The sequence below is a fragment of the Akebia trifoliata genome, chromosome 14, assembly GCF_017979445.1.
Source record: "Akebia trifoliata isolate Shusen 1 chromosome 14, ASM1797944v1, whole genome shotgun sequence".
In the NCBI taxonomy this organism is placed as follows: Eukaryota; Viridiplantae; Streptophyta; class Magnoliopsida; order Ranunculales; family Lardizabalaceae; genus Akebia; species Akebia trifoliata.
This window is the reverse complement of record NC_141388.1, coordinates 29,530,163-29,602,251: the sequence shown is the minus strand read 5'-3', so window position 1 is coordinate 29,602,251 and position 72,089 is coordinate 29,530,163. Positions and strand designations below refer to the sequence as shown.

Genomic DNA, 72,089 nt, shown 5'->3' with positions numbered 1-72,089 from the left:
AAGCCATTTGATCTGGCATCAGATGAGACATACTGTCTATTTCCACTTTATTACAGTAGTCTTACATTCACTAGTTACCTTTTGGCTCAAATGAACCCAGAAAGCTTTGTTTCTTTAATGGATGAAGACCCATATTTGTTGATTGAAAATGATGAGTTTTTTTCTTCCTCTACGACGAAGTCAAACATATGACTCGAGGGAAAAGAGTCTTTAAGCCACAAGAACTCTGGGTCGACTATCCCATAGCCTTGACAAGAAAAGAGAAAAAAATTAATGAAACCATTAAAGAAGATGACTCCGTGATCAAGTTGTTAAAGAAATCAGGGGCCAATATCTCAGTTTGGGGTTTGCTCATGGTTTCCATTGCCCATAGGGAGGTCGTTATCAAAGCACTAAGCACAACCCAAGTCTCCCTCGATACTTCTCCAGATCAGCTGGCCAATATAGTAGGGACAACTTCTGTGAAGAACATTCTGTCTTTCTTGGACTCAGACCTCTCAAAAGAATAAGCAAGTCACATTAAGCCATTACACATTATAGTTGACTGCATCGGGATGAGGGTCCCTCTGATTTGGTTGATAATGGGAGTGCATTAAATGTTTGCCCCTTGAAGATTGCTACTTGCTTTGGTTTTAAAGTTGAATATCTCAAGCCAACCAATCAGGGTGTCAAGGCATATGATAATATAAAAATGGATGTATTAGGGATTCTGCACCTTTGGTTATCCACATGTATAGTTGAATTCCTTGTAGAATTCCAAGTCATTACATCCAGTCCTTTTTCAATTTACTATTAAGAAAATTGTGGCTACACCAAATCAAAACTATATTCTTTACGCTATATCAGAAGGTCAAATTTATTAAAGATAGACTAGTGATTATCCTCCACGGAGATGTCGAGATTATGGGGATTGTAAACAGTGCCGAAGCCAAAATTGAGTCATTACTTGAGATTCAGCCAAAACAACAGGGGGTGGAGCTCAACGAGTTTGAATTCGAGAAGATATACTTAATTTAATGGGACCACACCGTAAAGGAATATTTTTCTATTAAAAATACCTCTAATTGCCATATGGCTAATATGCTAAAAAACATGAGATTTTTTCCTAGTATGGGCCTAGGTCATAGGCAACAATGTATTAAAGGTGCATCGATAATCAAAGAAGTCATTGACACATTTGATTTAGGGTATGATCCTACCAAGGAAGTCTGGGCCCAATATTGGAAGACAAAACGAGACAAGGCAAATGCAAAATGGTAAGAACGCTCTCCGGATCTGATTAAGATGAAACCTTATCATTAGACCCTTAATGGATACTTAATGAAAATAGGGGAAGATTTCTATTACTACGATTTTTCAGAGCTATTCATTGATCATATCACGGGTACTCATCTGTTAGGGTTTGAAATCTTTTTTGGCATTGACTGGCCTGAAAAGGAAACAAACAAGGAAGTTGAAGAAAGAGAAACTGAAGCCTGACAACTTAGTGTAGACTCTCTCAGTATTGATTAATTGTTGATTGAAGATCATAATGTCTTAGTGTTATTAGTTGGGAAAGGGATCCCGAACCCTCAGTCTGTAATCAAACTCGCGGTCGGATTTTTTTTCTAATTATCATGTAGTGAGTCATGTGCTTTATGAAATTTCTGATTACACTGAGTGTAATAATAATGTAACTAATAATTTGGCTTCGAAGGGAAAATCTTTTGATGAAGAACCCCCCTGAACTAATTAAATTACTTAAATAAGAAAATGAACATTGGGATCAACCTCTAATGAAGAAAACAAAGGCTATCAACCTCGAAACAAAAGAAAATCTTCAAGAGAATCAGATTAGTATCTCCTTATCTCTTGAGGAACACAAATGGATTATAGATTTACTCTGAAAGTTCAAAGACATGTTCACGTGGTCTTACGAGGACATGTTGGGAATAAGTATGGACATTATTCAACATCGGATTCCATTAAATCCTGATGCTCGACCAATTAAGTAAAAACTTCGACGTATGAAGTCAGAATGGATTTTGAAAATCGAGGAGGTTACAAAGTAAATTAACATCGAATTTTTGGAAGTAGTAGAGTACCTTGAGTAAATTACTAACGTAGTCCTAGTTCCTAAAAAGGATGGAAATGTCAAATGTCAAAATGTGCGTGGATTTTAGAGACTTGAACAAGGTAAGTCAAAAAGATAGTTTCCATCTACCACATATATATGTTCTAATAGATAGTACGGCAGGTCACGTTTTACTATATTTTATGGATTGATTTTTAGGATACAATCAAATAAAGATTGGCCATCGTGATATGTAAAAGACGTCATTCATCACACAGTAGGGCACCTTTTACTACAAAGTCATGCCTTTCGATTTGAAGAACGTTGGGGTCACTTACCAAATAGCATCTACGACTTTATTGCACGACATGATACACAAAAAATTGAGGTTTTTGTAGATGATATGATAATTAAATTCAATGAACGACTAGGACAGGTTGCTAGACTAGAAAAAAATTTCACAAGGATTCAAAAGTACCAACCGCGTCTCAACCCACAGAAATGCGTATTTGAAGTGATTTCTGAAAAACTGTTGGGGTTCGTATCAGTCAAAGAAGAATCGAAGTAAACCCTAGAAAAATTAAAGCTATGCAAGAAATGACACCTCCTAAGATTGAAAAGTAGATTCGAGGGTTTTTAGGCAGAATTCAATATGTTAGTAGATTTATCATTATTTTAACCGTGAGATTTTCACACATGACTTGATAAGATTTTGCGTCAAATTTCTTGAGTCAGCCTAACCCGACCCTATATATATATGCACAAACAAACTCGCATATGTATAAATAAGGTCAAGTGTTAGATTGCACCCGATCTAATGACTCAAATCTATTTTTTCATTTAAGTGAATAACATATCTGTGGCACCCCGCCGAACGCTAACACAAATCCCTATGTCAGATCTCGAGGTATTATGTAACACCTCGAAATTTCGGCATGGTCTTCTCTGTTTATGTTAGTATTCCAAGGCGTTCAACCTGCACCTGATAACCGACATACAATCCTGCATACATATATAAAATATAATACTAGCGGAAGCTTATATACGTCTAATAACATACGAAAGATCAGAGTACGGAAGAATAACTAGAATACAGGATTATACAAAATTTCTCACTCTAACAGAAATCCTAACACTCAAGACATAATCTATAAAACTATTTGGGGGAATTGACACCACTAGGGGGTATAGCCCTAATACTTACCAGGTGACGAATTCTGGTTGTCTATCTGACCAACCAGATGATCCTCATTCATACTCTATACTTGCCTCGCCAAGCTCTGAATCTGAAACTAAAAAAAATGGAGAAGGAAAGGGTGAGTAACAATGGTTACCCAGTAGGGAAACAAACAATTTCTGCCAATAACCCCTCCTAACATGAACGAATAAGCATACTGAATCATTTTAAAATAATCAAAGTTTTATAGAAGAAATTATGATTAACTGGTACATATAGCCAGGGATGAACAACTAAACATTTTAAAACTCACATTACATCGATCAGCAGTACTCACTATAACATTATCTTTTTATACAAATCTAATTGATCAAAGGGAAATAATAAACATGGATTTCATTTTATATATCAAAATAAACAACAGATACATAATACAAAATGGTGGAGTATTGGAATTAGAGTGTTGGGATTCACGACTGGATCGCTCCCAGTCGGGACATGATGTTACAATTTCTCTCTGGCTTTTAGTTCCTGATTTTGTGGCCGATAGCTGCACTTACCACGCTTCGTTGACCATTTATCCGGCTCAGGCTGGCCGTTTGACGTGACCGTAAGCAATTGGTCTCTTTTTGATGTGTCAGAACGTTCGACTACTATAGATTGTTAGTGATCACTGACCAATCATCTTCGTCTATGCCTATCAGGCGTACATGTGATTCCCAAATATACAAACCATTCGTATATGACCACCTTTACATTACAAGTTCACTGGTAAAGATAGAGAGGAATAAACCCGGATTCCAATTGTGACTCCACTCTCATACGCGTCCCATACCACGTATGAGCTTGGTGGCCCCTATCGTACATCCCAGGATAGTACACCACTCCGGATGATATGACGCACTATCCCTTCAGGCATTCACAAACTCTTTAACAGCTCACAAAATAGTTACATATATATATATATATTATTTTTATTTGAAAACAAAAGAGAAATTAACAATACAAGGTTGAGAATAGATATCCAGTTTCCTACCATGCAAGTGTGGCCACCCGGCCTAAAATAAATAACATAACGGAAACGTAAACAGCGCCTCGCTCTAACAGAAAGGAAATAAACATGCAACCAATAATATTACCCCTGGATATCTGTTCACCAACCTGCACACAACACAACAACGTAAAATGCAGACATCACCCCTCGGGTGTGACTCTGACATTTTACCGTTTCATACCCTTTTTCCTTTTTTTTTCCGATTTTTACAGTTTTCAATCTTTTCAATAAAATATCCATTTTCTGATATTCATCAACTCAAAATGAGTTCATTGAATATTAAATCACATTTTCCAACTATAGAATTTATTTCTATCAATAATATTGAAAAAGAATACAATTTTTATATCAAAACGGGGTCCGAACAGTGGACAAGACCCAATTTATGGAAATAACCCGTTATAATACTCTACCCACGTATAATTAATTAAAAATACAATTAAACATATCAAACATACAATTTTTAGCGTGAATTTTGAAATAAAAAAAGAATTCTATATTTTGAAAATACATCCAAATTTTTCCAATAAAATCCTAAATGCAATTTTCACAATCTATGATTACTAATAGAAATTGAGAGTTCCTTACAATGTCTAGGCGAAAGGGTCAAAGCGTGTGCACGGAAATCGAGGCGATCGGTGCGAAAATCGAGAAGGACCGAACTTCGAAGTGGTTGATTTTTTTAAATTGACTTGGTGATTTCGAAGATCTCGATGTGCTTTTCTCTTCTCCCTTCTATGATGAAAGACGGTTTGACCCCGAAATCGATGAAAATCGAGGTTGAAGTTACGAAATTTCCGTATAAAAATACGGCTGATTTTTGACTATACGGGGTGAAAAAGACGAGAAAACGGAAGGAATTTGGTTGGGTTATGTAGAGAATGAGGCTGCAGACGTTTCTCCCTTCTGCGTCGGAAGACGGTTTGACCTCGAAACGGACGAAATCTGAGGTCAAAGTTTCAAAATTTTTGTATCCAAATACGACTGATTTTTGATGATATCGGGTGAAATAGAAAGTGAAACGAAGAAAGGTTGGGTGGGTTTTGTAGATGTTGAGGCTGCGGATCTTTTTCTCTTCTGCGGCGATCGTCGAAAGTGAACCGTTTGCGAGAGATCTGAGGTGGAAGATCGGAAGAAAAATGAATTTTTTTTTTGTTTTATATAAGTCTCGGCTGTTTGGACGCGTTGGGGTAGATGAGAAAAAAAAATTAAAATATTATTTAAATAAAATGTGGGACGAATTCGGTATTTCGCCTATTATTTCAATCGACGATAACTTGGCTATCTGGACTCTAAAACTGACAAATGAATGCTCTATTTCGCCTAATTTTTCGTTCCGGATCTAATGGTGTAGTCAATTTCTACAAATTTTATCTCTAACAAAAATTTACATTTTTGGCCTGAGGTGACCCCTAAACTTGATGTCGTTTTCGTTTTTGGCGATAATTCGACTTCTTGATCTCCAAAAATGACAAATAAATAGTCTATGTTGAATAATTTTTCGTTATGAACCCAATGGTATGATCAAATTTTAAAAATTATTGCTCTAATAAAAAATCACTATTTTAGCTTGGTTCGACCTGATAATCGAGGATTTTACAACTTTTATATTCGGACTCGAATTTGAGCGTGCTTATAGGCTAAACTATGTTTTTTGATCATTTTGAATCTAATGGTGAGGTCAAATTCCATTAAAATGATCAGAACAAGGTCTTACAGTTTTACCCTAAGTCCCACTTTCAAGATTTTCTTAAAATTTCACTATTTATTTTCCTCGAGATACGAATTAAAAATTCGGGGTTTTACAATATCGTTTATTATAACACCATCTATGAACTTGTTGTTAATTAGTGCTACCTCCCTCAGTAATTTAAAACCTAAAACGCAAAAATAGAGGCGGGTTCTATTCCTCACATATCTCTTCATTTTCATTTTCTCCTCTCTTCTTGTCTAAACTTACTTTTTGACCTCTCGGCCTCTTTTGATCTTAGATGAAGCTTATTGAAATTTCAAGATGAAACACTCTCTCGATCTTAGACGAAGATCATTGATTTCTCAGCCTCACTTTTTCTCAAATAGATTCAGCCCCTTCTGGCTTAATGATCTATCCTCCAAAACCAGGTATGCTCACTCGATCTCTCTTATCATTCTTCCATTTTTCTGGTTCCATTGTTCACATAATAATATCAAATTGGATCTGTTTCATGAGGTCCCCAGTTTCCATTACAATCTTCTCTTGGAGACCCATATTTGAGAATGTAGATCCTGTTAGAATGTGTAGATGAGGAAAGTGGTGACAAAAATCATATTGTTGTTTCCTTGTCGTCGTCCTCATCGCAAATCATCGGTGAGTAGAGAAGAACATAAAACTGGTTAGGATTCCGTTTGGAGTCATAGAAGAAAAGAAAAGAGATGAGAGGTCGAAATTGCAAGGAAAAACCTTTTTCTTTTTTGTTTTTTGTTCATTTGAGAAAGAGAAAAAGTTTTTACTATTTGCCTTAAAATACCAAACTGTATCAAGTTTCTTTTAAACAAATAGTATAAACTTTTTAGGAATAGCAAAGAAAACTTTCTTTCACAAGGTACAAGTCTCAGAAGAAGTTAAACAAATTCTTTGCTGATTTTCTTTATAGGAACCTCTGTAATTCATTTAATACAAGTGTTACAAACTTGAAAAATAAAAAATAAAACGTTAAGAGATGAAACATTATTTTCTACATTAACAAGGCTATATCTAAGGGGACCATCAGACAAGTCATAATTCTTCTTTAGAGGTTTAGTAGCTTAAGGAAAAAAAGTTTCGGGAATATGTATTTTAGGAGATTTTACCTCTCAAAGAGGCAATTGACCCTTCAAGAGTTTCCATATCAATGAAATAACATTACAACAAGTTTGACAGAAGGGAAAACATCTACTCCACAAATAATTTTTCAAGCAAACTATTTTTCAAAATCAAAGAATATCCAATTCTAGATAAATAAGTGGCAGGAACACATCTCTTCCTCTATTCAATTTTGTACAAAACTACATCTTCTGTTGAATGAAATGAATGATCAAAATTTGTCTTTATACTTGCAGAGTTTTCTGATAGAACAAATGCTAACTAAAATACTTGATGAACACAAGTGTTTGATGGTAAGAAAATAACAATGGCCACCATGACACTAGCCTTCATATGCAATAAGAAATCATAAACAACCTTAGAGCACAGTGCCTTGTTGAAGAATATATAATATTGAGATTGAAAGGTAACATTATTACCATATTCAGTGGTTCAACTCATTTTTGCCCAACTTTTGGTTTAAAATAGATCTTCTAATCAAGTTTAAAAACAAAAAAGAGCTTAGCAAGATCAAGTCCAACTTAAATAAAATAGGCTAAAGGTAATAGAATAGACATTCACTGATCAAGATCCAAAATCAATTATTCTCTTAAAAATTACTAAGTTCAAAGAAAATACAGACCCATGAATAAAGACAATATGAAAATAACTATACAAATTACATGCAATCTATTGAATACATTGAATTTTTTCTTCAACTCCACATGCTTCACTTCATCGAATTCTTGCTTCAAGTCATGGAATTGATCCTCTTCATGAAATTTTTCTTCAACTATATCATGATTACGCCTATATTTGATAAAGTGTCTTCTGACTTCCTCGTAAGATGAAAATGATTAGTGACAAGCTGAAGGATATTCATCCACGTACTGGTGACATTCTTCCTAGGTGGAAAATATACCGGTCTTTCTTCCTACAAAGACAACATAAAACTTGCCCATTTTGATAGAAAACCTGACAAAACCAATTGTGAGTGGTTTCACAAAATTTTAAAAGATCTTATAATTATTCCTATAACAACTCTATTTTAATATTAATAACATTTAAAACGACAATAACATATGGTTCAACACAAACAATAATTACAATAGGGAAGATATATAAGAGCTGTTATATATATATATATATATATATATATATATCTTCAACTCAAAAAGTATCAATCATGTTCTCATCCAGATACTGTATTAGTAAGTTCACTATGAAGCAAAAATATATTCATGATTAAGTTAGAAATAGAAGGATAACATTCTAGTAAATTGGAATATAAACAGTAAGAAAAGTTCTGAAATATATATAGAAATAATTAACTGAGTAGAAAAGAAAAAAAGAAATATGAGTCCGTCGAATTTTTGAGTAGAGAAAGAACGAAGAAAACAACCATTACCAAGTCAATAATACATGATCCATAAATTAACCAAAGTAGAAATCTAATTGATTTACTTTTCTTTTAGCAATGAAAAAAAAACATAATAATTTGCATTAATAGAACTGCTCTTAGAACCCGCTACTAAGTCCATACAAATACTCCACCAACTGATGACAATCGAAGATGAAAATTAACATTTCCATCATGATTTTAAAAAATTGAAATTTGGGACACCAAGATTAATCTTATATCCTAATGGACCTAGGTTAAAACTATATCAAACATCCGTATTTTAGGTGATTTCCATGGACGATGACTATCTTCTGATCCATGGAAAAATGGGAAATTGGTCTTCTTCTTCTTTCTTATTCTTTGATGGATAAAGGGAAATTGGCTCACCTGTGGAACAAAGTTTTAAACAAATAGATGAAAGTGATGGTTTGAAGTATAGACTTATAGTTTATTCCTCATTTCGTATTCCCATTCAAGTTGAATAAGAGGATAAGTTATTATGTTGAGCATAAGAGCAAAAATTCCGCAGTAATACACCCGATTTATAGTTTATTCCCTTGCAATTTGATTTGGTTTAATTCGGTTCTTGAACCTCTTAAACACATATGTCAAGGCACCGATTATCAAATCTTGCACTTGAAAACCCCATTTATGTGATGGTTAGAACTATGTCATTTGAACCACTCAAGATTGATGACTAAAATTTGTTATAATATCGAATTCCCAGTTTCGTGCCAAATTCCCAGTTTCAAGTTCAACAACCAAACAAAAAAAAAACTCAATTATTTTTCTAAGATATGAGAAAAAATCATGTTATTTGCTACAATTTCATAAAGAATTTATACTCAACATTATTTTTCAAGTTCAACAACCAACCGAAAAAAAAAATCCCAATTATTTTCCTAAGTTACGAGAAAAAATCATGTTATTTGCTACAATTTCATAAAGAATTTATACTAAACATTATCTTTCAAGTTCAACAACCAACTAAAAAAAAAAACCCAAGTTAAAGAACCACAGTGTTTGTTAAAAAAAAAATCTAATTATTTTACTAAGAATCAAGAAAAAAGCAAGTTATTTGTCTTGATTTCATAAAGAATTTATACTAAATATTATCTTTAAAGTTCAACAACCAACAAAAAAAAATCAAATTATTTTTCTAAGAGTCTTCATTTAGAAATACTTAAAACGAACTCGAGAACGACGAGAGTGCAACGATGACGATGACGAATGGCACGAAGCTGACAGTCGTTCTCTCTGAAGAAAGTTTCGAATATCTTGAATAGACGATGACACGAAACTGGCGGTCGTTTGAACTAGATCTTATGAGAAAGAGATGGGAGTTGTAATTATATATATAGAGGGTGTCTGTTAGGTTACTGACGTTTTCTCTCTAAACGAAGAAGAGTTCGAAGAGAGAGAGAGAAGGATTTGTTAAGATATAGGGAGTTAAAACAGAACAAAAGAGGTTAGAAGGGGTCGATTGTAATTTTGATACGTTTTACTATTAAAACCTTAATAGTAGATATGGGTCATTGGATGCGTTTCGATTTGATGATCGAAAAACTAGGCACTAAAGTTGGAAAAGTTTAGGGTCGCTGAACAGAGGGAGAGAGAGAGAGGGAGGGTTGCTGATAGAGAAGGTCAGATAGAGACAACTCTAGGATGAGGGCCAAAAAGGGAGAGAGTTGCTTGAAGAGAAGGTGAGATGGGTTGCGTGGGAAATGAAATGAGGTGAGGGGGAGGATTTTGAATCAGAAAATCAATATTCAGTTGTGGACACCACTCCTTTGTCTCAAAGATTTATCCCAATACTATAAATGATGGGACATTTGTGTCACACACAACTGTTCCAACTTAGTTGTATTATATATATATATATATAAATAATGACTCCCCTGTTCGACATACGCATACTCTCTTGATGTGGCATGTGTTAGAACCATATAATTTTTTTTCTTGGGATACACAATTGCACATATTTATGATGATGTGTTGTGTATCCCTATGAAAAAATTTATGGCACTAACACATACCACATCAGGAGAGTATGAGGGAGTAAGTAAGGGGGGTCATAAAATCACAACTTTCAATCTCTCTGTATATATATATATATATATATATATAAGGTCGCGTTCGGATGACAACCAAATCTACTCACATCGCGACAAATCGTAGAGACCGTCGGATTTAGCGCAGATCAAACTTGGAAATACAATCGATTTAAACAAATAACTTTTTGAATTTTACAATTACCTCCCCGTAAAAAAAGAACCAAAATCTGAGTTCTTCTTCTTCCTTCTCGTTTCTCTGCGTTCGAAGCCCTTGTTTGCTTCTCTCTGCGTTCGAAGTCCTCGTCTTCTTCCGTGTTCGAAGACACATAAACTTCTCTTCGTCTTCCACAGACTTCTCTTCGTCTTCTTCCTTTTCGACAACAGGGACGAGACGAAACCCTCTTTCGTCTTCTTCCTTCATCTTCTTCTTCTGCCCTCTGCGTTCGGACGACACACAGACACACGTCTTCCTCTTCGACAGACTTCGATCTTCATCTTCACTCTCTTCTCTCTCAAAGGTAAGAAATCAGAAATCCTTAATTAAATTTTTTTTTTAATTTTTAATTTTATTTTAAATTTCATGTTTTGCTGAGTTTTATGTATGTTTAACTGAAAATTTTACAATCTGTATGTGTTTAATTCGAAATGGGTTCGAATGGCAATTCCTATGTGTTTTTTTAATTTTTTTGCCTAAAAACCAATTCAACTATACCAATGGTTTATGTCCTTGTAATTTAGGATGATCAAAAACTAGTTGTTTATGAGATAAAACACAATCAATGAGATCACCATCAGGACTCTGTAACAAACAAACAATAAAAACCCAACAAATTAGACCAAAAAACAGAACTAAAGTTCGAATTTTTACAGCAACAAGCACCATAACAGAGAGAGAGAGAAAATTGCCTGAATTGTCTTCATAGATGTTGTAGGAATGATTGGGGAGATGTTTAAGGAATTGTAGTATGTTGTTGTTTGTTCTAGTAAACCCCTTTTTTATTTGGTTTGGTTTGATTTGGGCTTTGTGTTCACTCACCCTTTTTTCCAAGTATACCTCAATTCATATCCTTCATCATCAGGGAGCTTGAAATACCACCCATAATTTGGGATAGACCAATTGCAATGTCTACTACATTTTTTTTGTGGTCCTTTTTTTCTTCATAGATGTTGTAGGAATGATTGGGGAGGTGTTTAAGGAATTGTAGTGTGTTGTTGTTTGTTCAAGTAAAACTGTTTCATATGTTTGTGTACATTGGTGTTATCTTCTTCTTTGATCAAGAGAACATCATATATTCCTAGTTTTTGTCCAATTATTTGAACATTTCTCCAACCAAATCCACCCAAAAGAAATAACTATTAAGAGAAAACCCAATTGTATCTCTCACCATCTTCACAGCTTTAAACTCAATTGTATTTACGTGGGCACACGAGAGATACAATTGGAGGTGGAGGTGGGGTACCAATTCTTCATCTTCATGGTTGGATGATTGGATTCTTCTCCATCTGCATCCATCTATCTTGCTTTCCTCTTCAGCTTCTTTCATCTTTCTTGTTTGTTTTGGTGTACTTGTTGTTGTCGTTTAAATTGAGTAAATTAAAGAAGATATCGTTTAAACTAGAAATGATAAACAAAATTTAGGGTTATTGTAAGTAAATGCATGTTTAAGCTTTGTCCATCCACAAGAATTTTTATTTCTGATTTAGTACATTTATTCTCCTTGGACAATTCTTAAAATGCAGGGACGGGAGCTAAAGCAAACAAAAAGCAATCTCATGTATTATCTTTTGAATTTGTATTATATTGACTTTTATGAGTTATTACAGTTCCGGTGGTTGTCTTTCTTTTTCTACTAGAAATCTGATTTTCCAACAAAACTGAAAGTTGGTAGATGCTTAGCAAAGCTCTTTTCAAGGTTCTAATGTTTGGTGTCAAAACAACATGTGAAGTATGGTTGACTGAGGTGAATTAGGATTAGTTGCATCATTACAAAGAGTAAAATAAATGATAGATATTTGTTATTAAAGTATGAAGTGCTTCTAGGATTTTATATTAAGTCCTATGGGAACTCTTGGGATCACTAGGATTAGCACACTGCATGAGGGCTTTTTTTAGGATTTCCCTCTAAGAAATTCCAGCTTCGACGGTGATTGGAGTTTTCTATCCTTCGTCAATTTCATACTTTCAAATGATGAACCACCTCTTGGATGTGATTACAAAAGCATTGGTTTATGAAAACCAATCATATTAAATCTACAATGGGTTCTAAAGCCACCCCATTATATCCCAAGTATCAGGGTTGGCTGCACAAAATTCCACTTTTGCTATCGCAATCTATCTACACACACATTTCCCATCAAAATGTTTCTTCAAATATTTCTATCGCAATCTATCGCAACAATTATATCTTCTTTGGTACATTTATATTTTTTGGGTGGCTAACCCTTTTGCTTTAGTAGTTGTAATATTTTTTGGGTGGCTATACCCTTGCTTCAGTAGTTGGAAAATTTTCAATAATTTTCTTATGAGATCCCAAATTATGGTTAAATGAATCACGTTCCTTCATTCCATTATATAGTTGTGTGTTATGTTATTTATTTATCAAATAACAATAATAAGGAAAGTATAAGAAAGCACTTGTAAAATATGTGAAGTTTTATTTTTCAAAGCTTATTTCAAAGGTATGTAGCGAATTGAATTTTGGCATCTAGAATATATGCAGCAAATCATCATTCTTTCAATTGCAATTGTGCCTGTTATTTAAAATCTATGTTGGTCTTTATTTTTTTTCTTCAGGGAGGGCTTTGGGACATGGTCGAGGCCGTGGACGTGGACGTGGGCGTGGACAAGGATGCTAAGTGTTGCCTTCTTACCAATTTTTGCAGCATCTGCTTATGTACAAATAACTTGCGTGCATGGGGAGAAATTTAGTGGAGATGTTTGTTTGAAGCTTAAGAACAACAAGATTTCTACTTACCTTTTTTATTATATTGCTAGGATGTCCTAATGTTACTTAAGCCTTTTTTATTTGAGTATTTCAAACATAAATGTTATCTTTGAGCACATTGATTTATTAAACCATGTGGGGATGAATGGAATGAGATCTATAAACATTCAACTTGTTTCAGCAGGTTAATCAAGTTTTATCATATCAATAAGAGGCACTTGTTGCAAAATTTTCATATGGCACTAGTGTGTTAAAATATAAGTCTTGCATTATATACTAATTAATGCCTTGTACATTACAAAAGGATGAAAATGCAAAATATTTGCCTTTTCAACATTTAAGAATGTCTTTGATGGCTTATAGCAAGGGGGGCGATGGGGGAAATTAGAGGATTCTTCTTGGCAGTAAAGTGAAGAGCTGCCATGCCCATGCTACTCTCAATCAAATAATATTTGTCCAATTTTCTTGTGGCCCACGGCAAACAACCTATGGAAAGCAATATTGCAGTTAGTAGAATATGTTTTCTCACTCTTCATGAGTGAACGGATCCCAACCCAAAACTAAAAGCACACACCAACTCAAAATTTCCAAAAATTACCCAGCATTTACAAAAAAAAATTAAGTAATTACCCTGTGATGCGTTGTTAGTTACAAAGACCCAAGAAATAACAAATAACCAAATCAAGCAAGAGATTGAGAAGTTCCAACTTGTTCCCAATTCAGCAGTTCTGTATTGAACTCTATAAAAGCATTTCCATTAATCAAAATCTTACAAATTATTAAATATCCAACTGGTAAAAAGGCCTAATGTAGTTGTAATTGGCTTCGACAAGACTACAACATCAAATGAACCAAGTAACAATAGATTACGGGTTTCCTTTTCATCTCTTTAAATACTTGCCCATCAGTAGCATTGCCTTATCGAAAAATCATAGAGGCTTTCCATGTTCATAAATGCCTAATGAGAAAAGTGTTGATATTCCCAGTGTGACATGCAATAATGATAAAATTAAGGAAACAGTTACTAAGTAATTACTTAAAAAACGTATTGGCACTAGGAAAGACACATTTTAAATACACGTGAACACAAAACAACCTGAAGACCAGCCATGCCCATGGTGCTCCCAATTAAAGATTTCACTGCAGGATGTATGTCCAACTTTCTTGTCGCCCACCACAAACCACAGATTGAAAGCAATGTGGTGGTTGCTAGAATACGATGATCGAGCTGTAAAACAATCAAAAAATGAATATAATTTAATTACTAGTAAAGAACTTCTGGGTAAGAAAGGCCTTATTAGCCATTTCTCATTTTAAGCTAGTGCACATAGTTTACTGAATTGGAAGCAAATCAGTTGGTTCGACACATTGCAAAACAACTTTGAGGTCGTGGGTTCAAGTCCAGCTTACCCATAACAATAAAAATAAAGAACTAGACGAAGTTCTATGTAATTAAAAGCAATTAATTAACAAGATTATGTGAATCATGGAACTCGATAATTATCAATTTTGAAATGTGATTCATTCTAAATTGAAAAAAAAAATAATAACTAAGAAAATATTGAAAGTTCAATTATGAGAGTTGTAGAAACTTTGAAGGCTAACCTCATTAAGAATGTGGCCCACAGATGGGGCATGCTTCAATGGAAGATCTGTCTTTGCTATCATGACCAATTCCAAGTGCCCTTGCAGCAACTTCTTTAGCAACTTTAACATCATTGCCCAATTCAATAAAGTCAATGCCCGTGGCTTCTTTAACAAGATTATGCATGGTTTCCCTACTCCAAGGCCATTCTAGGCTTATGTTCATTCCCTGCAGATTAAATCAATCTCCATCAACTTTAATAGCTGATGAGCATATATTTTTGAAACCTATCAAAACAATCCAAACGATAACTAAGACAACTTAAAATTTTAAGTGGTTCTAAAAACTTAATTAAATTACAACATAGACAGTTAAACATTATTCAAAGTTTAACAGCATAAGATTATTACCATGGAAATCAGTAAACTAGGCAATCTAAGATAGTCCCCAAATCGACCAACAATTCAAAAAACTTGGGCTGATTTTAGCCGTTAGAAGTACTAAAAGGTTAGGGTTTGTTTTCGGAGGAAGTTCACTTGGTGTGAGAGTTTAGGGATAAATTCTATGGGCTTCCAATGAAGAATAAGGTTGAACTTATTGTTGGGACATCAGGCTAGACTAAATTAGACAAAATAGAGAAGAACTAGAAGAATAAGATAGGACCATAAGAATGAGCTTTTACAACACTGAATAAATCTGCTCAAGGAGCTAGTGAACAGGAATGATCTTCTTCAGGTGAAATAGAGTCATAACTTCCTACCCTGATATCGTCTATGCTGGAATCACCACATCAGAATAGAGGAGCCATACACACCTCAAAACACTCTAACAAGCAATTATGAAATTTATAGTGCAAAGAATTGTACAAGAAAAGCATTCCAAGAACTAAAAAAACTATAAACTATAAACATTACAGAGTCCTGATGGTGATCTCATTGATTGTGTTTTATCTCATAAACAACTAGTTTTTGATCATCCTAAATTACAAGGACATAAACCTTTGGTATAGTTGAATTGATTTTTAGGGAAAAAAATTAAAAAAACACATAGGAATTGCCATTCGAACCCATTTCGAATTAAACACATACGGATTGTAAAATTTTCAGTTAAACATACATAAAACTCAGCAAAACATGAAATTTAAAATTAAAAAAAATTAAAAAAAAAGTAATTAAGGATTTCTGATTTCTTATCTTTGAGAGAGAAGAGAGTGAAGATGAAGATCGAAGTCTGTCGAAGAGGAAGACGTGTGTCTGTGTGTCGTCCGAACGCAGAGGGCAGAAGAAGAAGATGAAGGAAGAAGACGAAAGAGGGTTTTGTCTCGTCGTAATTGTCGAAGAGGAAGAAAATGAAGAGACGTTTGTGGAAGATGAAGAAGACGAAGAATAAGAAGACGAAGAGAAGTCTATGTGTCTTCGAACGCGGAAGAAGACGAGGGCTTCGAACGCAGAGAGAAGCAAACGAGGGCTTCGAACGTAAAGAAACGAGAAGGAAGAAGAAGAACTCAGATTTGGGTTCTTTTTTTACGGGGAGGTAATTATAAAATTCAAAATGTTATTTGTTTAAATCGATTGTATTTCCAAGTTTGATCTGGACCGCTGATCTGCCCTAAATTCGACGGTCTCTACGATTTGTCGCGATGTGAGTAGATTTGGTTGTCGTCCGAACGCGACCCGCATATATACATATGTATATATATATATATATATGGGTCACGTTCCTAAGACTCATATTGAGACTCACATTGCGACACACCGTTTTGTCTTATATGGGCAAAAATGTTTGGAATGAGCTGATTTTTTGTGAGGATGATCTCTGTGATGAGGGGATCATCCTGGCAAAAAATCATCCCATTCCAAAACTTCTAACCCCATCAAAATTGATTTACAAAAATTGGACGGTCTATAATTTTTCAACAAAAATTGGACGGTCTAGAAATTTCATAATGAGCTGATTTTTGGCGAGGATGATCTCCTCACCATAGAGATCATCCTCACAAAAAATCAGCCCATTCCAAATATTTTTGCCCATATAAGACAAAACGGTGTGTCGCAATGTGAGTCCCAATATGAGTCTTAGGAACGCTGTTCTATATATATATATATATATATATATATATATATATCTATATATATATATATATATATATATATATATATATATATATATATGGGTGGCGTTCGCGAGCTAACTTTTTAGCGAACGGATTGGCTAACTTGTTTTAACTGTTCGATAAAATGTAATCTGACGGCTAAGATCTAATCTCACACGAACGTTATAAACATTTACGATTTTACAGCGCCGTCCCTAAAGTTATGAAAATTCCGTGCGTCCTCCCTCTCCTCTTTAAACCTGAGAGCTCTCTGGCTTCTGTTTTGTTCTCTCTTCGAAGAGCTCTCTGGCTCTCTCTTCTCACTCTCTCTCTCACTCGCTCTCACTCTCTCTCTCACTCTCACTCTCTCACTCTCGTTGCCTATCTCTCTCTCTCTCTCTCTCGCCCTATTCCTTGCTGAAACCTCGCACGAACGGCTAACTCTCTCATTCTTTCTCGCTCTCTCTCTCACTCACTCACTCTCACTCTCGCTGTCTCTCTCTCTCTCACTCTCGCTGCCTCTCTCATTCACTCTCGCTGCAACTCCATCTCACGAACTTGAACGACTGCAAATCTCTCGCCCTATTTGACAGAACTGTAAGTTTTTTTCATTTTTTTTTTTTGGAAATTTCTCAAACACTATATGGAATTATTCTATGAACATGAATAATTTATTCATTTGTGAAGTCAAAAAATCTAGACTTATTGTGATTTGATTTTCGATTTTATTTATTGTGATTTTAGTAAGAATTATTTGAAGACAATAAATCAAGAATTATTTAGGGTTTTTTTTTTCTGATTTAATTTTTTGGGTTATTTATTTTCTAGCTGATGATCATGTTATGATTTTATTTGTTTAAGGTTTTTTTTTCGATTTTATTTATTGTGATGCATTTGTTTCGATTCTGGATACTTATTTAAGAAAATTCTGATTTTTGATTTGGGTAGCTAAAAAAATCCTTTTTTCTGACAAATTGAATCGAAATCGAGACACCCATTTCAGGAAAAACTGAATTTTTCTCTTGGTAGAGTTGGTAGGAGATCTTGGTAGATAGAGTTGGTGAGTATTATTGGAAAGATGGTCAGAAGGTTTGAACCTTCTGAATCACAAACAATGAAAACCATAGAGCTGATGAGTCCCTTTACCCCTTGTGAATTATGTTTCTTTCATTAAGTTCCACTTGCCTCAAACATTAGTGCTAACTAGGTGCAGAGGCTAGGTATTGTTTAACCAATAGTAAAATTAAGAGCTAAAAGTCACGAGGTTTGAAGGTGTCAACTTGGTTAGTTTGTAAAGTCTGTGAGTGGTTGTGCTACAGACTTAGATTGAAACCCCACCTTCATTTGTTACCTATCAAAGAAGAAGTTGTAGGGGTTGTGCAAACTTGATTGTGCCTCGGAAGCATTGTTACTTGTTGTACTTTATAAGTGAACAAGTAATATAGTTTATCGTGGATTCAAGTCCAGCTTAGTAGCTTACCCATAAAAAAATGTTTGACCTTACATCACATAGAAAGACAAAAACTTGTATGTTACCTAAGCTGTGAAGGTTGAGGTGGTTCCCCACAAGCGATAAAAAATGAGTTGACTTGACTCTGAGCATGTCATCCTCTATCTTAGATATTGAGACTCAGCTTTAGGTCTCAACTTTAGTAATAGAATATCTTAGTGGTTGAAAGTTGGCACCATAAAACTAAAAACTTGACAAGGAGAGGTTCTAGATGGAAAACAAACCTCAACTTATCAAAAGAAGCCTTTGTGCTTGTCTGCCATAATCTAGCATCAGGGGAGATAGGACATACACACACACATACACACAAGCCAAAAAAAGGGTGCCTTTTGTTAATGATAACATATGTTACCTTTGTTCAGTTTAGGTTGAAAAGCATACTGCCTGAGCTTTTTAGTGCTTAATTTGGATGACTGAATCACGAACCTCCCAAATGTTCAAGAACAGAATGTGTCGCATCTCAAGAACATAGGTAAGAGGGCCTTTAATTGGTCTAACAATAGATTGAGTTTGATGTATGAGTGGATTTGTTCCTTTTGGAAGTTGCTTTCCAGATTTTGTAATCTGGTATGCATTTAAGATGTCTATTTTGAAAGGTTTTAGGTGCTTGGGGAGAGAGATTCATACGAAACAAGATTGTTAATGCTGATGAAAACATGGGTCGGGTCCATTGAAGTCATCTCGATATTGTTTTCTCTATGATTCAGTGAATACCACCTAGAAGATCTCCTAGTCCAATATTAACCTGGCTGGGTGTTGCAAACCATTCCAAACCTATGTTACCCAATTCATTGGGATAAGAGAAGTTAACAATGGATGTTAGTTTAGACCCTCCGTTGTTGTAAACCAAGAGTTAAGATTGGAGGTGAAGGCCTAACAACCTTCTATACACTTGTTTGTGTTGAACCATATGTTATTGTCGTTTTAATTGTTATTGATATTAAAACATACTTGTTATAGGAATAATTATAAGAACTCCTAAAATTTTGTGAAACCACTCACAATTGGTTTTATCAGGTTTGCTATCAAAATGGGCAAGTTTTATGTTGTCTTTGTAGGGAGAAAGACCGGTATATTTTCCACTTGGGAAGAATGTCACCAGTATGTCGATATATATCCGTCAGCTTGTCACAAATCATTTTCATCGTACGAGAAAGCCAAAATGCACTTTATCGAAGATAGGCGTAATCGTGATATAGTTGAAGAAGAATTCCATGAAGTAGAAGATCAATTCCATGACTTGAAGCAAGAATTCCATGAAGTGGAGCATGTGGAGTTTAAGAAAAAATCCAATGTATTCAAGAGATTTCATGTAATTTGTATAATTATTTTCATATTGTCTTTGTTCATGGGTATGTATTTTCTTTGAACTTAATAATTTTTAGGAGAATAATTGATTTTGGATCTTGATGATTGTAAGAAAGAAAAAACTAGATAATATATAAAACTACTATGAGTGTTCTTTGACCATCTTTCTCTAGTTTTACTAAATATAGCAAAATATGTTTCACTAGCCATTAGTAATTTCAAGGTACATAGTTATAATTTACAATTTCCTATATGTTGTGTTGGAAGTTTATCACTTTGCATTGGAAAGATCTCCATGATAGCTTTCTAATTAATACATTGTCAAGGCAAATCAATTTATGGAATGACTTTCAAAATGATTGGCCATTGAACTCCCAAATTTAAAGGGAGTGATTTTTAATCATTTGACCGTGACTCTCTTAATCCTCGAAATTAGCTACATAATGTTGGAGTATAGAGGGTCTGCTCTTGCACTATGAGGCAAGAATGATTTTATTTTAAAGATTACAGCCGGGAAGAACTTGGAAAATTGAAGTTGCCCTCTCTATGTTGTGACACCAACTTTTTACTTTTTCAAAATCTGAAGTAGCACATTTTGCAATGTGACACTGCCCCACATATGAATATATTAGAAGGCGATACCAAAACGATTATATTTATTTACCAAAATTATTAAATATAACTAATTAAACAGCTCGAGTTTCTAACCCACAATTACTTGAATTTCTAGGTAGACTCAGTAGTTTTATAAGGGTTGAGTAACAAATGAGGAAATTCATTTAACATGAGTCTTGAGAACAGAAATTAACTGCCTTTGAATTTGATCTTGTGGCCAAATTTTCCAAACAAATGAAATAGAGAGATAAACTAATTCGCCAAAACACACCCTCTTTTAACACCCTGCAACTCCTGCTATTCACATTAATTCTTTCTCATCGTCCTTTTGGAAATTTAGCCCAAGACTATTGACTGGAGGCCAAGGGGGCGAGCTCATTAATAGCTCTTGAAGATCAAAGCTTGGCTTCTTTGGCCTCAATGCAGAGTTGTTCCAAACCTACAAAACCAAAACATAGAACTTTGACAGTGAAATTGAATGTGTATATATATAAAAAATGACGAACAAAAACAAAAAAGTTATAAATAGGAAATCATGTTTGTGTTTATCTTTATTCAGAATCAATAAAAAGATCACCTCGGGATGTTTCTAACATGATAAAGCAAAAGTTTTGGAGGACAAGGGCAGCATAAAAACCTGTTCTTTGAGCTCTTTCACATCTTCACTTTCTTTATTTAATTTAGCAGCACCAAGCTCAACAGTTGCTACCCGCTCACCTATATAATATGTACAAACATCAGTGTCTTGGCTTGCCCACCTATATAATAATTAAAACCCAAAAAAAGGATTAGAAAAAAATCAAATTTCTTATACCCAAGAAAAATAAAACATTAAGTTGATCTTACCAAGGGAATCTTGGAACAATTGTGTGAGTTTACTGTTCCTATAGGGGACATGTGAATTCTTTTGAGTTTATTGTTCCTATATGTTGCTCCTCCTTCAATCTATCTCTTGTGACCTCAGATTTGTCGACTCTCTCACTTCCTGCCAGGTCAACTAAATGCATGCATCCACGAATAACGGTACCTGATGTCAAATCTCTTCCTTGAACATGAACGGTAAGGCAACTACAAATCAATTTCATAAAATTTAGCACTAATTTAAGGTAAATTGTTCCAAATTAAACCTAGAGGAAAATTGTCCTACCCTACCTGTGAGAGTGACTGCTACGGTCATTGAGGGCAGTTGCACTAATTGCACGATTCTTTAGTCCAATAGTCATCAGTTCAATAACATCTGATGTTGATGAAACAGGTACAAGGTTTGCATTTAGTACATTGAGTCCATTCTGAGAATTGTTGCAAATTTCTAACGTGTTTATGGGTTAAGTTACCTCAAGAAAGAAGAGTGACATGGAGTAAAAGTGAAATCTATAAATAAACAAATTAATGTCATAAAGGATATCTTCTAAGGTTATCTGCACGCATTCTGCAGCAGCCTTTAAACCTCCAGCAGCGGCAGATGAGGCTAATGCATGTCTCTTCACAAGAAGAGCAAAAGACTGTCTGCTTCGTAGCCCAAATGACAAGCTCAGATGCATATGTTGTCTCCTTACCAAAAACAGCCGAAGAATAACTAACGGCTTGAGCAATGGCCAAGAAAACTAGCTGTGAGAGGGCAGCAGTATATGCTCCTCCATATGAAGTGCTTGATGGATGAAGACTTCGCATGTTATATTGAAACCTTTGGAAATGTGCATTAAGCAGCAACTCATGAGCACGGGGACCGTCTCCAAGTCTTTTAAGAGCTGAAACAGCAGCCCGAAGTTGAAAACCACAGGTAGAAGGTTGGCACATAGCTTAGGATAGCTGGTCGGCTAATTTTTGTCGACGTTCAGTAATAGCAGACTGTAGTGAGATAAGTGTTGTAGGGCTCAATGTTTTGTTTTCTTTTGCTTCTGCAGCTAATTGTTCTCCTTCATCAAGGGCAGCTAAAGCTTCGTCTACTCTCCTCTCAGCTAACAAAACATCAAGTATGTCAGGGAACTCTACTGACCACTTTTCTATGTCATAAGTTTCTGTGTCCTCAGACTTAGAGTTGCCTACGTAGATAGCATATTTCTAATGGAAAGAAGCTCTCCCTCTAGATCCGATATCTCCTTTGACGTGCTGTCAAATACAAAGAATACATATTACACAACGTATAAATGTCATAAATCACAATACATTACACAAAAATCGCAATAATTGTTCAGAAGCTTAAGCTCCATTTGTGTAACAGATAATTTTACACTACAGATGCAAATTTTACAGACATCAGAAAACCATGAGTTTGTTTCATCGAGAAACACTGAATTTGTGGAAATTTTATATGCCAAAGACACTAAATCTGGAAAAACAGCTACTAGATTTTAGACTGTCAGTTGGTTTTCCAAGAAAATAATGACATCATTTTCACCTTTGATCTCTCATTCTCTACTTTTTCTTCAACCCCCACCCCTACAACACTTCTCTCAACCACCACAATTGCCACCATGTCACATCGCTGCTGCCACCACCACCACCACCACCAATGTCACCAAGTAGTTGTTACTTGTACTACCACTATCACTGCTACTACCACTGTGACCAACACAGTTGGCACTTTCCAGATCCAGGACTCAAACTCTTTTTTATGTAACCCATGCCCACAACAGTTGCTGAGTGTATATTTTCCTCCACTCTCAGGTGTGTCATACCCCAGTAAGCCTTGTGACCCTCTTATATTCATAGTTATCCCCTTCAACAGAAGGGTCTTTCGGTGTAGTTGGTTAGTTAACAGTAGATCTCACTCTTACACAGCTCATATCCACATGAATGACAAATCTATTTCTTTCTACTACTCAGATGCTGAACATCCTTCTGCAACTCACATCCACAATAATGGCAAAACTCTATTTGTTTTTTAATTACGATCCAACTCATATCCCAACACTAGTGGGCCTGAACCTCTTAAACCATCAAGTATGGCGCATGGATCTTACTATTAGCATTAATACTTTACTCAACCAAACCATCATCAATCATGAAGGATGAGAGAGTTTCTCTTTGAGCATCTGCACTCTGATAAGCAAGACTCATGTTTATTAAAACATCACATAATGTACAAAACCTATTTCAATCATGTATGGAGAACTATGAATTGCATCCCAAGATTGGCAGCCTTACAAAGTACAAGGAATCAGAAATGCGTGTTAATAAACCATTACAAAGATGAACTTTACCTGGAGATGATCTCCAATTTTTGCAGTAGTCTGTCCAATACTAGACAACGGGAATCCAGCCTGGAATGGCACGACCAGAAGTAAATTGAAATCATAAAATTAAGACACATAAATGAAGTTCTGGAATCAGACCCAATAAAACTTCTCCAAGTGTTTAACTTAATGGAGATGCCTCATGATCACTTTCCATGTCCTGACCCAATTCTTGAATATCATTATTATTTGTTAAAAAAGAAAAATAATATATAAGACTTTACAATAAAAATAAATGTTTTTAAGCGATATTTTTTCTTACAAAGATAATTTCACTTACCTTGGGTTGTAGAACATGTCCGTTTTTTATATGGATTTATAGGACATATTCGTTTGTCGTGTCCGAATGCTTTACATGATGCATACTTTCGTTTCTTCTTTTGTTGGCTTAACTCGATACTACTTTTTAATCTACATGTACATTCAACCTTTCCTTTTCCCTTCTCATCTTTCTTCCTACCCTTTGTTTGCGAGACATTCGGGTCCAAAAGTAACAACTGTGATGCATCAACTACAGCTGGGGATGCATCAACTACAACTTCATGTTCTAACATTTCATCGCATCGAATTTCAGAAAGTTTTTTGGATAGTTCATTTAAGGTATTCATGAAGATTTCATATCTCTTCATTGAAGTTGATGCAAAACTAGTTAATGTAGTAGCTTGTTGACACATATTGCCAAATCTTAATGCAATTGGCGGTTCTTTCCCATCGATCATTACTTCTGAATCCATCACCCTAAATTTGTTGGCCCCTTTCATCCATCTTCCAAGAATGAAGTGTGACGGTATACTATCAATGTCTAGACGGAAAAACACCTTTAGAAAATGCCGACATATTATTCCAAAAAATTCAAATTTCTTACATTCACATGCACCCTCGTAAGTATCCAAATTTAACTTTAACACAAACTCCTCGGACTTACCAAACTTAGTTGCCACTCGATACATATGAAATCCATCATTGATTCCCATTTCTTCAACTTTAAATCGATTCACTTGGAGCCATTCTTCCCTGAGTTTCTGAAACATAGTTCTAGTATACACTGTTGCAGCATGTTTAAGAAGTAATTCGTCATTCTTCACACATCGAAACTTGTGTTCTGATTTAAAATCTTCATCGGTCTCATATGTAACAAGTTTTTTCAATGCTTCCTCATACTTGATTACAAATTCTCTCAGATTTGTCTTCCATGTAACAAACCCGTCAAAGAATGCATTAATACTCTCACTACGACTAGTAGTATTCATGCCAGCAAAAAAGAAACCCCGATTATAAACTGGCACCCAAGACTCCCGCAAATGAAATAATTGTTCAAGTCATTCATTTCCTTCCAATCCATGCTCTACAATTAAGTTCTTCCAATTCTTTTCAAACTCTTCTCCCGTGTATGTCGACCGAATGTACCTCTCTAATTTGCTTTTGAAATCACAAGTTTCAAAATATTTATAAGCCAATTTCTCAGGAAATTTCTTCATGATGTGCCAAATGCAAAGACGATGACGTGTGTTAGGAAAAACTTTGGCAATCGCATTCCTCATTGTCAAATCCTGGTCGGTGATCATCGATATTGGGTGACGTCCTCCCATAGCCTTGAGCCAAGTCTCAAATAACCATATGAAGGTCGTCTTTGTCTCATCTTGTAGAAGAGCACACCCAAATTGTATAGACTGAAAGTGGTGGTTTACTCCAGTAAATGGAGCGAACGGCATATCATATTTATTTGTCCGATAAGTCGTGTCGAATGTCACCACATCACCAAAATATTCATACGACAATCTAGACCTTGCATCCACCCAAAAGAAATTTGTTGCCCTCATCTCATCATCGCATTGTATTGCATAAAAGAATTGTGGATTTTCAGCCTGTTTTGTTATGAAGTAATTCAATACTGACTGTGCATCCCCTACCTCCAACTCCCTATGCCTAACATTCCTCAAGTGATTGTAACAGTCCCTACCATCAAAGCCAATTAGATCTTCGCCAAGAATAGTTGACACTTTAGTGATTTGAATATTTTCTCTTTTGAATGTTTCCACTAGATCCTTGGCTACTGTTGGCATACAACGGTTTGATTTCATCATCATTCTCTTCGATGGTGTGACTACCTTTTTATTATGGCTATCATCGAAAACGGACACTTTCCATTTTGCGGTCCATTTGTAATCGTGTGTAACACGCATCATAGCCTTACATCCACATTTAACAGTTGAAGAACTTCTTCTGATTATCTGATTTGCGTTTTCATTCACATTTGTTGCTTCAACATCTTTTCCTTTCGCCTTATAATTGCCTTGATGCATGCAAACATATGTCACTCCAGTTATCTCGTTTGAACCTCGTCGACACCTAGAAGTTGTTAGAATACGAATAGAAAATCCTTTTTGATGCCCGTAATCTTCATAATACTTCATGGCTTCTTCAATTGAATCGAAGATCATCCCAACATACGGTATATCCAACTTTGCAACAGTTTTTATAGGACTCTGGCAATCAACACGTTCTCCACTATCTACTTGGATTCTCGATGAAGATTCCATAGTTTCACCAATAGTTGCTTCCCCACACTTGTCAACGCCAATCGTATCCATGAAATATTTTCACTGATACATTAAATCACAATCAATGCATTAAAGGAATATTTTTCTTAGGTACCCAACAAATTCAGAATTTTCACAAATAAAATTTAACGTCCACAATGCTGTCAACTATGGCAAGATGAGTCTCCTTTGATATGTTGTTTACACCATTGAGTTTATCTAGGTCACAGATCAATTGTATTTATTTACTCTGCACTTTTCAATTTCCCACTCACTGTTAATGAAACTAAGGCACAAACAAACATGGTAATTTAATTTGTACATCAATTTAGTTTAAATTTTCATTGCATAATTAACAGATATTTTAGAAAAATTTACAAAATGAATGAAATAACTGATACAAACTAAAAAAAAATTAAAAATCAATGGTTCTCCACAAAGTTAAGTATATAGACAATTTTAAAATGGGGTTTCACATGGATAACAATTAAGAATTTAATTTAAACACTAGAACTACAATCTTCTCAATAGAGATGCTTATTTCAAATAATTCTTACTAAAATCACAATTTCCAAAAAAAAAAAAAAATTTGAAAAAAACTTACAGTTTTGTCAAATAGGGCGAGAGATTTGCAGCCGTTCGAGTTCGTGAGATGGAGTTGCAGCGAGAGTGAATGAGAGAGGTAGCGAGAGTGAGAGAGAGAGAGACAGCGAGAGTGAGAGAGAGAGCGAGAGAGAATGAGAGAGTTAGCCGTTCGTGCGAGGTTTCAGCGAGGAATAGGGCGAGTGAAAGAGAGAGAGGCAGCTAGAGTGAGAGAGAGAGTGTGAGAGTGAGAGAGAGAGTGAGAGCGAGTGAGAGAGAGAGTGAGAAGAGAGAGCCAGAGAGCTCTTTGAGGAGAGAACAAAATAGAAGCCAGAGAGCTCTTGGGTTTAAAGAGGAGAGGGAGGACGCACGTAATTTTCATAACTTTAGGGACGGCGCTGTAAAATCGTAAATGTTATAACGTTCGTGTGAGATTAGATCTTAGCCGTCAGATTACATTTTATCGAACGGTTAAAACAAGTTAGCCAATCCGTTCGCTAAAAAGTTAGCTCGCGAACGCCACCCATATATATATATATAGGGTCAAGTTCAAACGACAACCATTTCAACACACATATAGACAACGTGTTTTGTCTTATATGGGAAAAAATGTTTGGAATGGGCTGATTTTTTGTGAGGATGATCTCTGTGGTGAGGAGATCATCCTTGCCAAAAATCAGCTCATTATGAAACTTCTAGACCGTCCAATTTTTGTAAATCAATTTTGATGGGGTTACAAGTTTTGGAATGGGATGATTTTTTGCCAGGATGATCCTCCCATCACAGAGATCATCCTCACAAAAAATCAGCCCATTCCAAACATTTTTGCCCATATAAGACAAACACGTTGTCTATATGTGTGTCGCAATGTGTGTTGCAGGAACCCCACCCATATATATATATATATATATATATATGGGTCCCGTTCAGCAACAAACATTTTGACAAACATTTTGGCAAAATATTTTTCAAAACATCGGTTAGAGGTATTGGAATGGGCTGATTTTTGGTGAGGATGATCTCTACGATGAGGAGATCATCCTCACCAAAAATCAGCCCATTCCAAAACTTCTAGCCCCAGTTTACAAGTTGAAAAATCATGGACCGCCCATTTTTTGTAAATCATTTTTGATGGGGTTAGAAGTTTTGGAATGGGCTGATTTTTGGTGAGGATGATCTCCTCACTGTAGAGATCATCCTCACAAAAAATCAGCCCATTTCAAAATCTCTAACCCATGTTTTGAAATTTTTTTTGCCAAAATGTTTGTTGCTGAACATTTTCCTATATAGGTCCCGTTCAGCAACAAACATTTTGGCAAAACATTTTTCAAAACATGAGTTAGAGGTTTTGGAATGGGCTAATTTTTGGTGAGGATGATCTCTACGATGAGGAGATCATCCACACCAAAAATCAGCCCATTCCAAAACTTCTAGACCCAGTTTACAAGTTGAAAAATCATGGACTGTCCATTTTTTGTAAACCATTTTTGATGGGTGAAAGCGCCCTCGATCCGCGGGGTGCGCAGATCCGCTTTTGACCCTTGAGGTTTGGGAGTCGCCACCTAGTTATTACGGTCTAGGAACCAAATTGACCCTATAATGGATAAAAAGAACTAATCTACTATAGAAATCTGAATTCGGGGATCATGTTACGGGGTTGGAAGGTATTAGGCACCAACCCCGCCCGGCCAATGCCGGTCTCTACTTATTCCAAATAGATCTACATTGCTAATGATAAACCTAGATAAAAATAAATAAAAAAAAATTACCTTTGATCTGCAAAAGTGTTATTCCCTCAGATCTGGTTAGAATGGCTCTTTGTACCGTATTCCTTACTTCGTTCTATCTCCGGATCTGATTCCTGATCTCCGAGGTAAGGTATCTCCTTCTTGGATCTGAGTGCTTCAAATTTTTTGTGGATTTTTGGGATATTTTTGAGAGGTTTTTGGATGTTTTTTAGGCTAAAATCGGAGTAGGGGTGTTAGGGAAGGAGTTGGGGCTCTAAAATTAGGGTTTTGGGAGGCTATGGAGGCTTCTTTACCTACTTTTCCTAAGGTTTTTTCTTTGATACGAAAATAGGGTGTGGAGGCTCTTATTTATAAAGTTTTTAGAAGCATTAGGGTTTCTTTTAGGGTTTCAATTAGGGTTTTGACTTAGGTCTCATGAGATGGACTTAGTCTTTAGGGCTTTGACTTAGGGTTTTGACTTTAGTCTTATGAGATTGACTTTAATACTTGACTCTAGTCTTACTTAATTGACTTTAATTTTGACTTTAGTCTTATGAGATTGACTTTAATACTTGACTCTAGTCTTACTTAATTGACTTTAATTTTGACTTTAGTCTTATTTGATTGACTTTAATATCTTGACTTTAGTCTTGCTTAATTGACTTTAAATTTTTGGAGAACCCCCCTCTATTATATCTTTGATTCTTTGGACCCCCAAGTGGAGGGGTCATTAAAGAAATATCTTGCGAACCATCAACAATTTTTCTTGAAAGCCTGATTGATCAATTTTTTGGGTTAAATTTTATAATTAATTTTATTAATGTTTCACTTTACATTATTTAATGATTTATTTATTAATTTTAAAATTTTTAATTATTAAATTATGAAATTACCATTTTGCCCTCGGAGAGGATTTTTTACGTTTTAAGTCGTTTTTCAATGTTCCAGGATATTTTGAAATCAGTTTTTCATAAGGAATTCAATGGGAATGTTGGTTTTTATCATTTATGAAATTTTTTGTGTGAAATGGTCGTGAATTTTATGAGGGGTATTTTCGTAATTTTGTCAAATTTTGTGAAAATTGGCGAAATGATTTATTTGGTTTCGATTTGTCATTTTATGTATTTGAACATATTTTCCTAAGCGTAATGTAGGCTCTAAGATTGTTTTGATGTTAGGGGTATTTTGGTAATTTGGTCATTTTTAGTGATTTTTATCGTGAAGCTTCTTTTTGATTTGTAGGATGATGATTTCTATGTTTCTGGGGTAGTATTTTCCTAGTGTAGCGTGGTTTCTAAGTTTTGTCAGTTCGAAATACCTCATCCGGATTTCTGAAACATATCTGGTAACAAAATAAAGCATTGGAATAGACATCCATAATTGGGAACCTTTGCGATCGGGTTGACAACTTGATTAATCAGGCGGATGCAAAAATGGGGTGTCTACAATGGGGTTAGAAGTTTACAAGTTGAAAAATCATGGACCGTACAACGTTTTGGAATGGGCTGATTTTTGTTGCTGAACATTTCCCTATATATATATATATATATATGGCTTTCGAAGGCCCTAAAGAGAGCAAATAGTGTGCCAATATATGGGTTAGAAGTTTTTTAGAGATTATCCTTACCAAAAATCAGCCCATTCCGAAATTTTGTAAAGATCATCCTCACCAAAAATCAGTCCATTCTAAAACTTCTAACCCATCAAAAGTGGTTTGCAAAAATTGAACGGTCCACAATTCTTCAACTTGTAAAGTAGGGTTAGAAGTTTTGGAATGAATCCATTCCGAAACTTCTAATCCCTGTTTTGAAAAATGTTTGGCACAATATTTGGCTCTTTTTAGGGCATCCGAATGCTTCCTTATATATATGAGTTACTCGACAAACTTATTCCAATCTTTAAATCGAAGGTCCATATCCCCTTAGCCAACATTTTGAATTCTACAACATTATTCAAAATAATTCCAAAAATTGCATGACCCTCTTCATTCTGCACAGTGCACCCACTCCCAACTAGCTCAAGATTACATCCATCAACATTTGTTTTGATCCAACTTGGGTCAATATTTAAATTACCATTGATTTTGATTCTTGACTTCTGACGAGTTACCTTGGATCCTGGGTCCTCTGAATCATCTCAGTTTCCCATGAGTTTTAAAAATGGATGAGCTATTTGCAACGACTTACTCTTTCTTTGCTTGTTTGACTTACTTTAACACATTTTTTTTAAATAATATAGTGAGATTACTCACCACGCATACTAACTTTTTTGTTTGGTAGGAAGATACCAAAAATTTTCATTGAGACTTAGTAGAATTCAATACTAGCTTGAATCTACTTGAAAGGACTCGGTAGAAACCTACCGGTTGTGACATTGTAGGAACTTATTAGGCCCTTTTAAGTAGATTTGGTCTGAAGAATTCAATATTAACCACCCGAAGGAAGCTTCATTTGATTTTTTTTTTTTTGTTATCAAGATTTTCGAACAACTCCTAGAACAGGAGTTGAGGTTCCACAATCATTGCTAACCTATTTTGCAAGATCTAAGGGTATTATTTCTTGTACTACGAAACCCTAATTAAAACTTACATAGATGTAAAGAAGAAGAATTAGAAAGAGGAAGAGACGAATGTGATTCCGTTGGAATGGTGGGTGTATGAGTAAAACTAGAATTATATTACTATGATGGATGTATGAATAAAAGTAGAATTACACCTTTCACCCAACTTTTAAGTAGGTGAAAACAGTAAGTGGGGGAGAAGAGGAAAAAAAAAGGTGGGTGCAAATAGCTCGCCCAATCTTAAAAGTTATAACTATAATTGGGTGGGTACAAATCATGGTTTTAAATCTCATCCTAGATCAAGATGACTTGCCCGAGTCATCTCTGTATCATTGAAATGATACAGATATACATGGTGTGTCAACATTCACATCATCTCGTGGGATAAACGAGATGTCTTAGACGATATTTTGAAAATCTCAATTGAATCAATCGCGATCTTGTAGATTATTCTTAAAATCTTTTATTTATTTATTTTACTTTTTAAATATTGATTATATAAATAAAACATAATTGTACGACTAAACGTTTTCTAATCTAGGGGTGTCAATGGGTTGGTTCTCATGAATATTAGAACCATAACCTTTATATTTTATCGGTTCTAATTTTAAAATAAGTGGAATCGGAACAATAACCATAAAAAATCACAGGTACCCATTGGTTCCGGTTCTCAAGAATCGAATGAGAAAAATTATTTCAAAATCGTTATTAAAAAAAAGTTCCTTCTAAAAAATAACATATTATTTGTAAAGCATCAACTTAATGATAATTTGTTCCACTTAAATGATGATTTAATGAATTTTATTTTCAAATATTAAAATTTATTTATTTTACAAGTAATAAATTTAAAAAGAAATGACTTATCTTAAGTTCAAATATTTAGTTTATATGAAATTTGAAGAACTTATATCATATATGTTAATTTTATAATATAGGATTACCTTGAATCATGTGTAATGTAAAAATAAATGACAAAATAAATTGGTTCCGGGTAACCACGGGTACCCATCGAATAGAACTTCATGGTTTTGGTTCCTATTAATTCGGTTCCATATTAGACCCGATTCTAATTGATTCCAATAAAGGTAATTAGAACCGGGGTTTTCGATTTCGATTTCGGTACCGATATTAAAATAGTAAATTTAATGACTTTTATTTTCAAATATTAAAATTTATCTATTTTACAAGTAATAAATTTAAAAAGAAATGACTTATATTAAGCCTAAATATTTAGTTTATATGAAATTTGAAGAACTTATATCATATACGTTAATTTTAAAATATAGGATTACCTTGAATCATGTATAATGTAAAAATAAATAACAAAATAAATTGATTCCTGGTCATCGCGGGTACCCATCGAATAGAACCTAATGGTTCTGTTTCCTATTGGTTCAACTCCATATTAGACCTGATTCTAATCGATTCCAATAAAGGTAATTGGAACTGGGGTTTTCAATTTCGATTTCGGTAAATCGATACCCATTGACACTCCTTTTCTAATCTATCTTTTTTGATAAGTAGCAATATATCCTTTTCTAATCTATCTTATTTTAATAAAGTCGAGATGAATCAATTATTTTATTTCATAACCGAGTTAAATGGTTGTCTCGTCCGAGACAAGTTGACTCGTCCATTGGTCAAGACGAGACGCCAAACTGAGATTTGAAACCATGGACTACAAATGGCTTCGTTTGCAGCTACCCTCCATTACAGAACTGCAGCAGAGGTTCAGAGCTTCAGAAAAACCTAAAAAGAAGAAGAAGAACAATGGCTGCCTCTCTCTCTCGTAGATTCAGTAGTAAGCTTCTAAAACCCTCATCTCATTTCTCTTCTGTAAATTTGTTTCACCAAAACCCTAATAACCCTACTTCCTTCTCCAATCCTAGATTCACAGATTTCTCAATCTCAAACCCTAAAATCAGTTTTTCTACATTTCTGTCATCATCTCTTGAAAAACCCGTAAACCCTAATCTCAATTTCATTACATCTTACTCAACTTCTGTAACTAAGTTCATTTCTCAACCCATTAACCCTAACCCTAATTGGTCGTCCGAAGAAAAACTCACAAATTCTAATCTCAGATTCTTCTCAATTTCCACTGAATCTGATTCTACTAAATCCAAAACCCCAATTGAATCCGCTGAATTATCCTCAAGTTCAAGTGGATCTGATTCTGATAAATCCCAAACCCCTGAATTCAGACATCAAGAGATTGTTGGTCCGACAGTCGAACGAGATCTCTCTGCTCTAGCCAACGAAATGCGACAAGTTCATGAAGTGTTAATGAAAAACATCTTAGATGTAAGCAAAGCCGTTGCAATTCTGGGTCTGGTCCAGCTTAGTTGTGGAGCTTGGATTTCCTACTCCACTCAATCTTCGCCATTTTCCGAGATCTCAATTCAGAGCTTCATTGCGTTCGCATTCCCGTTCTCATTGGCATTTCTGCTTCGACGTTCGTTGAAGCCAATGGGTTTCTTCAGAAAAATGGAAGAACAAGGTCGGTTGCAGATTCTGACTCTAACTCTTCAGATTGCTAAGAGTTTGAATATTTTCTTTGTCAGGGTTCGTGGGGTCTCGTTCGCTTGTGTTTTAGGCATGTTTATTGGGTTGGTATTTGCTGTATTGTTGAGATGAGTTTGTTGCTTATACATTGTTGTTAGAAAGATATATTTTTGTTGAACCTTACTGCAAGAAAAGTTTTAAGTATTGCTTCACAATGTGACTAATTCAATGTTTGATTTTCCGTTTTGGGTCATTAATATTTCAGGCATTTTAATTGGTTTTTTTAATTTATTATTGAATCTTCGACAATGTTTCTAATTAGAACCATAGTCACCAAATTATGCGACTTATTGAAAAAATAGCAATTAAATCATGAATTTTTCAATAAGTCACACTTTTATGAACTTTGTGATTAAATCGTGATCTTTACGATTAAATTACAAAATTTTCCATTAAATTAGTAAAAATGAAAAATGACCTTGATGCATTAGTAAGAAAAGATGAAGATGATGGTGACCATTTTACCAAAGAAACATCAAATAGTGAAGATGAAATTGATTCTGATGATGATGACTGGTTGATGAATCTTAACTTGGACTCACGATTGTAATCTTTTTATATCTTGAACAATATAAACCTTGGAGGTGTTGACGACTTGCAGTTATTTGCTATAGATGCATGGATAATATCAATATAGGGTTTGGTGATTTATTATTATAATTTAATATGGGATTTGATGATGTAATATGTGACCACCACCTAATAGGAACAATTACACAGTCCCAACTCTAGCTTGACTATTTTCCGATTTTTCCTCACTTTACGGAATCGTCCCCTTGCCGACTTATTCCCGAACCCGGACTTGGTGACTATGATTAGAACTTCACAGTGTGACCATTTTGATATTCAAATTGCTTTTTTGGGTCTTTGTTCTACTATTAGTAGTCACAACTCAGAACAATATTTATTTGGTGAACAAATCGAGTATTTCTATACCCAAGAAGAAAAAAACACAGAAACTTTATTACAATTATTGATCTCTTCTTCACGCTCTAAGTTCGTAGTGATAGTAAATGAATCAGGCACCCTAATTTTTATTTTTATTTTTTTGAGATATTAGGTTCCCCCACCAAAATTTTGTGCACTCTTGAGGCTCTTTGTCAACCAAATTGCTGTTTCTCTGGACGAAACCACCTCTTCCCCAAATGGTCTTAACACGCCAGCGAGTTCATTGAGTCTGTCCTGTTGAAGTAGTTTTGCACATAACTCGAGCAGAGACTCCAAGGCATCTGCCCTTTGTTGGAAGGAGTTCAGTTTTTCCCAATCTGCTCTCTTTTCATCACCATGTAGCACAGTTGGGGTTCTCATAAATGACATTTCATTTGTGGCCCCACTCATTTCATTCGTGTCATCTTTTCTAATTTGCTTGGAAAAGCAAGGACTAATTATTTTGGGTTCCAATTCGTCTCCGCGGAGAATTGTTAGCTCGCTTTCTGATGATCTGTATTCTGCAGACCCACCTAAGCAACTAGGATTGGATTTTACGTTGTCTCCATTAATAAAAATTGGCATAGTTGGTGAAGGCATTTCGTCTTTTTGGACCCCACCGATACTTATTGTCTCTGTATTTGACATTCCCTTGCTTTTGTGGTCAGCTCTCTCAAAAGCTGTTTGGGCATTTTGCTTTGAGGCATCCTCTGTTGTCACTCCCTTAGTCACTATATCAACCTCTTTCACTTCTTGAGAAAGTATTTTATTGCAATCTTGTTCTTCATCTTCTTGGTGACTATTCTCAAAGGTCGTTTCTGTACCTGTGCTTTCCATTTGATGGATCGAGTTGGGATTCACTTGATTTTCTCCACTTTGGATTGTAGTCTCACCATTGGTGGGCCCACCTATCATATCCAAATCAACACTATCTACTTCATGGTGACACCCATTTTGATCAACTTCTTTGGTCTCTAGTTTATCAGCCTCAGAGACAGACAACATTAACATGGCACTGATGAGTATATTTGTTGGATCCATAACACTATCAGACTTTTTTGGTTCTTCCAGTCTCACTTCTCTGCCTTGGTTTTCTTTGCCATCCCTAGATTTTCTAGAAGATTTGCTGCGTTTCAGTTTGTCACTCAAGTTGTTTGCGGACTTGACAGGAAGAAAGACAGGAGAGTGGTTGCAACATTGAGTAAGGTATGGTTGTAAATGGGGATGCCTCAATAGCTCTGCAGCCTAAAACATGGTAAATTGTAGGTATTAGAACCATTCATGCTGTTAATTATTAAGACAAAAGACTTGAGCCGTTGAACTCACTGTCGGTCTATGATCTGGATTCTTTCTCAGCATGCTCTTGATCAGCCGTTTCCTGTAAGGTTGAAAGCCGTACCATTTCAATTACTTTTATGGTAGTGTAATCGGGTAAATTTAAGGATGGATACATGCATCTTCTTGAGGGATAAGGGGGTAGAAGAGGAAAAGCAATGAAGTTGGGGGGGTGATATTGGAAAAAGGGTAGTAGAGAAAACATGATAAAGTTGAGGGTTATTCTTGGTCGAGGTAGAAAATGAAAGACAATAAGTTAGATAGCTACTATTGGTACCCCAACTTTTACATATTACACTCCAATTAAAAATAAAGAGAATAAGTGAATGGTTGAGAATAAGCAAAAGTTGGGGGTTCCAATAGAAGCGCTCTCGTCTTTTTGCTAGATTTCTATTTATGGTTTTAGGCTTTTATATGAGCCTAATCATAATTGTAAACAACTACCAAAATTTTTGAACAAGTGTTACCCTGTTTTGTAATGTTTGAAGAAAGTGTTTCTTTAATTAGGGTGTGATAAATAATTTAAGAAATTGGGGTGTAATAAGTAAAAGCTGGGGTGCTAATAGTAGCTCTCATTTAAGTTGAAAGGGTATTCTTGTAAAAATGAAGAGCGGAGGAAAAAGAATAAAGTCAAAAAATTTCGTTGAGATTCATAGTAAGATTACATCTCAACCCCCTGTTATGTGAGGGATGAAGGAGTGGGGTCCTCCGTTGTGTTTTATCATATAGATATTGACGTTTTATTCATAGTGAAGTTTCCAAGAAATATTATGGATTTGGAGACTAAGATTACTTACAATGAAGAGGAATACACGGTGGGAAGCGGAGAAATGGAGGATCTATTTATCTTGCTCACCAATCCAGCCATATCCTGTTTGATTGAGTTAACTAAGCATTAGTTTTTCATTGGATTGGGTGATCTAGAAGTTACATAACATGTCCTCTGGTGAAAATCTTGGAAAATGAGATAATAGAGTCCAACTTTGAAGTCGGCAGTCTGCTTCAAAATTTCGGTTGAACCCTCTTCACAACTTGACACATGGCTTTTATTTATTTATTTTACACTCTTTACTTTTTCATCAATATTTGGGATACCTCCTTGGATATGCCACGTGTAATCCAAAGAAGAGGGTTCTACTGAAATTTTGAAGCAGGCTGTCTGCTTCAAAGTTTTTTCTGGGAAAATGTAGCTCAAGTTAAGACTTACTGAAGCTCTAAATGCAGGTTGATGTGCAGCCATTTCGAACATACAACAACCTGATGAAGAAAGTAGGTTGATGTTAAGACTTTCCTGAATTAAACCCCTACCAAATAATTACCGAATTTGAACTTTGTTAATATGAGGGCAACATGTACGAGCTACTTTACAAAGAGAATAAGATATAAGAATGTTGATAACTCACCTAGTGACCAAATATCAGATTTGTAGCCGTAAGGGATATCTGCAAGTAGCTCAGGACACATATAATTGGGAGTCCCCACAACCTATGTAAGAAATAAAGTGTAATATAAATAATTTTATATGAGCAGTTGTACTTACTTAGGTAAACATTATCAACATAAGCACAAAAATCTTGGCCAAAAGCTCATAATTAGAAGCTTTGATGATACGGTCAAATTGTTCAAATAGTTGCTTGACAAAGCAATCATCTTGTTTTCATCATTTATTAGGATCTCTTTGTCAAAGATTTGGAGATTTTTAAAGGTTGATCTTGGTATGTAATAAAGTCTTATATTCTGAGTCAACTAACTATTATGAGTATTATATCTGTCTGAATATTGCTCAGTTGGTTTTAGAGACATGAAGTTAACGGCTGAGGTGGTTGCACTTAGTTGTGGTAGGAGAGATTATTTCAAGGCACATCCATGGTTATGTTTCTTGGAAGAAGAAGTTGATTCTAAGATAAATGGGAAAACTTGGTGCCCTTGGCGTTCCACACGTTTAGGATATTATCCGCTTTGGGCAGAAGCCTGCATGGCTTTAAAATACATCCTACATGATAGGGTGCAGCTTGCCCTTATAGCCTAGGCTTTGGATGTCTACCCAGTTGATCTTAGATTAAACTCTACCACTCTCACTACCATTCCATCCAGTGCATAGACGACTCCGCTTTGACTCCCCGGTCTCAGCAGCCCTTTCCCTGTCCTGGGTAGGCACACTGGCGGGATCATGACATTCTCCTTAGGAGATTGTTGTTATTATATTTGTTTTAAATTATTGACAAGAGTGGCATACTGAAAGGCCCATACCGAGGAAGCAAGATCATCTTTGTTCAACAATTTCGCGAGTCCAAAGTCACCTGGAAATTCCATGTAAGAGAAACACGGGTTGAGACAATGATGAGAAAAATTCTGTTTCTTACGAGTAAAGTGAATTGTATGATGAGAAAGGGAAGAAGGCTTTCTTACCCAGCCGGATGTCATTGTCCTTTGTGAGGAATATATTGGAGCACTGAAATTGAACGAAACTCATTAAAATTGGTATAACATCTGACTGTTTCTTTTTCACTCCAGGGTAGGGCTTAAAATGGGTCAGATCTGAGTATATCCATATCCAGATCCAGTTCCAAATTTTATATTTGGACCCGTATCCGAATCGGATCTTATTAACTAAAATCATATCTGAACTGTTTTGCTTTCACCGAATCTGGATCCAATCCAACTTGATTACTTGGTTTGGGTCAAGATAATTTCGGGCTGTTCAACAATTTTTTTTTTCTTCCTATATTTTTTTTGTAATTGCTTTACCATTCAATTTTACCATTATAATTCTTTTATTTGATAAGAATTCATGTTATATTAAAGTAGTAGAAAAAGATATTTTGAAAGTAGTAGGCGGATTGAGGGATGGATTTGAATCTGATTTGGGTCAAGGGACATCAACCCATATTTTATTTGGATATACTCCAATGGTCCAAACCTGCAAAATTTGGATTCGGATCACTTGGATTTTGGATAAAATCTGGCCCATTTTATGTCCTACTACAGGGACAAGTCAAGCATACCTTAAGATCCCTATGGAGAACACGGTTGGAGTGTAGGTAGTCCACAGCTAGTAACAATTGGGTCAGCCATTTGCAGAGTTTCTGAGAGACGAAGAACACACAATAGTTGTAGGAAAGCAAATATAGTACTAAAGATCCTCGGTTTCACGTAAATTTCTTTCTGATTCTTACCTCTTCAGGAAGAAATGTTCCTTTAGCCTTCTTTATCATCTCTGCCCTGATCAGTTAGAAACTTTGGATATATAAGTCATCTACATCTCATAATTCAATTATCTTAGAACATTGAAAGATTTACAAAAATACAAAAAATGGCTTACATGTCTCCTCCTTCACAGTAGCTTGTCACAATGCATACACAAGAACCCTGCAGAAGTTAAAACACATCCAAGTATTTTTTGTTAGAATTGTTTTTCTTTGATTTTTATTAGATTTAGGCATAGAACATAACAGGTTGGTAAGAAATTCAAAGTTACAACATCATTAAATTACAAAGGCATGCTATATTTCAAATGTTGCATTACAATGGACATGAAATAATATAATTTGACTGATTTATTGGAAAATTATATCAAGCAAATTTGAGGACATAGAAGCTTTCTACAATTCCCATTTTGTGAGAGACTATATATGATGTAATTTTCATTTGAAGGCATGAACCAAAGTTACCACTGTTTGCAGACATTCAATCTGGGGGTACCATTTAGGTGCAAGGTCACACAGTTACACTATTGAGAACAAGGATAGTTTATCCAAGAACAGAGATTTAAAGGGTTGTCCAAAAACTAAAGAAAGCATATGTTGCCACACCAACTAATTTATTTCACACTAAACAATAAAACTAAATATGGCTTTTGGGTAAGAACATACAATCTGCTAAAGCAATGACTCCTCAAATTTTCTTCTCAAGTCCTTCAACTTCTTTGGAAGGTCAAAGATGAGTGTTTTCTATTGGGGCTTGTTGAATTGTTTGTTGGTATCTTCTAGTTTTTTGATACTGTTCATATTCAAGGCCAATTCTTTTGAGGTGAAGAAGTAATGGTTGAAAAATTAGGGTGGATTTCTTATTGTCGAAAAAAAAGAAGTATGAAATGGTCTGGTTCAATGTGTATTCTGAAGAAGGAAATGTTGTGGCTAGTTGAGGATTTATTTGTAGCGCATAAGGCTTAAAATGGGTCGGGTTTGGACTGGATCTGAGTATATCCATATCCAACTCGGCCAAATTACTTGAATCAGGTTGGTTGGGTTGGACAATTTTGGACCGTTCCTGCGAATTGGGAGGGATGCGAATCAGATTTATTTGAGAGCTTCATTTGAGGGTTTTGGTAACCCTCTGGGAAGGGTCTTGGAAAGATTTGATCTCTGTGAGGATGTTCAAGAGGCACTTTTGAAAATGTAATCTGATTCCAATGGACTTGAAGGGGGTGATCTTCACTGCAAGTAATAAATCTGATTTCATTTTTTTGTGTTCCCTAAAGTAGTTAAAAATCATGGACCAGTCTTGTCTCATTTAGGCCATGGTGGGTGGGTGCTAACGATATTGTTCCAGTCTTTGGAGCACAGAGGTTCTTTGGAGCACAGAGGTGCATCGTGAATAGACATCATCGGCTTTCCGCCATATCATATGTTTACCCAAATTGGAAAAAGTTTTGGGCAGACTTATTCACCAAGATTGATGCAATGCAAAAAGTTATCCATATTGTTAGAATTCTGGTGGGCAAGTTTAAGTGTGGTCTTCTGATTCTCAAATTTATGAGTGCATTCGAGTATATGGTGATTTTCATAATCCTTTTTCTTCACTTTGAGGTTTGTCTGGTGCAAGTGAAAGACCAATTACCCAGATTTCGTAACATTTGTCGGCCCCCCCCTCCCACACACACACACCCACACCCTCACACACACCAATTTCAAAGGTGCTTCGAATCTACTTTCCAAAGAAACAAACTATTTGTCAATTTGGACTTTTCTAGCAAATGTTGGTGCAGGAGAATCTGAATCCCACTAAAACGAACTTTATCTTATTTAACTTTCTTTTCAACTAAATATGTGTCAATCCCGACCCTACATAAAGTTGGCTTTTATTATTTGGTCTGTGGCTTTGGATAAAGTTTTAATCACAAACCACATCATTTTTGGATAATAATTCTATTTTTTATTTTATGTTAATTTCCACATCATTTTCTATTTTGTTTGTATATTTCTACTCGTGTGAACAGCATTTTGAGCTCCAAAGGGACTTGTGGGTTATGAGAGGGAGTGATTCAGGAATCATTTTTTGTATTGGTTTTTTTTTTGGAACCTTTTTTGGTTGTGTATTGGTTGTGTATTGGTGTTGCTTGTTTGTTTGTTTTAGAAACTTTTTGGTGTCTCTATATCCTTTGCATGTGATATACACTTTTATTATTTGATGTGTTAAAACAAATGTAGGAGTGGCAATATAAGCTCTCGAAACTTTTTGAAAAAAAGAGAGGGTGATTTAGACATACCTCCTACGTTTTACTGAATATTAGAGATACTCCCTTATGTTTAGAAACTGATGGCATGCATCCCTTGACCTCAGTCTTCTAAATAAACTAAGAGAGAAAGACTCGAATGTCCCCAACTTTAATCTATAATAAAAAATCCAGATTTTTCTTCTCCAAAACCAATCATCTTTAAGCTCTTCAATCTTCAAGATAATTTTAATCTATTCAACCTTATTGTCATCCATCATTTTCTATCTTATCTTCTTTTGTAAAGCATCCTAAATTTTTCTATGAATAATTTCATCATTTTATATTTCTTCAGAAATTATATCTTGTTTTGAAATTTGAATGTTGAAGACTTGAAGTACATACGATTTCAAGATAGATGATGAGGGTTAAATTTTTTATTCAAAGAGTTTGAAGATGATTGAATCTGATTTTTTGACTAGAGATTAAAAATGAGGGCATTTGAGTCTTTTTCCTTCAGTCGATTTAAAAGACTGAGGTTAAGGGATAAGGAATGCATATCATCATTTTTAAAATATAGGGGTATCTCTAATATTCAGCAAAACATATGGTTATGTCTAAATCACCCTTAAAAAAAAAAAAAAAAAAGACAAAATTACATATCCCAAGACTAGCTATGAAATGAACAAAGTATACATATTACAAGGATATGGATTATAATTTCAATGGAAGATATAAATCAACAAAATAATACATTAAGGAACAAAGAAATAATACCTTTTCAACCCAAGCATCTTTGTACTCCACAATATATGGGTTCTTTAGATTTGCAATAAGGTCCATCTGTGAGATAGAAAGTATAAAATCTTTTACATGTTGGCAGATTATGGATCATCTTTGCGATTTGGTTCCATCAAATTTTGGGGTCAAGTCACCTTGAAATCTAATCAAGTCGAGTCTACTCTATCAAGTTCGGAGTTTGACTCAATGAGTTTTAAAATTATGCTAAAGACCTACTCTCTTTTTGATATTTTCTCAAGTGGCAAGTGCAATCAGATGGGGAAATTCATTTCCCCGTGATATTTTCCCAACAAATTTGCATTCCCTCGAAAATGAATTCCTTGCTATTATATATTCATAGAAGCACACTTTATCATCTTCAATCATGTTTAATAATCTATTCTGTGATCATATCTTGGGCACATTCTAGGTCTTTACGAATATAATTCGAATCACGTTATATGTTTTATTTATTTATTGTCTTTTTAATTGTATTAGAAACATTCTAGGAATGCTTAAACCATGTTAACATTGTGAGGGAAAAAAAAGAAAAGAAAAGGCCTTACTAAGCCTCACCCACTTTTAAAAAAACATCGAGATGCGTAAAACTAGTCCTTGGTATCTGGAACAAATCTTGAGGTATTGTTTTACACATCTCTAGGTCTTTTTGATGGTTGGTGAGGCTTAGTAAGGCCTTTTCGCTCCTATGTTAGTTATAGGGAAGTGTTGGTGAAACTTTTATTAAGTTACAAGCATGTTTAGGTGCTTTTATTTAATGTTTAATATTTACCTAGACCAAATTCGAAAACCCAAATACCCAACCTAAACCAATCAGGATGCGATGATCGAAAATTTGGATCACATTAATCTAAATTGAAGAGGAGTAAGTGAAAATTTTAATGATTATTGTGCTACCCACATCCACAAATACTTACAAGTAAAGACTTCACTTTTTTTTTTTTTTTTTTCCCAGTTGTGGTAATAAGTGCACTTTCAGCTTTGGCACCAAAGCCCAGCTGTAAGTATAGCCTCTGAAAACTTTCCTTTAGCTTTAACCCCACAATTGCTTGTGGAGCTGAGAAACATTTATGAGGTTTTGCACGAGTAGTCAAATAGTCTCTCTCATTAGAAATCTCAAAGACTCTTTGTGTTGACTCGAGACTCAGTGAGTTTATTAACTGTCTACAACAAGGTTTTAGCCTTTTAGGAGAAATCTATTTTGACAATTTGAGATACCAACATACTCTTCATGTTTTGAAAATCTATATTGATGATTTAAATTGTTGAGTTCGTCTATTTTGAGCGTCAAGATGAATTATTTTGGATGAAATCTGACTCTTTGTAATCCTACATTGACGATTTTAATTATTGAGATTAAAATTTGTAAAAAGGGATTTATCTCGATGATTGAATCAAAACTGGTCAGATCAACCAAATTTTTTAGATGAGAAAATGGTCAAGATCAACCATTTGTACCCGTATCAATGATTTAAATCATCGAGATTGTTCTTTTCAAGGGTCAAACTCAGCGATTTAACCATGAACTATCGATCTCGATAATTCAAAAAACAAAATTATTTTTAAAGAAAAATTATTAAAGAAAAATGGGATCAGCTGTATAAGAAAGAAAAAGTTTACTACGTGGGCAATTAAAATTAAGTTACTGCCCAAAAGTTAGTGGGTTTTTTAACTAAAATAAGAGAGTTATTATTGCCACACCAACTTTTAGTGACGCTGCACCAACTGTGTGCAATTCTTTGGGTGATTTACATAGGAGTTGGTGTGGCACTAGTATAAGTTGGTGTGACTTATTATTATTATTATTACAAAAGTAGGCTACTCCTCACCTCTTGATGGGCCGTACGCTTGAACTTCTCAGTTTGCTTAACCAATTGTATCTTCTTCATAACATATCTGCTACGAATATAACATAAATGTAAGAAAATAACAAAAAAAAATGAAACAAAATTTTAGAGTCTGAAATTGAAGAGAGAGAGAGAGAGAGGTTTCTTACTTCTTCTTCTCTGATTCATGAAGAACAAGAAACGCTTCTCCAAAAGCTCCTCTCCCAATCTGTTCTATTACTTCGTAATCATCCATCTTCGATATCATTTCTTCTTTCTTAATCTCCATGAAAATTCCTTCAAACCTACCCAACAAAAAACATAAAACCCACAGAATCAACAAATATAAAATCAGATTCAATTGCACCTCCACCAAGCTTTTTAACCCAAACCAACAACAGCATTAATTGAAATTTTCAGATCATTTATGACAAACATTTACAACATGATAAAGTCAGAAATTTAATTAAAGAATCATACCATAAAAATGAACAAAACAACAGATCATTAATTTCTACATTTATAAATCCACAAGAAAACAATGCAAATCTGATAATTCTAAATTTCTACAATAAATGGATCTTTCTAAGTTAAGAGTGTGGAAATTTTTACCGATTGAAAAAATCTGCTTCAATGGTTCAATAAAGAAAAATGTGAGAAGGGATCACCATATAGGCTTCTATGAATTCATTTTCTTTTTTTATATGGTTAATTCATACTTACCCCTTGGGTTTTGGTGAATATTTGAGATACATATTCCTACATATTAAAATTATTACATAACCTTTGATCTTGGTCGTTTGTGAGAGACTTGTAAATATGAGCAAAATACCCCAAATTTCAACCTCCTACCTTAAATTCTTGACACTCCTCTCATAAAAAAACTACAATCTTCAATCTATACATTATTTTTGGTTTTGGTGGGCGACACGTACCAATCACCTTGCACGTGTATGATACAACAATTAAATATAACCACTTTATATGAAGGGACCTATATATATATATAAAGATTCAAATGAGTGACCTGGGGAGCAAGTCACTCTTACTATCTTAGCTAGCCCCTGGTGGGTATCTTCAACCTATACATAAAATGACAACCAACAACACCTTATCTCATAAATTTAGGGTTGGCTAGATGAATCTTCTTGTTCCATTCTACTATATCCAAAATTATTATTTTTTATTTTATTATTATTGATAATGAGTTGATATCTGTTTTCATTGTTTCCAATACTTAACCTTTATGTCTTTAAAATAAATTATTTATTTATTTGATAATTCTTGATATTTTTTAAATCCCAAAAATATTTTTTTCTTTTATCTTTTAGGTTTTTTCTACCCTCTCACCCTAAGGAAGTTCTATCCAGTCTCTAAACTTAAAAATAATTTAACCTCTCTCTCGTGGTTCTAACCTCTAGCCCTTAGGTAAATCACGATCAAGTTGAAGTGGTCTGGTCGTCGTGCCAAGAAAATTTTGCGAGTAGAGTAGCATTATAAGATTTTAAAATTGCATACCTTTACCATTCTGTGAGTGAGGAGTTATTTATGGATGTTCGTGTCTCATCCCACCCACGCTCCTATGAATTCGGAGCTGTTACAGCCCATAACTAAGAAGTTGAGGATGAGGATATTTTGGTCATTTTCTATTAGTATCTCATATAAGGCAACTGTGGAGGGGTACGTCATCAATTTAAAAATGGGAGGGGTATCTCAAATTATTGGATTTTTAATTTTTTTAATAAGGCAAAAGATTTAAAGTGACCTAACTGAACAGAAAGCAAAGAGGGTTTGCTTGTGTATCCAGATTCCTTGGAAATCATTACTACTGGCCCAAGGCATTGTTTAGGTGTGTAGTTATGGTGTCACCATCTTCCACTCAAAAACATCCTCGGGATTCTCAACTCCTTAATGGCTAGGATTTGCTGGGTCCGCATAAAATCTTTGGTTGGTTTACTGCCCAATTGCTTAAAAAGGAATAGTTCTGTTCTTATTATATACATTCTTAGCAATGATACGGAATCTAAGTGATATCTATCACATTTAATCATCATCATAATTACCATTGTTGTGGGCATGTGGGAATCGAGTTATAAATGGTTAGGAGTCTGACTTCATCACAAAAATTTGAGTAAATTCGAACCAATTCTTTCAAATACTACATTAAGAACAACACGCGAAATACCTCATTCCGATCCGTCTGTCTCATGGGTACAACTTTTTTGGGGTTCAATTTGATTGTCGTCACTTAGTTTTATGTTCTAGGAATTTAAGGTTGACTCCAAATAGGAATTCTCATCGGTTTACTGTTGAGATTATAGGTATTTGAATCATGTTACAAAATCCGAAAGGTTTTAGGTGATTCAACCCAAACCAATGGTCTCACCATGAGACATTCACCATCTCAAAGATGATTAAACTAGGATCATGTTGAGTGTATATTTTCCTCTACTCTCGGTGCATCATATGTTGGTCCATGGTAATGGTACAATTTAAAATGGTGAGATTATTTCCACACAAGGAGAATAAAGAAGTGGTTAAGTATTTGTTGGGAGTAACTTATTAAGTTATTCCATACTTATGGAATAACTAAGTAGGTCTAACTAATTCCATACGTTGTCTTGTTTAGAGAGTGACATGAATTGGAGACTCTACATGAATAGACTATGCCGTTCGGTTTTGAGACCATAGAGAAACAATGGTTCGGTTAATGGGTTGACACCCATTAATGTTATTGGCACCCTAATGTTTATACCTATTGGAAAACGTTGCACTATGTGAAAACTAAAAATTTTGACAAGAAAATTCGACAAGCCGAATCCTACAAATTTTGACGGCTTATGGCCGTTGAAATTTTTGATGATCCCCAATTCGATGGCTTAGAGCCATCAAATTTCTCCCATCCTCTATTAATTTAATGGTTTATGTCCGTTGAAAAAAAATTGACAGTGAAAATTTTGACGCTTTGATCTGTCAAATTTTGTGAAATTTGACGGCCTTGGGCTGTCAAATATAGGCTTTTTCAAGTTGTGTTAGAACTCCTCCAATACTTATAACCATGAGACGATCCATTTAGGATCATTCACTCTATTTTCTTCTTAAGAAATCCTTGTGAGATTCTTGAGTCTAACGACCACATTTCACGTGTTACAAGATCTAAATTCCAACAGTGGTATCATAGCGAGGTTGATTTTATTTGAAGGAAAATAAAAGTTCTCTCCGTCTCTTCCTCCCATCTCTTCTTTGTGTTTAATAAATATAAATCTAGATAATTTTCCATATTTAAGTGTTAATTCAAATTCGTTGATATTTGGATTGCCAAATAAAATGAATTTTAACTTTTGTTAAATTAACACCTTCCAATTTTCTATTTTCCCATGGATCCAAAATTCTAGACGAATTAAAATACCAGGGTTTTTTTGCACTTGATATTTATCTAGGTCAGTATATTTATTTGAAATATAAAAATCTGGGGTATTACAGTAATCACTTTGGAATTCAGAAAATTCAGTTCTGTATTCTGGATAGAACCTTGATTGAGATCAATACTTCACAAAGATTGTCGGGAGGACACCCACTACGATTGTGGATGAGATCCAAAAGAAAGGAATCAAGGAGATTTTTTGAGATTTTCCCCAACAGATTCCTAAAATTCGACCCAGTTTGCAACTGCGTCGTAGACGTTTGAACAAGTTTCAAGCCAAATTTTTTCAAGATAAATAGAGAAAAATTGTAAGTTCGTTATTTTATTTTAATTTATTATTTAACAATAATAATTGTCATATCTCTTGTGATATTTCATATAATCTATTTTTAAAAGATGTCTGAAAAAGGTTCTAATGACCATTATAAAATAAATGACATTAATTTTCGTATTTAGAAACAAAATTTTTTTTGCCTTAATTCATGAGAAGACATATTACACGATCACTGATTCCAAATCGGATGGACTAACATAGAGTTAAGAAATGGGAAGAGGATAATACCTTGATAAGGGCTACTCTTTTAATTAGTATGGTGGACAATATAATCTCTCTGTATGAGGATTATGAAACAAGCATGGAATATTTTGGATGCACTTTAATAAAAATATGGTCCTATATTAGACACTCATATCCAGTTATTTCTATATCAACTTAATGGGATGCATATGACTGAAGCAGAAAAAAGTACGAATAATGTTCATAAAATGGAACTGATTGCGATGCTGGGCATCCACTATCAGATTAGATGCAAGTTACAACTATCATGAATAGTTTCCCACCTTCTTGGGAACATGTAGAAACTTCACTTTCTTATGGAGGTAAAACTCTAAGGATGATCACTCTTTTGATACTTTTAACAATTGAAGGAGAACGAAAAAAAATGAAATTTGATCATAAGAAAAATGACAAATTCATGATTGTAGAAAGGATCTTAGAAAAACACCTATCCTATTCTAAATAAATATAACAAGTTTAAAAACTTGAAATATAAAAAGGGAAAAACTTGAAGAAATTCAAAGCAAAGAAGAAAAGTGTTTGTTTTATTGACAAATAAGTTGGTCTATAACGCTGTGAAAATTTATTATGTTTATTGAGGAATTAAATCAACTATATGGACATACTTTCCTATTAAGTTTAAAATAAAGATATAAAATATAAATCGTAACATTGTCAATATAAAATAGGGATTTGCTAGAAGGAGAATTTGACAAATGAAATATAGAATTCAGGAAACCTTATCATGATATTAGAACATTTAGTTAAAGTGGATAAAACTCAAAATTTTATAAAAAGCTCTTTTGGTAAAATTGACATTACCATTGTGTTCAAAAGCATCGAAAAACATAATTTAGACTATCAGCATACTTAAATCCAAATTTTGTACGATAAAGTACGAAAATATTAATTTTATCAAGATAATTTAGGACTTAAGGGGTATTTTGATTTAATGTAATGAACATAATGAAGAAAAGAAAAACTTTTTTTAATTATTTTTTATTATTAAAATAAAATTTTATTACAAAATTGAGTTTAATTATAATTATTTATATAGGAGGGATTGATTTGAAATTATTGAAGTGTTAAAGGGGCAAGGTGTAATTAATATAAATATTATTATATTATATAATACAATATTATAATATATTATAAGTTATAAATGTGTTAACAGTTAAGATAAACAAGTGTATTTATTTTATATATTATAATATAATCTATTATATTATATTATATTATAATGTAACTTGATGTTTATTCATTTCTGTGAGAGAAATAAAGACCAATGACGAGTAGGTTTTGATGTGAGTTCGTGTACATTACATTCGATTGAGATTTAAACATATTTTGGACGTGAATTAAGATTCGACATTGAAGAATAAAATATCCTCGACATTACTTAATGACCAAAATATTTTATAGAATCACCGAGAAGACTAGTTAGAAAAATCATTTTTATACCATAGGGACACATAAAATCTAATTGCGAAGGTAAGAAATTTATAATTTCAAATTTGTAATATAATTTTCAATGAAAATCTATTTTATTTCAATTTTGATAGTTAGTTTCAAATTTATTATGATAAAATTTATACATCAAATTGTAGAATAATTCGTTTTATAATTTTTCTCTGATATTTTAATATTGTGTGATAGCGCCCTCGATCCGCGGGGTGCGCGGATCAGCTTTTGACCCTTGAGGTTTGGGAGTCGCCACCTAGTTATTACGGGCTAGGAACCGATCAATGACTCAAAACAGATAAAGAACTAATCTACTGAAGAAAACTAAATCCGGGGATCACATTACGGGGTTGGAAGGGGCTAGGCACCAACCCGGCCCGGCCAAAGCCGGTCTCTACTAACTTCCCAAATAGATTACATTGCTAAAAGACCTAGATAATAAAAAATAAAAATAAAGAATTATACCTTCGATACGCAAAGATCTTGTTCCCTCAGATCCGACAAAAATTGCTCCTTGTACCGTATTCCGTGCTTCGCTCTGTCTCCAGATTTGAGTTCTAATCTCCGAACCAAGGTATATCTTTTTTTTTTTTGGATCTGGATTCTTCGAATTCGTTATGGATTTTGGGGTGTTTTTGAAGGGCTTTTAGGTGTTTTTTAGGCTAAAATAGAAGAAGAGATGTTAGGTAAGAAGTTGGGACTCCAAAACTAGGGTTTATGGGAGGGTAGGGAGACTTTTAGACTTACTTCTCTTAGGGTTTATGATTTGATACGAAAATAGGGTGTGAGGACCTCTATTTATAGATTTTTTAGGGGTTGATTTAGATAGAGTTAGTGTTTAATTAAAGTTCTTTTAATTAGAGTTGTGTTTTACTTAGAATTGTTTTAGGTAGAGTTGTGTTTTAATTAAAATTGATTTAGGTAGAGTTGTATTTTAGTTAGAACTCTATTAAATAGAATTATTATTTAATTAGAATTCTATTAGGGTTTTGACTTTTGATCTTATTTGATTGACTTTTAATATTTTGACTTTAGTCTTAATTGATTGACTTTTAATATCTTGACTTCAGTCTTGCTTAATTGACTTTAATTTTGACTTCAATCTCACTTGATTGACTTTAATATCTTGACTTTAGTCTTGCTTGATTGACTTTAAATTTTTGGAGAACCCCTCTATATTATATTTTTAATTCTTTGGACCCCCAAATGGAGTGGTCCTTAAAGAAATATCTCACGAACCCTCAACAATTTTTCATGAGAGCCCGATTGATCGATTTTTTTTGTTCAAAATTTTAAATTAATTTCATTAATGTTTCACTTTAATTATTTAATATTTTATTTATTAATTTCAAAAATTTTAATTATGAAAATTATGAAATTACCATTTTATCCCCGGAGAGGACTTTTCGCGTTTTAAGTCGATTTTTTATGTTCTAGGATGTTTTAGAATCGATTTTTCGTAAGGAATTCAATGGAAATATTAGTTTGTGTCATTTATGAATTTTTTTGTGTGAAATGGTCATGAACTTTATGAGGGGCATTTTCGTAATTTTGTCGAATTCTGTTAAAATTGGTGAAATGATTATTTGGTTTCGATTTGTTGTTTCATGTGTTCGAAAGGATTTTCTTAATCGTAACATAGGCTCTAGGGTTGTTTTGATGTTAGGGGTATTTTGATAATTTGGTCAATTTTTAGTGATTTTTATCATGAAGCTTCTTTTTGGGTCTGCAAGATGATGATTTCTATGTTTCTGGAGTCGTATTTTCCTAGCGTAGCGTGATTTCTAAGGTTTTGTTAATTTGAGATACCTCATCCAAATTTCTGAAACATATCTGGTAACAAAATAAAGCATTGGAATAATCATCCATCATTGGAAACCATTGCGATCGGATTGACGAGTTGATTAATCAGGCGAGTGCAAAAATGGGATATCTACAGATGCCCCTCTTTGACAGAGGGTTGAAGCAAACTAAATAGCAAATCTATTTCGGTAGATAGTGCGATATCCGAATGCCAAAGCTAGTGACAGTTCATTTTGCAGTCTGATTTAGCAATTCGTCAGGACGTTCGGATCCTTGAGTGTAAAACTCTCCCCGAACTAAAAGGTTGTCAAGTCCTCGAGCGTGAGCTCTCACTAACAGTGTCAAATCCTTGAATTTTATAAAATTCTCCTTGACTAAAGAAAAAGTGCACGTGTGTGCACAGGTGTGATGCTTACTGAGTAAAAATGTGTCAGGTCCTAGAGATCTTCTCTCACTGACAATAATGATTCAAAATTGAAATGTGCTTATGCAACGAAAGCAATCATGACAAGATCAAAAAATGAGGTAATTGGAGTCATAACATTGTAGAAACTTCGTTAAATGTTATTTGAAATTCTTTTGTAGAGTTCGAAAAAGTATGAGTTTCATTTATCGAACTCGAACCTATTGTAGCCACGCTTCTCGGGCTAAAGAACTTAAACAATCCTGTTAATTCAATATGATTCAAACAAAACTGGAGTCTCATTTTTTAGAATCTGACTAAGATTTAGAGGAACTTAAACAATCCTATAAAACATGGAGTCTCGTTTCTCGGACTCGAGCTAAGGTTTGTAGGCACTTCAAAAAGCCTATGATTCAAAAAATTGGAGTCTTGTTTCTCGGACTCGAACTTAGATTTATAGGCACTTCAAAAAGCCTATTCATTATATGATTCAAAAAGTTGGAGTCTCGTTTCTCAGACTCGAACTTAAGTTTGTAGGCACTTCAAAAAGCCTATTCATTCTATGATTCAAAAAGTTGGAGTCTCGTTTCTCGGACTTGAACTTAGGTTTATAGGCACTTCAAGAAGCCTATTCATTCTATGATTCAAAAAGTTGAAGTCTCGTTCCTCGGACTCGAACTTAGGTTTATAGGCACTTCAAAAAGCCCACTCATTCTATGATTCAAAAAGTTGGAGTCTCGTTTCTCGGACTCTAACTTAGGTTTCTAGGCACTTCAAAAAGTCTATTCATTCTATGATTCAAAAAGTTGGAGTCTCGTTTCTCGGACTCGAACTTAGGTTTGTAGGCACTTCAAAAAGCCTATTCATTCTATGATTCAAAAAGTTGGAGTCTCGTTTCTCGGACTCGAACTTAGGTTTGTAGGCACTTCAAAAAGCCTATTCATTCTATAATTCAAGATCGAACTCAAAGTTTGAAAGATTAGGCCTTTATTGGCTTATCATACATCTGGATTCATAATTATCATTGGGCTTCGCTGGACTTTTAAACTTTTGTAAGATTTTCTTTTTATCATGTGATTAAGAACAAAAACTTTGGAATTAAATAACCTTAAAAAATTCCCCTAGTTTCAAGGTTGGCTTTAACTGAGACTTGACTACGAGACTAATGGAATGGATTACGCTTGAAAAATATGGACTCTGATGTATGATAGATAGAAGAACTGAAATTTCTTTAAATTTAAGACTCTTAAGTTTATCATATGTGTAATAAGGGATTGATCATTTTCTTTCGAATTTCTTTTGAAAATGCTTAAGCTGGACTTAAAAATTCTTAATAAACATTAGAATAGAGAATTTTCTCTTCAAAGTGGTTGATGGTTCTACATCTTCCATTAGTGAACACTTGAATAAGTAAACATACTCTTGAAGATCCTACAATGTTTAAAATGGCTTCTGATTTTTTTTTTGACTTCAACATTGTCTTCATCGGATGTGAGCTCTTGGCTGAAAAATGAATATTATAGCTTGAATGGTTCTGCATTTTCTAATTTCTACACAAGCTTCCTTCTGAATTTTTCTTCTTGATGGGACATTTCCTCCCATTTGATGATGCCCTGATTTTTGCCTACATCGCCTCTTCAGGTTTTCAATCTAGCGGACTTTATTATTATTTTTTTCTGATGATGCCTTGATTTTTGCCTAGGTCACCTTTTTAGGTTTTAAACCTAGCAGACTTTCTTTTTTATGGTTATGCCCTAAATTTTGCCTAAATCGCCTTTTCGGATTTTCAACTTAGCAGACTTCCTTTTTTTTTCTTGATGATCTTGAATAACCAACTCGACAACTTCTTGGTTCCCTACACCTTAACCGAGTCAATTAGCATTTAGGAGGACTTAATAGGTGGGCTTAGGATATGGTTCAGAAAGAAAAGATATAAGGCTCAACTTCCCAAAATGCCCCTAGTTTGATATTCTCTCTTTTCTGTCAATTATTTTGAATTTTTCTAAATGCCCCTAGTTTGACATTCTTTTCTTTTTATCAATTCTTTTGATTCTTTTTTCTAATGCCCTTAGTTTGGCATTATTTTCTTTTGAACCTTTCAGTAGGGGATTTTCTTTTTAGATGACATTTTTCTTAAGAGAATACACTTATTCTTTGCGTGACCGGGCCTGAAGTAACTTCTCAGGTTGCCTACGTACTTCAAATATTTCTTTTTTTTTGGGGGGAGGGGATCAGGCCAAAACGTAGTTCATACTAAGATACCCTCCCAAGGTTGGTCGGTATGGTTTAGAAAGAAGAGGCTATTGTTTTTATTTTTTTAAAGGCTGCGAGGGGCTAAAGAAGGTTATTTTTTTTCTTTTTTGGAAAGATAGGATAATTGTTCGACCAAAGAAGGCCTCCTTTGGTGAAATACTAATTAATTTGGTCAAGGTTTAGGTGTAGACACCCGAATTTGAGCGGGCCCTCGACGCAAGATGCCCCAAAAAATCGAAAAATTGGAATGGGCCCCAAAGCCTAAACCTACAAGAACCCAAGCCATTTTCAACTGATAAATGTCCGAGGCCACTAACGTGGCCCATGGACCCGCACACCTCACCACTCTCCTACATCCTTAAAGTCAACCCAATGCTATTCTACCTAAACCCAATCCATCCAAAAATCCAATCCATCATAAATCCAATCCATCCCAAAACCCAATCCATCATAAACCCAATTCAACAAAAACCCAATCCATCTTAAACCCAATCCATCCCAAAACCCAATCCATCATAAACCCAATTCAACCTAAACCCAATCCATCATAAACCCAATCCAACCTAAGCCCAACTCATAACCTAAGCCCAATTCAATACCCAAACCCAATCCAACCTATCAATCTCATCAAACCAATCACCAACTCAATATAAAAAAATGACACATGTCATCACACCCTTCCACCTCCCTCATTTAATCAACCAACTCCATCACTTCCCTCCAAAAATCAACTCAACCCATAACCCTACCCTAACCTAACCTATTCCCCATCCTCTCATCATCAACCACCCACATCACAACCCATATCTATCCATCACTTTCCCTTAAAACACTCCCACAAAATCACCTCAACCCATACCTCCCACCATTACCCCCATACCCTTCTCTCTAATCAACCAACCACCATCACCAATCAACCAATCTCTTCATCTCTCCATTTGCCACATGTCATCATCCCTTCAATTCTCTCAAAATCAAACCAATCACTACCCATCCCCCCAAATCAAACACCTTACCTCTTCAACTATTTCAACACTCCTTCTCCAAACAACTCTCTTACACCCCCCATTCCTCCCATCAACCATCACTCATCTCACCCCACCAAACACTCTACCCAAATGGATTTGGGTAAGATCCAAACCATTTGGGTTAAAACACAACCCATTTCCCTCATTACAAAACTACCCTTATTTCCATATCAAATTTCATACCCTTCTTTTCTCAAACCCATGCCATTACCCCTTATTCTAATCGCTCACCCTATTATACCCTTAAAATACCTCCCAACTTCTATAAAAATCCCTCCATTCTCCTCTTACAAGAACTAATGAAAATTTGACAAAAATCCTCTAAAATAAAAAATATAACTCTCTTCTCACTACTCTCAACTCTCCACTCTCAACACCCCACTCTTAACTCAACTCAATCTTCTACAACCTCAAGCAAGTCCAAGTCAACTCAAAGGAAGACATATTTGAAGATCAACTCAAGGACAAGGTGGGTTTGAAAAAAGACCATCACCTCTAACCCCGTCTTCTACTCTCCCTTTCTCTACACATTTGCACACACCACGATGGTTTAAATCACCAAAGGGCCCCTTCTTCATAAGGGTGCCCTTAATGATTTGAACCGACATCGAAAGCCCATCACACTTAAGGGCACACATCAAATCATTTTTTATTTTATTTCCTTTTATTTAAAAAATGATCGAATCCGAGGTTACCACCTATGGTGGATGGAGTAGGGTGCCTAACACCTTCCCTACTCCATAAATGGACCCCCTTACCTTGAATCAAAGGTTAGGCCACGTGCATTATCCTACGAGAGTTATAAAAAATGTCAAAATGACATGTTTTTCAAAAATACAACTTCGGGTGACCATTCACACCCATTTCCGAAAATGAATGGTGGCGACTCCAAAACACCCCAAAGTGGAGGGATGTTTCAAAATATTGAAAATCCTATGTCCACAGCTTGGCGACTCCACTGGGGAACATACTAGTGGGTCCGACCCTCTCCCTTGATTCGGTTATTTAAAAAAAAAATGTTTGTTTTCTTTTTGTTTATTTTCTTTTGGTTTATCTACTAACGTTTGCCTTGTTTCTTTCTTTCTTTTTTTATTTCACAAGTTTCATATGGGAATGGTTGTAATATTTATTTACATGTACCTTTTGCTTTATTTTTATTTTTGGACAAGGGATGTAAGGATGGATACATTTTAAAAAATGCACGCACATGCACATGCGATTCACCCCCCTATGCATAAGCCATCCCCTTCCCCTTTAAATTTCTAACCCCGGATGCCGGTACTCTCAAGCCCCCGAGATCGCTATTTTGGGTGGCTGGGAGGAGAACATCTACCCCATTCACCAACTTAAGACATGTACACTTCGGTGTACATCGAGGTTTGAAGAATGGGTAGCCGAAAAACCACCTACAAATCGCATGCATCGAAGCGTAATTAATAGACAAGGGATACTAAGGCTTACAAAACTAATTTCGTATCCATCCCATGTTCATATGTGATGTATTTTTTAAGCCCACAAAGGCAAGTTGTATAGATTTTAGGATTTTTATTTTGTTCTCGTTTATATGTCCCCCCAGGTAAAAGGGGGAAATCTGTTTTTTATTTTTTATGTTATCATGTGCATCATCAAAAAAAAAAAAGTGACATTTTTGTGACCCAAGCTAAAAAACAGAGGTTATGTGCCTCAAAACTCAGGAATTCCGGGCCAAAATGGGATGAGGATCGAAAACAGAGCAAGGTTGGAAGGCCAGAAAAGGTTCTGGTCCGTGCTTGAAGCACGGACTCAAGAAATATTGTTAAGTCCGTGCTTAGAAAAAGGACTGGACAAATTTTCTTAGGTTCGTGCATGAAGCACGGACCAGTGCAAAAAAAAAAAAAAAAAAAAAATTTAAGGTTCTGGTCCGTATTTGAAGCACGGACCAGCCAAAAAAATGTTAGGTCCATACTTGAAAAACGTACCGAAAAAAAAAAAAAAAAATTTTTAAGTTCTGGTCCGTATTTGAAGCACGGACTAGCCAAAAAATGGTTGGTCCGTACTTAAAAAACGGTCCCCCCCCCCAAATTTTTTTTTTTTTTTTAAACTTCTGGTTCGTATTTGAAGCACGGACCAGCAAAAAAATGGTTGGTCCGTACTTGAAAAACGGACCCCAAAAAAAAAAAAAAAATTTTTTTTTTCTCATTTTGTTCCTTACGTCAGTCCTAACAACTTTTCTTCTCGAAGTTTTTTTTATTTTGAGTTTTAAAACTTGAAAATGATCAAATGATTCACTTTTTATAAAACTCAGGGCCTACTACTCATAATCGATCCTACTCAAAACGGATTTTGCCCGACGTGACTCATTATCGATTTTTGTCATAATTAAGCCCATCCTTCATTAAGTATTCACTTTGAAGCTGGTCAACGACCCAGATCCATTCAATTTGGGTCCACGACCCAGATCCGTTTCCAACTGGGTATCCGACCCAGATCCATGTCAAACTGGGTCCACGACCCAGATCCGTTTCCAACTGGGTCCCCGACCCAGATCCATTTCAAACTGGGTCCACGACCCAGATCCGTTTCCAACTGGGTCCCCGACCCAGATCCATGTCAAATTGGGTCCACGACCCAGATCCATTTCAAACTGGGTCCACGACCCAGATCTGTTTCCAACTGGGTCCCCGACCCAGATCCATGTCAAACTGGGTCCACGACCCAAATCCGTTTCCAACTGGGTCCCTGAAAGCGCCCTCGATCCTCGGGGTGCGCGGATCCGCTTTTGACCCTTGAGGTTTGGGAGTCGCCACCTAGTTATTACGGTCTAGGAACCAAATTGACCCTACAATGGATAAAAAGAACTAATCTACTATAGAAATCTGAATCCGGGAATCATGTTACGGGGTTGGAAGGTGTTAGGCACCAACCCCGCCCGGCTAATGCCGGTCTCTACTTATCCCAAATAGATCTACATTGCTAATGATAAACCTAGATTAAAAAATAAATAAAAATAATAATTTACCTTTGATCTGCAAAAGTGTTATTCCCTCAGATCTGGTTAGAATGGCTCCTTGTACCGTATTCCTTACTTCGTTCTATCTCCGGATCTGATTCCTGATCTCCGAGGTAAGGTATCTCCTTCTTGGATCTGAGTGCTTCAAATTTGTTGTGGATTTTTGGGATGTTTTTGAGAGGTTTTTGGGTGTTTTTTAAGCTAAAATCGGAGTAGGGGTGTTAGGAAAGGAGTTGGGGCTCCAAAATTAGGGTTTTGGGGAGGCTATGGAGGCTTCTTTACCTACTTTTCCTAGGATTTTTTCTTTGATACGAAAATAGGGTGTGGAGGCTCCTATTTATAAAGTTTTTAGAAGCATTTAGGGTTTGATTAGGGTTTCTTTTAGGGTTTCAATTAGGGTTTTGACTTAGTCTTTAGGATTTTAGGGTTTTGACTTTAGTATTATGAGATTGACTTGATTAGTTTTAGATTAGGGTTTGGATTTAGGGTTTTGACCTTAGTCTTAGGAGATTGACTCGATTAGTACCTTGACTTCAGTCTTGCTTGATTGACTTTAATTTTGACTTCAGTTTCACTTGATTGACTTTAATACTTTGACTTCAGTCTTGCTTGATTTACTTTTAATTTTTGGAGAACCCCCTTCTATTTTATCTTTAATTCTTTGGACCCCCAAATGGAGGGGTCCTTAAAGAAATATCCCACTAACCCTCAACAATTTTACCCGAAAGTCCGATTGATCAATTTTTTAGGTTCAAAATTTTAAATTAATTTCATTAATGTTTTACTTTAATTATTTAATATTTTATTTATTAATTTCGAATTTTTTAATTATGAAAATTGTGAAATTACCATTTGCCCTCGGAGAGGATTTTTTACGTTTTAAGTCATTTTTCAATGTTTCAAGATGTTTTGGAATCAGTTTTTCGTAAGGAATTTAATGGGAATGTTGGTTTTTGTCATTTATGAAGTTTTTTGTATGAAATGATTGTGAACTTTATGAGGGGTATTTTCGTAATTTTGTCAAAATTTGTGAAAATTGGCGAAGTGGTTTACTTGGTTTCGATTTGTTGTTTAATGTGTTTGAGTGGGTTTTCCTAAGCATAATGCAGGCTCTAGGGTTGTTTTGATGTTAGGGGTAATTTGGTAATTTTAGTGATTTTTATCGTGAAGCTTCTTTTTGGTTTGCAAGATGATGATTTCTATGTTTCTGGGGTCGTATTTTTCTAGTGTAGCGTGGTTTCTAAGTTTTGTCAGTTCGAGATACCTCATCCGGATTTCTGAAACATATCTGGTAACAAAATAAAGCATTGGAATAGACATCCATCATTGGGAACCTTTGCGATAGGGTCGACGAGTTGATTAATCAGGCGAATGCAAAAATGGGGTGTCTACAGTCCCCGACCCAGATCCATGTCAAACTGGGTCCACGACCCAGATCCGTTTCCAACTGGGTATCCGACCCAGATCCTTGTTAAACTGGGTCCACGACCCAGATCCGTTTCCAACTGGGTCCACGACCAAGATCCAACCAAACTAGGTCCACAACCCAGATCCATGTCAACTGGGTCCACGACCCAGATCCGTTTCCAACTGGGTCTACGACCCAGATCCATGTCAACTGGGCATGACCTAGATCCACTTCAACTGGGTCCACAACCCAGATCCACAACCAATCGAGTCCACGACCCATAGCGAATCAAGTTCATGATCCATTTATGATCTAACAAAGATAACAACTGATCAAACGACTCCAATGCATTGAACTTTTTTTTCAAAAAAAAAAGAACAAAAAAAAAAACAAACAAAACAAAAAAAAATTCAAAGAAGTACCAATTGCAGTCCTTGATCAAAGTCGGTGCCTAGAAAGATCTTACCCTGTTGATATGAGGGGGATAGACTGCGTCTATTCAGGGAACAAGGTGATTTAAGAGTGCCATTGTGCGCCGCCTCTTCCTTGGAGATCGGCCTGGCCAACGATGATTTCAGATAACTGAATTGGGGGCTGCCAAAAACATGGGTTATTCTAACTTAATTTATCTCGGAAATTACCTTTTTTCAAAATACTTTCCCGACTCCGTGTCGATGTCAGTTCCGTGCTGATGAAATTACCTTTTTCAAAATATTTTACCGACTCCGCGTCGATGCCAGCTCCGTGCTGATGTAATTTCTTTTCAAAATGTTTTATCGACTCCGCGTCGATGCCAACTCCGTGCTGATGTAATTTCTTTTCAAAATGTTTTACCAACTCCGTGTCGATGCCAGCTCCGTGCTGATGTAATTTCTTTTCAAAATGCTTTACCGACTCCGCGTCGATGCCAGCTCCGTGCTGATGTAATTTCTTTTCAAAATGTTTTACCGACTCCGCGTCGATGCCAGCTCCGTGCTAATGTAATTTCTTTTCAAAATGTTTTATCGACTCCACGTCGATGCCAGCTCCGTGCTGATGCAACTTCTTTTCAATATACCTTACCGACTCCGTGTCGATGCCAGCTCCGTGCTGATGTAATTTTTTTTCAAAGTGTTTTACCGACTCCACGTCGATACCAGCCCCGTGCTGATGTAATTTCTTTTCAAAATGTTTTACCGACTCCGTGTCGATGCCAGCTCCGTGCTGATGCAACTTCTTTTCAAAATACCTTACCGACTCCGTGTCGATGCCAGCTCCGTGCTGATGTAATTTCCTTACCGACTCCGTGTAAATGCCAGCTCCGTGCTGGTGTAATTTCTTTTCAAACCGTTTTATCGACTCCGTGTCGATGCCAGCTCCGTGCTGATGTAATTTCTTTTCAAACTATTTTACCGACCCCGTGTCGATGCTAGCTTCGTGCTGATGTAATTATTTTCTCCCAAAAATAATCCAGCTCCGCGCTGACAAACTATGTTTTCAAGTTCACCTAACTAAATTTCCCTTTTTGAGTACCATCCCATAATAATTACCGGACCTAATAAAACATCATGCATTTTCTTTTTTTTAAGTAAGATAGTAACACTTGGTCTTCTGTACCCACAGGTGGCCAAACGAAAAAAGTACAAACATCCTGAGAAGCCTCCATACTTTCTCCGATCATCTTCATCAGCTATGAGTAACTCAGATGAACCACAGCCTGCTACAAATGAACTGGCCGAAGCTAATGCAATGATAGCAAAGTTGTTAGAAACAACAAAAAGACAGGAACAAATCTTGGCAGCTGTCTTGAGTAGCACTAATTTTCTGCAAGCACATGCAACTCAGCATCAAGCATCCGGGTCAAACCCCGAACCCCCTGAGCAAATACGACCAGACCAACAAACCACCCCACCTCCTACTGTGCCAATATACCAGGGTCCTCCGCTCTATATACCACAGAACCAACCACCTCCGGTGGTGATCCCAGATGACGAGTGTGACTTTAGGGCTCCTGAAGCTAAGAGTGCTACCGACGACAAAATGGCCCGACAGGTCGAATCTCTTCAAGAGGAAATGCGGCGGATGAAGGGCACAAATACTCTGGGAGGAACAAGATTCAGGGACCTATGCTTCTATCCCAACGCACAGCTGTCGGCTAAGTTTAAATGCCCGAAATTCGAGAAATATAATGGTGTTGGGTGTCCTCTGTCACACCTCAAATTGTATTGTGGGTCAATGTGCCAATATGGCGAGGATGACAGACTGCTGGTACAACTTTTCCAAAGAAGCTTAACAGGACCGGCTCTTAAGTGGTTCTCAGGATTGGACCATACACTCATCAAGAGTTGGCAGGACTTGGCTGAAATGTTTTGCCACAATTATCGGTTCAATACAGATGTGGGTCTGGATCGAAATGATATGACTAAGATGACGAGGAAACACAAAGAAACAGTGAAAGAGTATGCCCAGAGATGGCGGGAGTCCGCTTCACAAGTGTGACCTACAATGACTGAACATGAGATGAATACTACGTTTATCTCAACACTGGGGCATGCCTTTTACACTCATTTGGTTGGACACACTACAGGCACATTCTCAAATTTAGTTCAAGTAGCAGACCGGGTCGAGGACGGGATCCAAACCGGTCTAATATTTGACTTTACAGCCTTGAGTGCAATAGCGGGGACCTCGGCACAAAAGAAATCAGTGCCTTTTGTCAAGAAGAAAGAAGAAACCCAAGTCAATAATGTACAACCCAGCCAACCTCTCATCATTCAAGCACCAGCTCAGCGGCCACAGGCACCTCAAGCCCCTTGGGTGCCAGTACCTCGAGTTGCTTGGGCTCCAGCACCGCAGAATCCCTTTCGGATGGTTCCTCCACAAGCCATGCCAGCACAACCAGCACAACAATATGGGCATAATCAACAAGCAAGACCGAACATGATTAATAGAGTGTTTACCAGGCTACCCATGACATTATCTGAGTTACTGTCAATCTTGCTCAAGGGTGAGTATCTTGTAAAACGTCCACCAAATCCTGAAGCTGCCAAAGGGCCAGGGTACAACCCCAATTTGTTTTGTGAATTTCATATGGGTGCACCTGGACACTACACAGACCAATGCTGGCAGCTCAAACATCAGGTGCAGAATCTAATTGATAAGAAGGCTCTTATCCTGGATGGACCTCCCAACCCACCCCAACAACAGAACATCAATCAAAACCCCCTACCTACCCATAATGGGGAGGGGAGTGGGCACAGGGTAAATGTCATCTGTGAAGAATTTGACTTCAATCCTTCAGATCTAATAGCACCCGTCGGAACGAAAATCAGGGTCCACTTAACCCAAAAATCAAAGATGTCAGCGATTAACACAGTTAACCACTATGCAACAAATCCATCACAAAATTCACAGCTACCTCTCAGAATGGCCAACCTCACCATCCATCCCCCTCATCAAGATACTACCACTCGACCACCTTTAGTCATACCTTACGGATCACCCCATCATCAAAATACGACCCGGCCTCCCCTTGTCATACCCTACACACCACCATGCCCACAAGGATCAACTCGATCTCCCCTTCACATACCATACATTGCATCTTCACGTCCACCACTCATTATCCCATACACTTCATCAACCCCTCCTGCTACCACTGCATCCAAATCACCACCACCTCCTCTCATTCTCAATATGAAACCCGATCCACCCCCCATGACCATATACTCACCCAAACCATTCCCCTATAACTCTATCCAGGCAGTTCCCTGGAGTTACGAGACAACTATCACCACAACCGTCGGAGTTGAAACTATGAAGAAGGTAATGGTGGCCGATATCGATCATATGACAAAGGCAGGGAGATGCAAAAAAATACCAACAAAGGGGGTAAGCATCAGGGAAAAGACTAAAGAAACGACACAAGGGATAACAAAGGAGAAAAAGAAAAAGGTAAAAGGAAAGGGCAAAATGAGCGAGAGTGACCCGAAAAAAGAAAAGGTGAAAGCGACAGATAAAGAAGCTGAAGCTAAAGTGACAGACAAAGAAGCCACAGACTTTATTAAGCTCATCCTCAAGAGAGAGCATAACATAGTAGACAAATTGAACAAGCAGCCAGACCAAGTCAGCATCTTAGGACTAATGCAAAAATCGGAAGAGCACCAAAAGGCATTGTTAAAAGTCCTAGGGAGATCACATGTACCTTCGACCACGACACCAGCGCAGTTAGAGCAAACAGTTGGCCAATTCATGACCCCCAATCTTATTATTTTCATAGAAAATGAGTTTACACCTAAAGGAACGGGGCACGTCGAGCCACTAAACATCATGGTCATATGCAAGGGCATGATGGTTGCCAGGGTGCTGATTGACAATGGCTCAGCGCTTAATGTTTGTCCACTTGAGACCTTCTAAAAGCTGAACGTCGATTGGTCGTATGTGAAACCCAACAACAAGGTTGTTCGAGGGTTCGATAGTTCGAGAAGGGACTCGCTGGGCGAAGTAGACCTACCAATCACAATAGGACCTTGCACCTTTGAAGTGACGTTTGAAGTCATGGAAATACCAACGACCTTCAACTTGTTACTGGGCAGGCCTTGGATCCATACTGCCGGGGCTGTGCCTTCTTCGTTGCACCAAAGAGTCAAATTTAGCATGGGGCAGAGAATGATATCAGTATTGGCAGAGAACCTTATTCCGACTGGGAGAGCCCTAGACGTGCCATTCATTGATATAGAGATGACGAAGGATAAGGCACTCTACCATTCATACCAATTCGCGACTGTTAATCACATCGAGAAGGGGATGGAGAAGGTAAAGGCAAAGCTATCAAGAGCAAACCTTATGATTGGCCGGATTATGAAAAGGGGAGGCTACCGACCCAAGCGAGGGTTGGGACCAGGAGGAAGAGGAAGAGCTACACCAGTCGAAGCAGTGAAGCATACTCCTTATTTTGGTCTAGGCTTTAGACCTACGAAAAGGGATATTGCAGAAATGAATGATAAGAAGAAAGAGCTTCGACTAGCAAGAAAGCAAAATCGTGAGCCGAACATCTAGAATCTGGGTCGAGTCCCTCACATCAGTGTTAACTTCCCGAAATCCCATATCAGACCTGATGGTTTATCAGAATCGCCATTGGCAAAAAGGCCAAAAAAGATAAATATCGCACCACTGCACAAAGACCCAATCGTCGAGTCCCAATCATCCTTCGTAGAAGGCATTGACGTTTTGTTCAATGGGGATTCCGAGGAAAGTCCATCGGAGACCGCTCCAAAATCTATCAAAGTGAAAATCATTACCAGCAAAGGGAATGAATCACCTTTTCTCACCGGCATTGACTGGGCATCAGTCGTCATCCCACCGAATTTGGGAGGGACTGTGCCCCAACCTGACAACAACAACAATCAATCGGAGATCCTGGTTATCTTCGAACCACCAACCAAATCACCCAACAAATCACTCTCACATCTCATCCGCCCCCTCAGAGAGGGGGAGACTCTGAACAATTGGAGGAATTCCCTCTAACCCTTGAGGCTACCATAGCCTCAAAAAAAAAATGCCGTTAGGCGACATCAGTTTGCCCGAGGATCATAACGAGCCCTCGTCCTCGGGTAAAAACTGTTTTGAGGGCTCCCTATCTTTACTAATGCATGATTGTTCTTCTTATTTGAGATGTCTGGAAAATAGTACTCAAAAATCAAAAAAATCAAAAATTCTTCAAAAATCAAAAAAATCAAAAAATCTTCAAAAAACAAAAAAATCAAAAAGCTTTCAAAATCTCAAAAAAATTGATATATTCCAAAAACCCAAAAAAGAGTTTTCTCAGAATTTAAGGGGTTTGTCTCAATCGGATGGACCTTTGGACAGAACAGAATATGAAAAGGACGAGTATGACTTCGATCTCGAACTCGACTTCGATCTCATGGGAATTGAGGAAGAGTCTGAGGACGAAGTGGAATACCCTCCTCCTAAAGAAATCAAGGACCTGTTAGAATGACATGAAAAAGGTGTTCAGCCAAACATTGAGGATACAGACTCAGTTAATCTCGACACTGAAGATGACCCGCGTGTTGTAAAAATCGGAGCCTTGTTAACCCCTCAGCAAAAAGAAGAAATGATTGAGCTATTGCGTAATTATCAAGACATCTTCGCCTGGTCCTACAAAGATATGCCTGGCTTAGACATAGATCTCGTTGTTCACAAACTACCGATCGCTCCTGGGAGCAAGCCGATCAAGCAAAAATTGAGAAGACTCAAGCCAGAATGGACACTCAAAGTCAAAGATGAAGTGATGAAACAATTTCAAGCAGGATTTCTCGCAGTCTCTACGTACCCCGAATGGCTAGCCAATGTAGTTCCTGTACCAAAGAAGGACGGAAAAGTACGAATGTGTGTCGACTATCGGGATTTGAACAAAGCCAGTCCTAAGGACGATTTTCCACTACCTCACATCGACACTCTAGTCGATAGCACAGCGGGGCATGGTATGTTCTTATTCATGGATGGTTTCTCCGGATATAATCAGATAAAAATGGCAGAAGAAGACCAAGAGAAGACAACATTCATTACACCCCGGGGTACTTTTCATTACAAAGTCATGCCATTCGGGCTTAAAAATGCAGGGGCAACCTATCAACGTGCAATGACGGCTTTATTCCACGATATGATCCACAAGGAAATGGAAGTCTACGTAGATGATATGATCGCTAAATCAGGCATAGAAGAAGATCATCTGATAAATCTCAAGAAATTGTTCGACAAGCTAAGAAAGTATAGCTTAAGGCTCAATCCAGCAAAGTGTGTATTCGGGACAACATCAGGCAAGTTATTGGGCTTTATTGTCAGTAGAAGAGGCATTGAGATAGATCCAGCAAAGACCAAGTACATTCTTGAAATGAAAGCACCGGTATCAGAAAAGGATGTCCGAGCATTTCTGGGTAGAATACAATATATCAGCAGATTCATCGCACAACTCACGCCTATCTGTGAACCAGTATTTAAGCTACTCAGAAAAGATATGCCGAAAGCATGGAACGAAGACTGTCAAGAAGCCTTCGACAAGATAAAGAAATATCTGCTCAATCCACCAATTTTGGTTCCTCCTACGCCAGGACGACCCTTACTGATGTATATCTCGGTGCAAGAAACGTCTATGGGCTGTGTACTGGGGCAACACGATGAGTCAGGCAGAAAAGAGCAAGCCATTTACTATCTCAGCAAAAAGTTCACTGATTATGAGGCAAAGTATTCGGCACTCGAGAAGACTTGCTGCGCATTGGTCTGGGCATCCCAACGACTACGCCACTATCTCCTCAGCTACTCGACCATGCTCATTGCTCGAATGGACCCTTTCAAGTATTTCTTCGAAAAACCAGCACTAACAGGTCGTACTGCAAAATGGCAATTACTATTATCTGAGTTCGACATCACCTATGTCACTCAAAAGGCCATCAAAGGGCAGGCCATTGCCGACCATTTAGCGGAGCATCCATTGCCTGATTATGAACCATTGAAGACAAACTTTCCTGACAAAGTCATATTGCTCACTGAGATTGAAGACGATGATGAAAAATCGGGCTGGAAAATGTACTTTGACGAGGTAGCAAATCAGAAGGGAAACGGAATAGGGGCAGTCTTGATCAAACCAGATGGGTCCCACGTGCCAATTGCAATCAGACTAAAGTTCCAATGTTCTAACAACGAGGCTGAATACGAAGCGTGTATAGCAGGGTTGAAAGCGGCACTGGATCTCGAGGTAGATGAGAGCGATGTTTTCGAAAATTCAAGCCTCGTAGTCTATCAGACGACTGGAGAATGGAAGACTCGAGAGCAGAGATTGATCCCTTACTATGAGTATCTGGAGGAACTAAGCTCATGCTTCGATAGAATCTCATTCACTTATATGCCGAGAACTAAGAATTAATTTGCTGATGCACTAGCAACGCTCGCTTCTATGATCAGTATCTCAGAGGACTTAGTCATTGATCCTATTGAGATCGGACTTCAAGATGAGCCAGCTTACTGCCTACCCGTCGAAGTAGAAGAATCTGAAGAAAAGCCTTGGTATTCAGACATCAAAGCCTATCTCGAAGATCGAACTCTCCCATCAGATGCAACGTCTAATGATCGAAGGACTATTCAGAAGTTGGCAGGTCAATTCTTCCTGAGCAATGGCATTCTGTACAAGAAATCACACCATGAAGTCCTATTCCGATGTGTGGCAGAAATAGAAGCAAAACGACTTATCGAAACCGTACATGGTGGAATCTGCGGACCCCACATGAATGGTCACATGCTTGCTAAAAAGATCATGAGAATGTGATATTACTGGACAACAATGGAAAGTGATTGTTATCAACACGTCCGTAAATGCCATCTCTGCCAGATCTATGCCAATAAGATCAACGCGCCACCATCAGAATTGCACAACATGACTACTCCTTGGCCCTTCTCACTCTGGGGCATGGACGTTATTGGACAGATTTCGCCAAAAGCTTCAAATGGGCACCGTTTCATCCTAGTCGCTATCGATTACTTTACGAAGTGGGTAGAAGCAGCTTCTTATGCCAATGTCACAAAGAGCAGTGTTCTGAAGTTTGTCAAAAACAAGATCATCTGTCGTTACGGACTTCCCAGCGGATTGGTAACAGACAACGCCAAGAACTTCAAAAACAAGGATATGATCAAAATGTGCAAAGACTTCCAGATCACTCATCACAACTCTGTACCTTATAGGCCCAAAATGAACGGAGCAGTTGAAGCTGCCAACAAGAACATCAAAAGAATCATCGAGAAGATGGCAGTCACTTATAAGGATTGGCACGACATGTTGCCTTTCGCCCTTCATGCTTACCGGACTTCGTTTCGAACCTCAACTGGGGCAACTTCGTATTCATTGGTATATGGGATAGAAGCAGTCTTACCCGTCGAGGTCGAGATTCCCTCCCTCCGGATATTAAAAGAAGCAGAGTTGGATGAAACAGAATGGGTTCAAACTCGATTTGATCAACTAAATCTGATTGAAGAGAAGCGTCTCGCAGCTATCTGTCATGGTCAAATTTACCAACGGCGAATTGCACGGGCATACAACAAGAAAGTCAAACCCCGAAATTTCTCACAAGGAGACCTTGTCTTGAAAAAGATTTTACCAATCCAAGAATATGCCAGGGGAAAGTTCAGACCAAACTACGAGGGACCATTCATTGTGCAGAAGGTGATGACGGGAGGAGCTTTGATCCTTACAGAGATGGACGGACAAGTTTTCCCTCAACCAATCAATGCTGACACCGTTAAGAAATACTACGCCTGAGATCTGACCCTGAGATGACGAAAGGCCATCTTTGCTATCCTGAAAACAACTATCTAACTCTAGTCAACCCTTTTGAGTCATCACGTTCATTTCTTAACCTAAGACTGGGGAAAGTCAATACAAAAAAAAAAAAAAAAAGAGAAGAAAATCAAAAGTCAAAGCATCAGATACTCCTAGCCCGCATGAGGATAAACTGTGAACAGCTAAAATACAAAAAAAAAAAAAACTCGGACACTTGATCTGAGCTCGACCCAAATCTCCAGCCTAAATAAGTTCGAGAGACGTTGGGAGGAGACATAGATCACCTTTTCGAAACAAAGATAGACGAACCCCAAGTCTAACCCACTCTAGACGAACCTACCTTAAGCTTTTTATCTTTCCACTTCACTTAGCCTTAGCCAACACTTCGTCCCATCAAAAGTCCTTTCGGATCAGGGAATGTTCTGAGGCATCATAATGACGGTGGCAGCACCAATGATCTGGCATCTTGATCTGGACCTCAAGTCTTATTAGTCGTTGGAAGACAGAGAGGGGAGTCCAGATCGGATATTCGAAAAAAAAAAGAGTACTCGAAGTGTATAATAGCCGATCTTACGGCTCAACTTGAGTTGCCGAGCCACAAATAGTCGTCAGCACACTCGAGAGGGGAATCTAGATCTGTTACTCAAGAAAGAGTGCTACTACAAGAGTAGAGTCGCCGATCTCGCAGTTCAACTTGAGTCACCAAGCCACAAAGACACAGAGGCTCCAAACAAGAGTTGTAACGAAAAAATCCAAAAAAATACAAGCATAGTCTGAAAGGGCATAGTGAAAACCCGAAAGGGCGCTATGAGTAAAAAAATCAGACTATGGCAAGATCAAAGCCACCGGCACAATGAAAACCCGAAAGGGCATCGATGCGCAAAAATGTGGAAACGGGTCTGGTGAAAACCGTAACTGGCACCAGGGGCAATAAGGGAACAAAAAAAAACAAAAAATAAAATAAAAAAAAATAAAAACCAAAAAACAAAATGAACAACTCCTGGCCCGCATGAGTATAAACTGTGAACGGCAAAAATTTTCCAAAATCCTAAGTCCCATTGCTCGATCGATATTCACCCAGTATTGGGCACTGGGGGATGACTATAAAAAGAGCCTGAGAATTGCTGACATCTATATCCTCAGTAGTTGGCAAAGACACCAATATCATCGAGATAGCAAAGGTTTTTCAAAAATCTTCATATTTTGGGATCTACAATATCTATTCGACAAAGACAAATCACAAAAAATTCAAATGCTTTCAAAACTACTATTTTGGCCGATGATGAAAAATCTAGGACTTATTCAAACATCATGTTTTCAAAGCAATAGATACACCTGAGGCCAAGTAAGTAAAAAACCTATTTTCCTTTCATTTCAAAAAGTTTCACATTGCGTTTTACAAAAGAAAAGAAAATACAAAAAAAATGATGCCAATCACATATCTCGACGAGAAATGAAGAAGGAATCAAGTCTCTCTTCTTAGGCACGAATGCGGGCAGCTTGCCCCATTATTACCACCTCAGAGTCCGAAGTATCACGGCTCACCAGGTAGGATGCAAAGGCATCAAAACAGGGACCCTGGGCAAGCCTCTCCCGAAGATCAGCGATCTCCACCCTCAGAATGGAAGACTCTTCAATCCTCAAAGACTCGAGTCGAGCTATCTGGTTCTTTAGATCATTTTCAGATCGCAACCAAATCTTCTCAATCCGCTTATGAGACATCTTCATCTCCGCCAGTCGATCACAGTGGTCAAAAGAACGAGAACCAGAAGATATCCCTTGAATCGAAGGCGTGGCACAAGTTCTCTCAGCGATCTGTTGTTGCATCCAAAGCTGATAGTTCGGGAAAAAATAATCAGGGAACACAGGGCGGTCAAGAGTCACCACATTCTTCCAAGCCCTCTCTAATCGATCACGCAATCGCCATGAGGGTGAAGACGGAGAAAAAGGTCCCACCAACTCTCTAAAGTCTCCATGAGACACTATACCCTGTTCTTCACCAAATTGCCACAACACACGAAGAGGGATGTAGTGAGTAGCCCCATTCAATCCAATCAATATGGTAAAACAACTCTTTGAAAATGAGAAAATCGGTGAAGTCGAAGGCTGGAAGATGCCTAACCAACGTATCTCTTCATCTGACATACCTTGCAAACCTTCAAACCAACCCAACAAGCCTCTTCGACCACCCAAGATCACAAGAGAGCAAGAAGAAAGAGAAGACGAAGAACCAGAGGAGAAAACGAAGGGGAATAGCCAAGTGAAACGTCTAGGCGCGACGTTCGGTTTTTAAAAAATGTTCTGGTCCGTGCATGAAGCACGGACTGAATTAATTTTGCACAGTCCGTGCTTCATGCATGGACCGAAAATATTAAAAATAGAGTCCGTGTTTAAAGCACGGATCGAATAAGATTTAAACAGTCCGTGCTTCAAGAACGGACCGTCAATAAATATTAAAAAAAAAAAAATCAAAAAAATCAAAATGGTATTTTTGCAAGAGCCAAAATCAATTGCTTAAAAACTCGTTTGAAAATACCTAAGTCAAAGTTTTTTTTTCAAATCATCACAAATCCAAGACCTCACACGAGCTTCGCGCCACGAGGTCGAGGAAATCAACCGGCACCCTGTTAGACCCTGTGCTTGGGTGGCCATCTCTTATCCATCAAATCAAATCGGTGTTTTCAAAAACTTGTCTAAGCAAATCCTCGGACCCGCACAATCAGGGTTTCGTCTATTCTTTGCAGTTCTTTGCACGCAACTCCTGCAAAGAGGGGCAGTGTAGACACCCGAATTTGAGCGGGCCCTCGACGCAAGATGCCCCAAAAATCAAAAAATTGGAATGGGCCCAAAAGCCTAAACCTACAAGAACCCAAGCCATTTTCAACTGATAAATGTCCGAGGCCACTAACGTGGCCCATTGACCCGCACCTCACCACTCTCCTACATCCTTAAAGTCAACCAATGCGATTCTACCTAAACCCAATCCATCCCAAAACCCAATCCATCATAAATCCAATCCATCCCAAAACCCAATCCATCATAAACCCAATTCAACAAAAACCCAATCAGCATCTAAACCCAATCCATCCCAAAACCCAAGCCATCAAAACCCAATTCAACCTAAACCCAATCCATCATAAACCCAATCCAACTTAAGCCCAACTCATAACCTAAGCCCAATTCAATACCCAAACCCAATCCAACCTATTCCCCATCCTCTCATCATCAACCACCCACATCACAACCCATATCGATCCATCACTTTCCCGGAAAAAACTCCCACCAAAATCACCTCAACCCAAACCTCCC

At 36.5% G+C, this 72,089-nt stretch overlaps 3 protein-coding genes and 1 long non-coding RNA gene across 5 annotated transcripts; 1 reads left to right on the top strand and 3 right to left on the bottom strand.

The window, feature by feature from the left end:
* Positions 1-14,232: 14,232 nt before the first annotated feature.
* LOC147386690 (uncharacterized) lies at positions 14,233-15,777 on the bottom strand. The gene is made up of 2 exons (XR_015171689.1): positions 15,112-15,777; positions 14,233-14,734 (listed from the first exon to the last, which is right to left on the bottom strand). It is a non-coding gene; the product is annotated as an uncharacterized LOC147386690 (long non-coding RNA).
* Positions 15,778-25,171: 9,394 nt separating this feature from the next.
* On the bottom strand, positions 25,172-26,443 carry LOC147386689 (protein FAR1-RELATED SEQUENCE 5-like). Its single transcript, XM_086424598.1, has one exon. It carries the CDS (start codon positions 26,441-26,443, stop codon positions 25,172-25,174), a length of 1,272 nt encoding a protein of 423 aa, XP_086280724.1.
* Positions 26,444-32,949: 6,506 nt separating this feature from the next.
* On the top strand, positions 32,950-34,018 carry LOC147386688 (uncharacterized). The gene has a single exon (XM_086422945.1). The coding sequence runs from the start codon at positions 33,031-33,033 to the stop codon at positions 33,895-33,897; it is 867 nt and encodes a 288-aa protein (XP_086279071.1). The 5' UTR covers positions 32,950-33,030; the 3' UTR covers positions 33,898-34,018.
* Positions 34,019-34,583: 565 nt separating this feature from the next.
* NEK5 (Serine/Threonine kinase catalytic domain protein) lies at positions 34,584-44,808 on the bottom strand. Of its 2 annotated transcripts, XM_086422943.1 has the most exons (14): positions 44,758-44,808; positions 44,316-44,450; positions 44,149-44,218; positions 42,299-42,364; positions 39,410-39,456; positions 39,264-39,309; positions 39,093-39,173; positions 38,497-38,539; positions 38,338-38,387; positions 37,491-37,572; positions 37,295-37,344; positions 36,885-36,958; positions 36,079-36,130; positions 34,584-35,997 (listed from the first exon to the last, which is right to left on the bottom strand). In XM_086422943.1, the coding sequence occupies exons 2-14, from the start codon at positions 44,432-44,434 to the stop codon at positions 34,882-34,884; spliced, it is 1,896 nt and encodes a 631-aa protein (XP_086279069.1). In that variant the 5' UTR covers positions 44,435-44,450; positions 44,758-44,808; the 3' UTR covers positions 34,584-34,881. The 2 variants fall into 2 exon arrangements, with proteins under 2 accessions (XP_086279069.1, XP_086279070.1); XM_086422944.1 differs by lacking the exon at positions 44,758-44,808 and having other exon boundaries at positions 44,149-44,215; positions 44,316-44,576.
* Positions 44,809-72,089: the final 27,281 nt, after the last annotated feature.

Bases quoted from the DNA above. Each gene is read 5' to 3' on its own strand.
- LOC147386689 (XM_086424598.1), bottom strand. From the start codon at position 26,443: ATGGATACGATTGGCGTTGACAAGTGTGGGGAAGCAACTATTGGTGAA.
- LOC147386688 (XM_086422945.1), top strand. From the start codon at position 33,031: ATGGCTGCCTCTCTCTCTCGTAGATTCAGTAGTAAGCTTCTAAAACCC.
- NEK5 (XM_086422943.1), bottom strand. From the start codon at position 44,434: ATGGAGATTAAGAAAGAAGAAATGATATCGAAGATGGATGATTACGAA. The intron at 38,540-39,092 runs GTATGCTTGACT...GTTCAATTTCAG, and splicing joins TTCTCCATAGGGATCTTAAG to TGCTCCAATATATTCCTCAC. The intron at 38,388-38,496 runs GTAAGAAAGCCT...TGGAATTTCCAG, and splicing joins GGACAATGACATCCGGCTGG to GTGACTTTGGACTCGCGAAA.